The sequence below is a fragment of the Nicotiana tomentosiformis genome, chromosome 5, assembly GCF_000390325.3.
Source record: "Nicotiana tomentosiformis chromosome 5, ASM39032v3, whole genome shotgun sequence".
NCBI lineage: Eukaryota > Viridiplantae > Streptophyta > Magnoliopsida > Solanales > Solanaceae > Nicotiana > Nicotiana tomentosiformis.
Genome location: NC_090816.1, coordinates 61,216,987 through 61,289,075, shown reverse-complemented (window position 1 = coordinate 61,289,075; position 72,089 = coordinate 61,216,987). Strand labels below are relative to the sequence as shown.

General features: G+C 39.7%; 2 protein-coding genes and 1 long non-coding RNA gene across 3 annotated transcripts; all 3 read right to left on the bottom strand.

Annotated features, from left to right (window-relative positions):
* Positions 1 to 120: 120 nt before the first annotated feature.
* Positions 121 to 492, bottom strand: LOC138892443 (uncharacterized). Its single transcript, XM_070176159.1, has one exon. It carries the CDS (start codon positions 490 to 492, stop codon positions 121 to 123), a length of 372 nt encoding a protein of 123 aa, XP_070032260.1.
* Positions 493 to 36,128: 35,636 nt separating this feature from the next.
* LOC117274433 (uncharacterized) lies at positions 36,129 to 55,093 on the bottom strand. The gene is made up of 4 exons (XR_004504533.2): positions 55,036 to 55,093; positions 40,910 to 41,039; positions 39,758 to 39,815; positions 36,129 to 36,383 (listed from the first exon to the last, which is right to left on the bottom strand). It is a non-coding gene; the product is annotated as an uncharacterized lncRNA (long non-coding RNA).
* A 7,154-nt stretch (positions 55,094 to 62,247) lies between these two features.
* On the bottom strand, positions 62,248 to 62,607 carry LOC138892442 (uncharacterized). The gene has a single exon (XM_070176158.1). The coding sequence runs from the start codon at positions 62,605 to 62,607 to the stop codon at positions 62,248 to 62,250; it is 360 nt and encodes a 119-aa protein (XP_070032259.1).
* Between the last annotated feature and the right edge of the window lie 9,482 nt (positions 62,608 to 72,089).

Sequence of the window (72,089 nt, the reverse complement as noted above, 5' to 3'; positions counted from 1 at the left end):
CATAAACATTGCATCACCAAGAGTGAGAATCCTTAACATAGGCTGTACAAATGATACATAATTAATAGAAGGTAAACTCTTAGCATTTTCATAGAACACAACTTTATAAATACATGGCTGTTAAAACAAATAAGGGTATTTCTTCTTCATTTCTTCCACGGCCTCCCAGGCGGCCTCTTCAACCTGCCGGTTCTGCCATAGTACTTTCACGGAGGCAATTTCTTTATTTCTCATCTTACGGACTTTCCTATCAAGAATAGCAACTAGAATTTCTTCATAAGTCAATTCCCCGTTAACCTCAATAGCCTCAATTAGAACAATAAGCGACAGATCTCCAACCACCTTCTTCAACATGGATACGTGGAACATTTGGTGCACTACAGACATCTCTGGAGGTAGTTCAAGCTTGTAAGCCACCCGACCAATCCTCTGAGTGATTTTGTACGGTGAGACATACCTCGGACTCAACTTCCCTTTCTTACCAAACCGCATTATACCCTTCTTGGGGGAAACCTTCAAGAACACCCAATCATCCTTTTTAAACTCCAAATCCCCGCGACGCACATCCGAATAGGACTTTTGACGAGTTTTTAAGAATCTCTACAATCATCAACTCGTAAGTCTACCTCGGCATAACGAAACCCTGGGTATTAGGTGAAATATTTCGGGTCCTAACATCCTCCCCCGCTTAAGATCATTCATCCTTGAATGAGGGCCAAAATCCTCCATTAGAAACCAATGTGACCCAACTGCTATAACACACACCAACAGTTCCAGACTTTTGACTAATTCCCCAAATTTTCAAAATTTTCGGCAGTGTTTCCCTTGTAACTAGGGCTATCCACCTGTCAGAGAATTCCAGAATCAAATCCTAACAACACAACCACAACACAACATTGTAAAAAAATATGGAAACAACACCAGCAACAACGCCATAAACATTGCATCACCAAGTGTGAGTATCCTTAACATATGCTGTACAAATGATACATAATTCATTGAAAGTAAACTCTTAGCATTTTCATAGAACACAAATTTATAAATACATGGATATTAAAACAAATGAGGGTATTTCTCTTCATTTCTTCCACGGCCTCCCAGGTGGCCTCTTCAACCTGCTGGTTCCGCCATAGTACTTTCACGGAAGCAATTTCTTAATTTCACAGCTTACGGACTTTCCTATCAAGAATAGCAAATAGAATTTCTTCATAAGTGAATTCCTCGTTAACCTCAATAGCCTCAATTGGAACAATAAGCGACAGATCTCCAACCACCTTCTTCAACATGGATACGTGGAACACTGGGTGCACTACAGACATCTCTGGAGGTAGTTCAAGCTTGTAAGCTACCCGACCAATCCTCTGAGTGATTTTGTACGGTCAGACATACCTCGGACTCAACTTCCCTTTCTTACCAAACCGCATTATACCCTTCATGGGGGTAACCTTCAAGAACACCCAATCATCCTCTTTAAACTCCAAATCCCTGCGACGAACATCCGAATAGGACTTTTGACGAGTTTTTAAGAATCTCTACAATCATCAACTCATAAGTCTACCTCGGCATAACAAAACCCCGGATATTAGGAGAAATATTTCGGGTCCTAACATCCTCCCCCGCTTAATTCATCCTCGAATGAGGGCCAAAATCCTCCACTAGAAACCAATGTGACTCAACTGCTATAACACACACCAACCGTTCTAGACTTTTGACTAACTCCCCAAATTTTCAAAATTTTCGGCAGTGTTTCCCTTGTAACTGGGGCTATCCACCTGTCAGAGAATCCCAGAATCCAATCCTAACAACACAACCACAACACAACGTTATAAAACAATATGGAAACAACACCAGCAACAACGCCATAAACATTGCATCACCAAGAGTGAGTATCCTTAACATATGCTGTACAAATGATACATAATTCATAGAAGGTAAACTCTTAGCATTTTCATAGAACACAACTTTATAAATACATGGATATTAAAAGAAATGAGGGTATTTCTTCTTCATTTCTTCCACGTCCTTTCAGGTGGCCTATTCAACCTGCCGGTTCCGCCATAGTACTTTCACGGAAGCAATTTCTTAATTTCTCAGCTTACGGACTTTCCTATCAAGAATAGCAACTAAAATTTCTTCAAAAGTCAATTCCTCGTTAACCTCAATAGCCTCAATTGGAACAATAAGCGACAGATCTCCAACCACCATCTTCAACATGGATACGTGGAACACTGGGTACACTACAGACATCTCTGGAGGTAGTTCAAGCTTGTAAGCCACCCGACCAATCCTCTGAGTGATTTGTACGGTCAGACATACCTCGGACTCAACTTCCCTTTCCTACCAAACCGCATTATACCCTTCATGGGGGAAACCTTCAAGAACACCCAATCATCCTCTTTAAACTCCAAATCCCTGCGACGCACATCCGAATAGCACATTTGACGAGTTTTTAAGAATCTCTACAATCATCAACTCATAAGTCTACCTCGGCATAACGAAACCCTGGGTATTAGGTGAAATATTTCGGGTCCTAACATCCTCCCCCGCTTAAGATCATTCATCCTCGAATGAGGGCCAAAATCCTCCATTAGAAACCAATGTGACTCAACTACTATAACACACACCAACAGTTCCAGACTTTTGGCTAACTCCCCAAATTTTTAAAATTTTCGGCAGTGTTTCCCTTGTAACTGGGGCTATCCACCTGTCAGAGAATCCCAGAATCCAATTCTAACAACACAACCACAACACAACATTGTAAAACAATATGGAAACAACACCAGCAACAATGCCATAAACATTGCATCACCAAGAGTGAGTATCCTTAACATATGCTGTACAAATGATACATAATTCATAGAAGGTAAACTCTTAGCATTTTCATAGAACACAACTTTATAAATACATGGATATTAAAACAAATGAGGGTATTTCTTCTTCATTTCTTCCACGGCCTCCCAGATGGCCTCTTCAACCTGCTGGTTCCGCCATAGTACTTTCACAGAGGCAATTTCTTTATTTCTCACCTTACGGACTTTCCTATCAAGAATAGCAACTAAAATTTCTTCAAAAGTCAATTCCTCGTTAAACTCAATAGCCTCAATTTGAACAATGAACGACAGATCTCCAACCACCTTCTTCAACATGGATATGTGGAACACTGGGTGCACTACAGACATCTCTGGAGGTAGTTCATGCTTGTAAGCCACCCGACCAATCCTCTGAGTGATTTTGTACGGTCAGACATACCTCGGACTCAACTTCCCTTTCTTACCAAACCGCATTATACCCTTCATGGGGGGAACCTTCAAGAACACCCAATCATCCCCTTTAAACTCCAAATCCCTGCGACGCACATCCGAATAGGACTTTTGACGAGTTTTTAAGAATCTCTACAATCATCAACTCATATGTGTACCTCGCCATGACGAAACCCCGGGTAATAGGTGAAATATTTTGGGTCCTAACATCCTTCCCCGCTTAAGATCATTCATCCTCGAATGAGGGCAAAAATCCTCCATTAGAAACTAATGTGACTCAACTGCTATGACACACACCAACAGTTCTAGACTTTTGGCTAAAGCCCCAAATTTTTAAAATTTTCGGCAGTGTTTCCCTTGTAACTGGGGCTATCCACCAGTCAGAGAATCCCAGAATCCAATCCTAACAACACAACCACAACATAACGTTGTAAAACAATATGGAAACAACACCAGCAACAACGCCATAAACATTGCATCACCAAGAGTGAGTATCCTTAACATATGCTGTATAAATGATACATAATTCATAGAAGGTAAACTCTTAGCATTTTCATAGAACACAACTTTATAAATACATGGATATTAAAACAAATGAGGGTATTTCTTCTTCATTTCTTCCACGGCCTCCCAGATGGCCTCTTCAACCTGCTGGTTCCGCCATAGTACTTTCACGGAGGCAATTTCTTTATTTCTCACCTTACGGACTTTCCTATCAAGAATAGCAATTAAAATTTCTTCAAAAGTCAATTCCTCGTTAAACTCAATAGCCTCAATTTGAACAATGAGCGACAGATCTCCAACCACCTTCTTCAACATGGATACGTGGAACACTGGGTGCACTACAAATATCTCTGGAGGTAGTTCAAGCTTGTAAACCACCCGACCAATCCTCTGAGTGATTTTGTACGATCAGACATACCTCGGACTCAACTTCCCTTTCTTACCAAACCGCATTATACCCTTCATGGGGGGAACCTTCAAGAACACCCAATCATCCTCTTTAAACTCCAAATCCCTGCGACGCACATCCGAATAGGACTTTTGACGAGTTTTTAAGAATCTCTACAATCATCAACTCATATGTCTACCTCGGGATAATGAAACCCCGGGTATTAGGTGAAATATTTCAGGTCCTAACATCCTCCCCCGCTTAAGATCATTCATCCTCGAATAAGGGCCAAAATCCTCCATTAGAAACCAATGTGACTCAACTGCTATAACACACACCAACAGTTCCAGACTTTTGACTAACTCCCCAAATTTTCAAAATTTTCTGCAGTGTTTCCCTTGTATATGGGGCTATCCACCTGTCAGTGAATCCCAGAATCCAATCCTAACAACACAACCACAACACAACGTTGTAAAACAATATGGAAACAACACCAGCAACAACGCCATAAACATTGCATCACCAAGAGTGAGTATCCTTAACATAGGCTGTACAAATGATACATAATTAATAGAAGGTAAACTCTTAGCATTTTCATAGAACACAACTTTATAAATACATGGATTTTAAAACAAATGAGGGTATTTCTTCTTCATTTCTTCTACAGCCTCCCAGGTGGCCTCTTCAACCTGCTGGTTCTGCCATATTACTTTCACGGAAGCAATTTCTTAATTTCTCAACTTACAGACTTTCCTATCAAGAATAGCAAATAGAATTTCTTCATAAGTCAATTCCTCGTTAACCTCAATAGCCTCAACTGGAACAATAAGCGACAGATCTCCAACCACCTTCTTCAACATGGATACGTGGAACACTGGGTACACTATAGACATCTCTGGAGGTAGTTCAAGCTACTAAGCCACCCGACCAATTCTCTGAGTGATTCTGTACGGTCAGACATACCTCGGACTCAACTTCCCTTTCTTACCAAACCGCATTATACCCTTAATGGGGGAAACATTCAAGAACACCCAATCATCCTCTTTAAACTCCAAATCCCTGCGATGCACATCCGAATAGGACTTTTGACGAGTTTTTAAGAATCTCTACAATCATCAACTCATAAGTCTACCTCGGCATCACAAAAACCCCGGGTATTAGGTGAAATATTTTGGGTCCTAACATCATCCCCCGCTTAAGATCATTCGTCTTCGAATGAGGGCCAAAATCTGCCATTAGAAACCAATGTGACTCAACTGCTATAACACACACCAACAGTTCCAGACTTTTGACTAACTCCCCGAATTTCCAAAATTTTCGGCAGAGTCTCCCTTGTAACTGGGGCTATCCACCTGTCAGAGAATCCCATAATCCAATCCTAACAACACAAACACAATACAACGTTGTAAAATAATATGGAAACAACACTAGCAACAACGCCATAAACATTGCATCACCAAGAGTGAGTATCCTTAACATAGGTTGTACAAATGATACATAATTCATAGAAGGTAAACTCTTAGCATTTTCATAGAACACAACTTTATAAATACATGGCTATTAAAACAAATGAGGGTATTTCTTCTTCATTTCTTCCACGGCCTCCCAGGTGGCCTCTTCAACCTGGTGGTTCCGCCATAGTACTTTCACGGAGGCAATTTCTTTATTTCTCAGCTTACGGACTTTCCTATTAAGAATAGCAACTTGAATTTCTTCATATGTCAATTCCTCGTTAACCTCAACAGCCTCAACTGGAACAATAAGCAACAAATTCCCAACCACCTTCTTTAACATGGATACGTGGAACACCGTGTGCACTAAAGACATCTCTGGAAGTAATTCAAGCTTGTAAGCCACCCGACCAATCCTCTGAATGATTCTGTACGGTTTGACATACCTCTGACTCAATTTCCCTTTCTTACAAACCGTATTATACCCTTCATGGGGGAAACCTTCAAGAACACCCAATTATCCTCTTTATACACCAAATCCCAGCGACGCACATCCGAATAGGACTTTTTGATTACTTTTAAAGAATCTCTACAATCATTAACGCATAGGTGAAATTTTTTGGGGCCTTACATATTTAATTCACTCTTTAACTATGAATATTACCATAAACAAGATTCAAGTGTTGGAACAAATACTACATACTTAGATACTCAATACAAATCAAGGAAATGAAGAAATGAACAGAAATGGGTAAGAAATTCTCAACCAAGAGCTTCAAAGCTTAAAGACCAAGTGTGTGTGCAAGAACCCTAGCTCCTAAACTTGTGATCTAAGTAAAGAGACTGAAAATAAGCCAAAGATTGGCCAAAGATATGTTACAAATGAGCTTGGTCGTGTATTTGTGGGTTTGGAATGGAGAAAATGTGAAATGCCCAAGTTGCCCAGGTCTGAAGCCCATTGGCCGCACCTGCAGAAGCAGATTCTAGCCCGCAAAAGCGATAGTGAGTAGTCAATTGAAGTTCTGCATAAGCAGACCATGAGGCGCAGAAGCGCATGCGCATGTGCGGACTATTTTGCGCAGGAGCGCTTCCCTAGCTGTGGATAACCCGACACAGATGCGATTCCAGTGGAGGATTGGCTTTTTCGTTGATGCGGCCTTATACTCGCGGAAGGGAACAATGTTCCTCAGATGTGGAATCACTAAAGGAATATGTGCTTCTTTAACTAACTTTTTGCTCAATTCCACTTCAATTGACTTCAACTCACTTCATGATATCATTTACCTGAAAATCTAGCAATACACACCATAAACAACCTCATATTATAATTGAAGGACACAAAAAGTAAAGAAAAGAAACTAAAATAAATGGTAAAATCACCGCTCATCAGGTATGTTGGCAAAACTCCCTCTGTAGAATCGGATTCCATGATATCACTATGAACTCCAAGTACGGTTGCCCAAAGTACCAATTCTTATCATATTAGATCGCCTCAAACACATAATTTATTATATACCGATATGCTCAAGCGTTGTTTCAATTTCTATCCTTATTCTCTCCTGCAAAGATACTTCGAATGTGGTTTATTTAACGAATGTCTATGATTCAAATTTATGTTTCAAATGAAATGGGTATAATTTCCGTGTAAATGTTTCCAATATGTTATAATCTATTATGTTCTCATGAGTAGAAGCTATGGTGGTCCTAAATGTTTTAAATGTTCTTAATGTTCTATGATCATCCATGGCAAGTAGACGGAAGTGATAGTCTGACCATGAAATGTGGCCACTAGACTAAATGTGAATTAGGAAGCATTGTATGTTCCAATAGTTTCAGTCATAGTATGCATGCTTCTAAAATAATAAATGCAAATGACCTTGATGTTAAGTCCCCAAGAATCATGAACTTAGGTAATGACATTAAGATGACAAGCGAGTACATAACGAGATGAAAGAGAGATGTCCTACGATAAACGATGATGAACCTTATGGAAAAATAATTTGGTCCATGCGCCATTGAAATCTACTCCTTGATTCACCACACATGTACTAATGTAATAAGCTGTGTTTCTCCATGATGAGCATGAACATCAAGTATTCTAATGATTCGGGAACTTAGCCGCCACGCGCGATGCCAGACACAACTCACAACAACCGATGGCAATCGGCACGTACTAAGCTAAGCCCCATGCGCATGACACATACGACCTTAAATGTAATGTTAATCATGTTGCTTTAAGCTTATATATGGTCATGTGCATAATTATGTGTTATGAGCCCTATGGATGGTCTTTGAAACACATAGGTGCATAGTATAGATGAACCCCATGAACGGTCTTTAAAACACATAGGTGCATAGTATAGATGAGCCCTATGGACGGTCTTTGAAACACATAGGTGCATAGTAGGGATGAGCCCTATGGACGGTTTGTGAAACGCATAGGTGCATAGTAAGAGAGGGCAATGGACAGGCTGGTGAGAAGCATAGCGAGCACGAACAATAGGTGACATTGTCAATGTTCTTGGTTGGAACATAGTGTACATTTACATTATACTGGTTGCATCCCACACCATAGCTCATGTGGCCTACTTATATATGATCATATGGTTTGTTTCATAGCTTCTTGATGTGTCTCATTTACCTCTCTTTGAGCTACCTCACCTTTTATACATTGTTTTGTCTGCTCTACATACTAATACTAATTCATATGTACTAATTCCCCTTTTGCCTGGGCCGTTGTATCTTTAATGGATGCAGGTGGTTCCAGAGAAGGCGGCATCGATCAGTGATAGCATTACACCCTCTTGTCAGCTGACTTGGTGAGCAACACATCATATCGGGGTCTTATGTCTATTGTTACTTATGTATAGTGTTTTGAGGTATAGATGGGGCCTTGTTGCCGGCACCATCATATTACTCTTTTGTATCAATAAGAGGCTCAGTAGACATAGTGTGAGTTGTATCTTTATTTTGGAAAGTCAAGCTAGAAATGTTGTATATGTATCACATGTCTCCACTTTTAAACTACGGATGTGTAATGTATTTTTGGAATTATAAATAAAGTAACTAATGGTAATGAAATTGGTGTTGTTCATGAAATCCTCTCATTGTCTAACGATTAGTATACTTCATCACTTTATTCATATGTATGGTCTAGTAGAAGCCATTATGTAGGCTTGCTTGACTGGGATATCTCGATTGAGCGACTGTCGTGCTCCCCAAGGTCGGGGCATGACAAGCTTCTTATCAAAGCTTAAGGTTTTAAAGTATTCTAGGATGTCTAGGAGCCGTGTTTAGTAGAGTCCTTCTTATCGATGTGTTGTCGACCACATATATAATTAGGAGGCTACTTGAGAATTTAGGAATAACATCCTTCTTTGATGTTCTAGATCGTGCGATAGAGCTAATTGTAAGACTATTCCTCCTTTAACTCATGCATTATTCTGATTTTCAGAAAATGGTTCCTAAGAAGAGGAAAGAACTGGCAGTTGATTCTATACCTGATGATGGGGGTAAGCACCCGAGGGGTGAGGATAATCCCCAAAACACAACACCACATGATTCTACTACTCCAGCTAAGACTGCACTAATTCCTACACCTACTGAGGGTGCAACAATTTCTCTTCCAACTGATATCACAATTCCACCTCCAGCCTCAACTCCGGTGTTTCTGATTGGGACCTTAGGAGAGCCATACAAATGCTGGCTCACATAATGGCTTCCCAGGCCCCAAGATCTAATGTTTCACCTACTTCTTCCACCCAACAACGGGATTCTGCTAGTTCCAGAGTGAACATGTTTCTTCAGTTGGATCCTCTAATGTTCACGGGTACTAATCCTGAGGAGGACCCCTAGGACATTATTGATGAGATGCACAAGACTCTTCGAGTTATGCATGCAAATGAGATGGGAGCAGTGGAGTTGGCCTCCTACGGCCTGAAGAAGGTGGAATATTCTTGGTTTGAACTGTGGGAGGAGTCCCTTGAGGAAGGGAGCCCTCCAGCAAGGTGGAGTGAGTTTGTCGATGCCTTCATTGATCATTTCTTGCCTGCCGAGACTAAGGCAGATCGTGCCGCCGAGTTTGAGAGCCTAAAATAAGGTAACATGAGTGTGTGAGATTACCGTATGAGATTCGCGCACCTGTCCAAGTATGTCATTTACATGTTGCCCACTATGGAGGCTAGAGTATGTCGATTTGTGCAGGGCCTCAGCCCCTGGTTATTAATAAGGCCACTACAACTGCCTTGAATTCTAATATGAATTATGGGAATATGGTGGCGTTCGCTCAAGGTATGGAGGATCGAAAGTTAAAAAGCAAGATGGAGCAAGTTAACAACAAGAAAATCCGATCTACGAGCAATTTTAGTGGCTCCTAAAGTGAGGGTAATGGTGCAAAGGCATTACATAGAAGAGTGTTATTCGGACCCACGCAGTCAGTTATTCAGTCTTCAGCTAGAGCACTGCCATCCGGGCTCGATCACCATCGGTGGGGCCATAATACGCCAGACCAAGGAAAAGAGGGATCTAATCAGCGGGTCCCGTCGAGCTGGAACTATCAACTGCTGCAGAGGCCCCCATGTCCTAAGTGCAGGAGGTGTCTTTTGGGGGTATGCCGACGTGGCACTGATGAATGTTTTGGGTGCGGAGTCAAGGGTCATCAACTAAGGCATTTCCCCAACAACCAAAGAACAGCGAGTAAGTCCCTCAACCCCTTCCACCTTGTTCCATGATGTGTTTAAATGAGTATGACCAAAGAGTTTCATGCCCTGTATGTTTGACCATGGGATGATACTTCTTTACATGTTTGAACCTCCAACCATGGTAAGTTTAACTCATGTGAGAATGACGGGGTGAGATGGCAATAGGAATTGGGAGGGGGAAGTCACAGGTGTTAACCCAAGGTTATAACGCGATTTAAGTAATTAGGAAAGATGTTGAAAGGGTTATACATATAAGAGAAAGGTGTGGGTGAATGTGTATGCCCTTAGTCACTCTATAGGCTTATGTACATACATTTTTAAATATAAGGAAACTCAAGTTGCTTTTCATTTTCAATATCCAAGTGTGGACAAACGTGATCAGGATGTTTCACGAATGTTACATGAGACTTAAGAGTGACGCTAGAAATTTGAAGATCATGTTTTGTATTGTCTCTCAAAAGTAGATCTTTAGGAAGGGCAAGAGAAGTTGAATAGTGCTCATAATGATGTACTGTAGTATGTCGAATCACGACTGGGTCAAGGAGTGTCTATAGAAATATGTTTTGAGGAGTATAGGGCCAATGAAGGTCGTGGTTATCGTGTATTGGGTTGTTGTCACTCTGTGTGGTGCCTCGTATGGAAGGAGATGTAGATCCCTCATTGGATGGTCCAAAGTTGGTGTAGCAGAGTTGATAGGGGTCAGAACCCGTTCACTAAACTATGAAAAAAGTCAAGATCATCGCGGAATCGTTGTGTTTCAAAAGAATGTAAGAATTTTACTTCCTATGAGTAATGTTCAAACTTGTATAATTTATGAAAATGCCCTATTTTGGTAATATAATGCCTACGATGTTATGGTTTGTGTTATTTTCATGTCCATTGTGCAATGTGGTTTTATCTATATGTTGTTAGGATTGATTTCTGGGATTCTCTTACATGTGGATAGGCCCAATTACAGGAAAAACTCTGTCGAAATTTCTGGATAATTCGGGGAGTTACTCAAATATGAGGCTTGGGAGTATGAATTAAGAGTTGAGTCACAATGGATGTCGATGGCGGACTTTGAACCTCATTCGACGACGAATGATTCTAAGAGGGGGAGGATGTAAGGCCCCGTAAAAGTTTTCCAAGAATTTATGTTTTTATGGTGCCAAGGTAAGCTAATGTGCCACAACACAAATTTTGGGATTGTGCAATGCATCGTGGAGGTGGTAGAAGAATTTGCAGAAAACGACAATTTTGTGGTCCATTATGCTAGAGAGGATCTGTTCCGCTGACCACGGAATGAATCAGAAGAAACTCAAATTTGAAAACCATTTTGTGGCCATTCTGCTGGCCGCATAACCATTATGCTATTGCAAAATTGCATTGCAGAATTGACCAGACCTAACTCAGAATTTGAAAACCATTTTATAGCCATTCTGATGGCCGCATAACCATTCCGCTACCGCAAAATTGCATCGCATAATTGACATACTATTTTGTGGCCATTCTGCTGACCACATATATGTTTTGCTACCATGAAATTGCACCACATAATTGATATCGAGAGGGCTATTTTTGAATTTTTCTTATCCGACCCTACTTTCATATAAGTCCTTATAGGGTCATTTTATAAGATATAACTTGATGTTTAAGAGTGAGGGTATGAATTTAGAGGGAGAGAGAGAAGCTCTATCAAATTATACTTCCCAATTCATGCTCAAACCTTGGGAATTAAATAGGGAAACTCACAAGACCGTCTACGTACAAGGTAAGACTTCATCCCCAGCATTAATGCAAAGTTTAATAATGAGTTCAAGTAGGATGTTATCATGGTGGGGATTGTGGGATGGTGATCGGAATCCATAAGCCCTCAATATCGAATTTGGGAGTATGTTAAGACTAGGAAATGTGATTTTGGTGGGTTTGAAGCAAATGCTTGGGTATGCATGTGAACAATGATGGTTTATGGGTGTTGTAGGGATATTGTATATTGGTTGACTTCTTGAAAATTCATGGTGAGGGTAGAGGAATTTATATTATGGGACCTTGTAGTCGATTTCGCATATTAGGTGTTTGATGAAATGTCAAAAAGGGCTAAATCTAAGAATACCTTCCTAACTATGGTTAAATTTGGTTATGTTTCTATATATTGAGGTTGCTAGGAGTGTGGGACATTGTGGTAATCTAAGGAAAGCTCAAGCAACGTATGTTGGCTAAACTACCTTCGTAGAATCGGATTCCATGATCTCACTGTGAACTCCAAGTGCGGTTGCCCAAAGTACCAGTTCTTATAATGTTAGATAGCCTCAAACATATGATTTATCATATGCCGATATGCTTAAGCCTTACTTCAATTTCTATCCTTATTCTTTCCTACAAAGATACTTCGAATGTGGTTGATTTAACGAATGTCTATGATTCCAATTTATGTTTCAAATGAAATAGGTATAATTTCTGTGTAAATATTTCCAATGTGTTAAAAGCTCTTACGTTCTCATGAGTAGAAGCTATGGTGTTCCTAAATGTTTTAAATATTCTTAATGTTCTATGAAAACCCATGGAAAGTAGACAGAAATGATAGTATGACCATGAAATGTGGTCACTTGCCAAAATGAGAATTAGGAGGCATTGTATGTTCCAATGATTTCAATCATAGTATGTATGCTTCTAAAATAATAAATGCAAACAACCTTGATGTTAAGTCCCCAAGAATCATGAACTTAAATAATGACCTTAAGATGACAAGCGAGTACATAACGAGATGAAAGAGAGTTGTCCTACGCTAAACGATGATGAACCTTATGGAAAAAGAATTTGGTCCATGCGCCATTGAAATCTACTCATTGATTCATCACACATGTGCTAATATAATAAGCTGTGTTTCTCCATGATGAGCATGAACATGAAGTATTCCAATGATCCGGTAACTTACAACCTTAAATGTAATGTTAATCATGTCGCTTTGAGCTTATATATGGTCATGTGCATAATAATGTGTTATGAGCCCTATGTACAATCTTTGAAACGCATAGGTGCATAGTATAGATGAGCCCTATGGACGATCTTTGAAATGCATAGGTGCATAGTATAGATGAGCCCTATGGATGGTCTTTGAAAAGCATAAGTGCATATTAAGAGAGGGCTATGGACGGACTGGTGAGACGCATATCCTGCACGAACAATAGGTGCCATTTTCAATGTCCTTAATTGGTACATAGTATACATTTACATTATACTGGTTGCATCCCACACCATAGCTCATGTGGCCCACTTATATATGATCATATGGTATGTCTCATAGCTTCTTGATGTGTCTCATTTAACTCTCTTTGAGCTATCACTCTATCAAATCTTATGGTAGAAAGTATCCCATATAACTATAACCATTTCCAGATGACACATTCATATGATACCAGGCATTGTATAAGCAAATCCGACCGACCGAAGAGCACACATCCTCAATAGTCCTACTAGTAGCCACCTGAACTGATTCCACATTCTTATGAAGTGGGTAATAAGTCTTCCTTAAGCTAATAAGGACCCATTCACTTCCATTTATGGAAAGATAAGTAATTTATAAACCATAGTTCTGAACTAGGAAGATATATATATATATATATATATATATATATATATATATATATATGTGTGACATATTATCAACCTAATTATCAAGATATTGCATCTCCACACCTTTTCAATTAAAGTTACGACAAATCATTTAGGTGCATGGGCTGAGTAGGAATAAGTATGCTTAATTGTTCCATGATAGACAGATGGAATAAGTTGTATAGATACTCGTAGACTTGTTGAGAAAGAACACCATAGACACGGGGATTCTATAGGGATAAATTTCTTATTCATAGATTTTTCATATTTGGGTTATTGCTTGCGTAATGCACCAACCATGACAGTCGAGGTCCCATGTGGAATTTGGTGTGACTTGTTGGTTGGGCAACTTGTACTACATGAGACAAAGCTAATGGATTTGAAATTAGCGTGATCAGATTTGGATGAGGTATATTTGGAAGAAGAATATTTTTAGGTAGCCTAGAACAGGTAATGGTTCTTATCGGATGAGAGATATCCATGACTTGTTTATATGATGGGTGGTTATGAGTCTTACAAGTTTCTTTCATTATTAGCAGCATTGTGAAGGCCTGGAACAAGGATCTATTTGAGATAAGATATTTTTGCAATTACCATATTTGGCAATGAGCAGTTATTAGGGCTAGAAGATATTGCTATGGGTATATAACTTATTAGGATATATCATGTGGTTACATCTTGAAAGTAAATTTAGGACTCGATACAGGTTATTGGAATTGATATAATGAATGTATAAAAGAATCGGATCTTGGAGGAAGTTCCGAGTATTGAAGTTAGGTTTAAAGGCTTATAAGCTACGGTTGAATGAGGATCTTCAATAAGGATGTGATAATGGATTTATATGGAAGGACGTGACATGAGATCACCCATGAGTATGTGTATGATGAGTTTATATAGCTATTTGACGGCTTAAGAATGACTCTTGGCATATTCGAGGACTAACGTATATTTAAGTGGGGGATAATGTAATGATCCAATCGATCATCTAGAGTTCTAGCATCCCATTCTATGATATAATACCTCGAGTAGGCTCATATGATGTTTTATAACTTGCATGTAAGGTTGGTTTGGGTTCTGAAAGGTTCAGGAGTGATTTGGAATACTTGGTAGGGAACTAGAGGCTTCCATTAAGAAGAGTAGACCAAAGTCAACATTATGGGTAAACTAGCTCGGATTCATGAGTTGAAGGTACCAATAGGTTCGTATGATGATTTTGAACTTATATGTGTGTTCGGTTTGGGTGTTGGGTGGACCAAGATTGATTCGACACTTCTATTCAAAAGTTGACATTATGAACTAAAGAGAGTTCAGATTTTGGTTTAATGCTTGATTCTCTATGATGTCATACGTATTTTGAGATCTTGGGAAAGTTCTTATAGGGTATACAGACTAGTTAGAATAAATGGACGGGATTCTATAGACCTCGGGTGAGTTTTGGGGTAGTTTAAAATCATTTTCCCCACTTAGCAACTGCAGATTGTTTCCAGCAATTTATTAAATTGCGATCGTGGATATTACTGTCGCGATTGCAAAGAGTATAAGCCATTGGAGTAAACTACGAATTGCAATCGTGAAAGAGGTACTCCGATAGAGAAGAAGAGTTAGAAGTTGCACATTGCGATAGTATATAGTGCTATGCAATCACAAAGAAGGAGTATACCTGAGCAGTTTGCGATCGCGAAAGTGATACTCGCAATTCGGAAGGCCAAATCCATCGAGGGGTATAAATTGTCCAATTTTGGGATTTTGTGCTCATTTTAACCATTTTTGAGTTTTAGAGAGCGGATCAGGGTGATTTGAAAAGGAATTTCAACCAAATCTTGAGGGTTATTGTACCTAAATTGGTTTTAATTATATATCATGATTCCCCATAAATTATCACACATAAATCAAGGATTTTAAGAGTAGAAAATTGTTTTTTGACTTGAAACTTAAGAGAATATATTTTGATGTTTTGAATATCGATTTGGACTTGAATTTAGAAATTAATACTCTACTTAGACTCGTGGGTTATAGTTCATTGGGATCCGACCTTGGATTCGGGTTCTGAGCATGTGGGCCCAGGTTAAATTTTATTGACTTTTTGAGATTTCTTCAGAGATAAAAGTTTTAGTGATTGGGATTGCTTCCTTTAGCAATGTTTGACTTTGCTGAATGATATTTGGCTCGGTTTTAAAAATTGTAGTTCAACAGCAAAGGAAAATGTGTGCTTTAGGGTTGAAGACGAGCCCGGAGAAGGTATGTTATCTTTCTTAACCTCGGCTTTAAGGAATGTTTTCTAAAATGGACTTACGTGATACATGCTATGTGTTTGCGATGATGTATATGCGAGGTGATGAGTGTATATGCGAGCACCAAGGTTATATCATGCTTAGGGTAGATTTTAGTCTTCATTATGCTTTATTTTGGTACATGCTCTACTTGTGATATGGTTTAAATATTTGTATGACTCCTTGAGCATTCATATTCATGTTAGATATCATGTTTAGTATTTTGAGACTTTATTTTGACATGATGGCTATTTTTTTGATCGTTTACATGTTCGAGTTTAGTCATACGTTACACATAAGCATACATCATGCATAGAGATCATCTCTTGTACAAATGCATACATCCCTACATGATTATTTCTCTGTCCATGTGCATTATATATGCTTATCCCTTATTCATAAAGATGCATCCCACCATAATGTTCACTTATGTGTAATGAGATTATGGAATGAATTGTCTATGTCGCTGAGATGATTATCGCACATGAGTTATTCGTGCAGATAATATTGTTATGGAAAGATGGTTTATGCTGTGCGATTATTGTGATATTGATATGCTATGGCACAATGAATTTTCATGCAGCACTTGAATATTGATTTGTCCCTCTAAAGTTAGATGATTACCCATGTTACATTGGGCTCTGTAAGCGTAGGTGATACGTATATCGTGTTGAAGCATACGGGATCTGCTGGATCATGATGGACCACATGGGAAGTGCAAGATATTGGTTATGGTTGAGTCTTGAGTATGCATTGACATTCTAGACTCATGTAGAAATATTCATGCATATCATCGACATATGCATATTCATGCATTTTACATATGAATGAGACTTGCTAGTGGATTGTTGGACACTTGGAGAGTGTCAAATTGATGTACATATTTAGTCTTCATCATGTATAGATATTTGAGACTCATAAAGGAGTATTCGTATATATGCCTTTTGGGAATTGATATGGAGTTGGGTCTTTATCATGCATGAACACTCCACATCCATGTAGAAGTATTCGAGTTAAAGCAATTTGTATAATGACCTGATAGGTCATTTTGAGTATTAGCTCCCCTTTTTGTGATTTGAGTCCATTCATAGTATGACTTACGTGCGTGGTCCGTGTTAATTTTTGAAAAGTCTAAATGTGAAATGTTAAAGAAAACTTGATTTTGAAACATTAAAATGGCTAGAGTTGATCACGGCAAACAGTTTTGGTAAAGGACCCCGGATCGGTGTTTTAACAATTTTGATAAGTTCATATGGTTATTTAGGACATGTACACATGTTTGGTTGGGGTCCCGGGTGACCCGAGGCCTTTACAAAGCTTGATGTTAAAGTCAGAAATTTGATGCTCTTTGAGTTTTGGTATTTGATTCTTGATGTTAGATGTTATTTTGATCATTTGAGATTATGAACGAGTTCGTATGATGTTATTATACCTGTGAAAATGTTCAGATTAGAGCCCGAGTGGCCCGGATGAGTTTTGGATAAGTTTCAAATTGATTTTCTAGGATTTGGATTTCCTTGTGCCGCAGACCTCACATTTGCTAGAGTCTAATCGCAAATGCGGGCCTCTCATTTGTGAGTGCTAGCTCGCATTTGCGATTCGAGGTAGGGGCTGGGAAGCTTCGCATTTGTGAAGCTTTGGTTGCTTTTGCGATCTGGTCAGACTTTGCAAATGCGAGTCTCTTGTCACATTTGCGACACTGGAGAGTAGAGGGACAACTTCGTTTTTGCGAAGCTTTGTTCACTTTTGCGAGGGGCTGGTCTTCGCAAATGCGAAGGTTTTATCATATTTTCAACATCAGAGGGGCTCAGGGACCGTTCGTATTTGCAACCAGTTGTTAGCTTTTGCGAACATCGAAATTGAGAAGCGCTATCTGCTGCTAGGTAAAAGGTTGGGATTTTGAGACTTAGCCCATTTTATTCAATCTTTGAGACCTGTACTCCACATAGAGGAAATTTGGGAGAGCAATTTCTTCCAACATCAAAGGTTAGTAACACTAACTTAATTTTGTTCAATTTCCATTACTTCTCACTATTAAATCTAAGATTTCATAGAGTAGAAATAGGGGTTTTGGGTGGAAAATAAGGATTTTGTAAATTTGAGATTTAGACCTCAAATTGAGGTCAGATTTCAAAACAAATCATATATTTAGACTTAGGATGAATGGGTAATCGGGATTTGTCTTAATTTCGTATTTTGACCACTTGGACCCACGTTCACTTTTGTTAACTTTTCCAAATATGTCAAAGATCGAAGGAGGTAAAGGGATAGTCGTGTTGGATTGTTGATATTGTTTCGGAAAGAGGTAAGTATCGTAGTTAACCTTGATGTTAGGGAACTATGATATGATTGATCTATTCTCTACGTGATTTATGTGCGGGGACTGCATATATGCAAGGTGATGAGTGTATATGCATTGTCATGGGTATAAGCATGCGGGGTATTCTAGTTTAATTTATGTCTTAAATTATACCATATATTTTCCTTATTTCGTGCTTTCTTTATTATGTGACCTTATTTGATACATGTATTCTTGACACGTGTATGCCTTCACATGTTAACTACTTTCAATTGTTACATACTTTTATTTGCTTTATGCTTTAATTCAATGTATTCCACTACTTGTTTCATGCCCTTTCCTGCTATTAGATAGATGTTTTTACCTGCTTCATGTCCTTATTTGCCTTATTGTCTTTACTTGTTTCTTGTTTTACTTTATTTGTAATGTTGTATTGTGTGACCTTAGATTTTTATCGCGTTACAACTTGTCTAAGTCTTTTTAGTATATGTTGTGGGGCTAGCACTTGGATTTCGTACTTCCTTGGTGATTTTATGCAATCTAGTTCCGTTTATTATTATGTCGTGAAACTTGCCATGTTGATTGTTACCAAGCATTTTCAAATGAACTGATATATTGAGATTGAGTTGCACGCCGCAACGGTACTGTTATCAATATTGTGATCGGGTTACGCACCGCAATATAATGGAGACTTATTGGTATTGATATTGGGTTCGGGTTGCGCGCCGCAACGGAAATGATGTCTTGTAGTTATCCTCGGTTGTTATGCTCTGCTACTGTGTTGTGTTATGAGGTTGTAATGTGAGGATATTCTGGGGCCCTCTATCATCTATTTTCTTATTCCATATTGATTTTGTAGTTGCTCATTTCTCTATATTGTTATTGCTTTTCTACTTATTACTCATACAAGTTTACAGTGAGTGTTTTGTCATAGTCTCGTCACTACCTCGTCAAGGTTAGACTCGATACTTACTGAGTACATGGGGTCGGTTGTACTCATACTACACTTCTACACTTCTTTTGCACATCTAGATGTTGGTCCCAACAATGTTCAAAGGTGATTGCTCAGACCATTTTCAGTTTACGTGAGATAGTGTTGCTTGGCGTTCGCAGACCCTTCCTATCTCAAAGTCAACCAAACAAGTCTAATACAAGATAAAGTGTTGTCAGATATAAATAAGATATAATAAGTCTTACAACAACAACCAAAACTGAAAAATACTACAACAATCTTGCAAAACCCAGTAATGCAAAGTCATGAGCTACTAAATGGATTACAACATAGTCTCAAGTACAGAAATACTATATAGAATAAGGGAACAAAAAATAAGGTTGAAGGGGACTCTATAAACTGCGAATCGAATAGCAGTAGCTCACCAGGAAGTCTCTAATAAAGCTCCTAGTCTCCTTCTTAAATACCGCTAGGACCAACACCAAGATATGCACAAAAATATAAATAAGTATAATATGAGTACAAAAACCACGGGAACTCAGTATTTATCAAGACTAACCTCTTTGTAATAGTGGGGCGGTTCAAGTCATATGATACTCGCTAACAAATATACGTGTACAATTCAGGCATATACATAGCAAGGCAATTGAAAGAGATATAGTATAATAGGAGAATGTACCATAAAACACATATTTTAAATATGAATGGTTATATCACGCATATCAAATACAATACATATAAAATGTATGATATGAAATAAATGATTCACTTAAGTAATCAAAGCTTCCACCTCTACGTCCAACTCATCAACCAATACCATCATAATCTGACACTCGTCACTATCTCACAAACTCTGCATGTATGCCACCAATAGAGAAACATGGAGCTAGACCATAGGGGAATGGATTCATACTTACACGCTTTATGATATGAATCTTGTGACATAATATCAGTCCATGTCACAATAACCACAAGCCATAAACTGCGTCCTATAACAATATTAATCTTCTCATAATTTCTAGATGTTCCCTAACCATATCAATCTGTATCAATATCATCATCTCCAAGGATGTATGCATATGCTCAAAGTATAACCAATAAGATACACAAGGACATAATAAATAGAGATGCGGATGTCTACTCATTATATAAATTGTGACTACAGATAAATCAAGTATATCAACAATCTCATGAATAGAAATCATGCCAATATAAGATTTCATAAGCTTAAACATAATTTCTAGCATATTTAAATAGGCTCACGAAGTTATACAATCGAATTAAACATTAATCAAGAAGAACACACAACTAAACAAGGGATAAAGAAGCCTAAAGTCTACCCCCGAGCATGAATAAACCATCTCACTTGCATATATGTTGGTCATCTCATATATACTTTTCACCCAATGCATTACAATTAGCAAACGAAGTCATTTCCTAATGTATTTTCCCTCAAACCATGATTAAGCAAGATACTTAGCTTTTTCCGAACAAGATTTAGCCTTCATTCACTCTTTTCCCTCTATCTGTGACCTCCAAATGCTGAAAATCTAGCCAAACAACACTTAACGAGGTCAAATAAAGTCATAGAAACCAATTTCAAATAATAGAGCTTCAATCTTTAATAAAATATCAAAATTTAACAAAATTTCAACCAGAGCCCACATGGTCGAAACTCGAGTCTAAATTCAGATCTCGTTGTCCCAGAACTCCACGAGTTCAAATATATGATTAGCTTCCAATATCGGGTTCAAATTGGTGTTCAAAACCTCAAAATACACTCTCTTATATTTTACACAAAAATACCATATTTCACTCTTTGATTCATTCTTTTAGGTTTAGAAATATACGGGTAATCAAGATATCTAATCAAATTCAAGTAAGAATTACTTACCCTCAAGATTGAGATGAAATTCCTCTTCAAAATCTACTCTTCATGTTCTTCAAAACTCAAAAATGGTGAAAATAAGTTAAATCCCGAAATATGGACAAAATATACCCCTGGGCCAAAAACCTTCTACGCGATCGGAAGTCGTGAGTTCGATTTATTCCACTTGTAGTGGACTGTTTTGTAGTCCACTCATGTTTGCCTCTTGTGCTGCTTATTTATGTAGTTTTGAAGGATAAAGGTCATGGCGAAATTCCACATGTGGTAGGATAGTGGGCTGGTCACTCGTCGTTGTAATTTCAGGGTAATTGATAACTTGTTGATTGGGTGTGTTAAGGTATATTTGGGCTTTTTGTTGTATTAAAGGTCCCGAATTGTAGTTAGGTTATTTTTGAGTTGCTGATTGTATTATGTTGTTGTCTTGCCTATAGTAGACTTGAGGAACCAGTAAAATCAGGGGAAAGGCTGCCCGTTTTGTTACAGATTAAGTTATTTCTGTTATAAATGAGAGAGTCATTCGTAGCTTGACAATAGCTTCATTGTCGTTGTTGTCGATTAAGGTGCAGTGAGCTCCGTTTAGCATTGTTATTGGACAGATTCCTATAAGGTATGTTAAAGTTATCCCTTCTTTCCTTTTGGCATGATCCATATGATAAAAACGAAACAAGCAAACGCGCAACTTTCATAAATGACTTTATTCATAGAAGTGCTAGGGGTGCCTCTCTTCTTGATTCCCCATGTGTCCTGTTATTATATTGTATGTTCATGGGTCTCAGAAAATACATAAGTTGATAAAGTTTATTTCGTGATATTAACCAAAGGCATATTGATCTTATGACATTCTGAGAGATCTTATTGACTTACTTCAATATACATTGCATTCATTTACACATGTATATTGACCCACTACCAGATGGCGTTATATACACATATATTATATGTATATGGGGTATGGGAAAGGTTACGGCGTTATATACGTACCACTACCTGATCAGTTGGTATACATTGATGATTTTACCCACAGAGGCCGAGATGATATGATGGGATGCCCTCAGAGGCTTGATGATGTTATGTACGCGTATACCTATGAATGATAAAACATTTATATGCACATGCATGATATTATAAATATTTCATGATTTATAAAGCTATTCAGACTTATAGGTTGAGTCATTTAGTCCATATTTCTTTCATGTCTTTTATATACTACTTTTTATGCCTTACATACTCAGTACCATATTCGTAATGACGTCTGTTTTACCTGGGGACACTGTGCTTCATGCCCACAGGTCCCGATAGACAGGTTGACAGTCCTCCTATAGGCTACCAGCTCAGCGGAAGGTATTGGTGTACTCCACTTGCTCCGCAGTTACCTATTTGGTCAGTATGCTTTGGACCTATATTGATTGGTATGCCGGGGCCCTGTCCTGACCTCCATTACTGGCCTAACAGGAACCACGGGAGGATGTCCCCTAACACGTACCACTCCTGGAATATGATAACCAACTGCCACCTGCTCAGAAGTGTGAGTAGCAATAGTATGTGCCCCTTCCCTGGCCTGAGAAGTAGCCGGTGCCACAGGAAGTACTTCGATTTGTGCCAAACCCTCCACAAGACCAATCCAGAGAAAAAGGGCATCCCGAAGTACCGGGGTAGCAATTAACCCCTCCAGGACCTGAGCTGGTCCAACTGGATCACCCTGATCGAAAACTTGCTCCTCCACTAGAGCTACTAGTGGATCCACAGTGGGTGCCCTAGGAAGGGCTCTGACTGCAGCATGAGTCTACCTCTACCTTGACCACGGCCTTATACAGCCCTAGCCTACGGGGCTTGTGCCTCACCAGCTTCTCCCAATGAAAGTGTTCTCACCATATACAAGAGAATAGAAAAACAAGGATTCAAACTTCGGATCAATAAAGATGCACGACTAAGAATGAAAGAAGTGTAGTTTCCTAACATCATGTAGCCTCTCAGAGATAAGTACAAATGTCTTTGTACCGATCTACAAGACTCTACTAGACCTGCTTGTGACACATAAGACCTACACAACCTAGAGCTCTGATACTAACTTGTTAGGACCTAAAATCCCACCTCAAAATCGTGATGGCGCCTAGCCAAACTTGCTAAGCAAGCCAACTCGAAAATAAAGTCCATTTTTATTATTTAACAGAGATATATAACAATAAAAGATGAAAATAGTCTAAAAACAATGGTAACATTTGATAAAACCACACGCGAGGACTAAACACGGCCAATAAAATATGCCCCCAAGACTAGGTGGCATAAGTACACGAGCAAACTACATAAATGAGATCAAATATGTATACATGTCAAGCGGTCTAAAATACAAATAGACAGAAATATATAAAAGGAACAGGGACTCGGGAACTGCGAAGTATATCTATGAAATGCAGCTCACCCCAAGTCTACATGATAAACACCTAGCCAAATTATGAAGCTCTGCTAGGACACCTGAGGATCTGCACAAAAAGTGCAGAAGCGTAATATGAGTACAACACAGTCGGTACCCAGTAAATATCAAGTCTATCATCGAAAGAGTAGTGGCGGGGCAAGATGCCTCCGGATACATACCACACAAGTAAAATAACAGAATTAGGAACTGAAGCAATATGTAATATCATGAATAATAAGAGTCACAGATATCAACGGATAAGCATGCTTTTCTAGTAAAGAAATAACCCTATCGCTGCTCAAAAATAACAATAAAAGATAACATACTCAAATAATAGAGATGAGACTCCCAATTAGCATATAAGGATGTCTAGTAACAATTTACAATGTAATAAATACATCAAACTAGTCCACAATAAGAATGTATGCTCAACTAGTACATGGTCCATGTACCCCGATATGCAATCCATTTATCACATGACCCGATAAAAAATCCATGTATCGACCCGCTACAAAATCCATGTACCGACTACGCTCACAGGGCCCAAAGTAACATATGTTATCATATGACTCTGGAGGGACGATTCCAAATCTAAGCGCAAGAGGAGTATAATAGCATCCCTCATAAATCAATATTCGATCATCATGTCCAATGTGCCAGAACTGTATCTCGCCTGCACGCTTACCCTTCATGCCAAAAGCCTTAGTCCAAGTGTGTACATGCTCAAGAATTATAGATAGAAGGTGCACAAGGAATCAATAAATATTATACGGATATGTGCTCGAGAAATCTCTATGTGACTACGGATAATTATGCATTACAACATATCAAGGATAAGTTCCCATGCCTTCACAATTATTCATAATCCTAGGCATGATTTTTAACATGAATAAGAAAGCAAATGTAGTTACATAAGCCAAATAAATGATGAATCAAACAACCACATAGTGAAATAAAGCATGAAATATTCCAATTTCTACCCCCCGATCACAATATAAACTCGTTGAATGCATGTACGCTCGCCACCATGTATATACACCACCCCAATACCTCAAACATATGTCAAACATATCAAATCCTAGGGGTTTCCCTTTAACAAGTTTTGCCAAGAGACTTACCGCCAACCGATAGTCTCTAGTCTCCCTATTTAGCCTTTACTCTCATATCAACCTCTGAACAAGCCGAATATATCCTAATAAAACACAATCACATCAAACAAGATGTAAGGCCCCGTAAAATTTTACTAGAACCACGGGTTTCGTGGCGTCGAGTTAGGCTAATGTGTTTGAGGGTTGTAGAAATTCTTTGCGGAGAGCGAGCTCGCCGCGGTATTGAATTTTTGGGTTGTACAGTATGTCAGGGAGTTGAAGGAAAATTTTTGTAGAACATGATATTTTTGTGGTCTACTATGCGACCGCAAAACCACTTCGCAGACCGCAGATCGGCCGCAGAGTGCAACAAGAATTGAACCAATTTTTGGGACCATTTTTGCGGTCCCCTTTGCGGACCGCATACTCGTTTTGCGGTCAAGTCTGCAACTGCAGACCCGGCTTCGTAAGCTTAAGTTTGGAAAATTTTCACCCGATCCCATTTTTATAAAATGACATTGGGGGTTATTTTAGAGGGTTCCAACTGCTATTATAGAGAGAGAAAAGTGCTCTAGAGTGAGAGTAGGAATCCTTAAGCATTTTGTTCATCAATCCTTGCTTAAGTCTTGGAGAATCCACAAGGAAAACTCACAAGGTCTCCATCCAAGAGGTAAGGTTCCATACCCTGGTCTTCAATTTCGAATTTGGGGTAGGAGATGGATAATGGGGAGTGTGATTCTTGGGTATGAGAGTGTTATTTATGCATGCATGTACCAACAAGGTTTGTGGGAAGGTTTTTGAGCTCAAATGGGTAAACATTGGGTTGTGGGATGAAGGAATCCACCATAGAAGAACCTTAAAATCATAATGCACACCTAGTATTTTATAAAATGCTTAAATGAGTTGAACCCATGAATATCTTCCTAATTATGGTTCAATTTTGTCATGTCTCTAAATAGATCGAAATTGCTAGAATTTCCACAACATTGTAGTAATTTAAGGAAAGCTCAAAGCGAGGTATGTTGGCTAAATTTCTCTCTTAGAATGGAATCCCACGATGTCCTTGTAAGTCTCAAGTATGATGGGCCAAGTTCTTATTTCTCATGTTCTGGGTTATTCACTATAAATTTTACTATTCCGAATAAATTTTGTGTCAAAAGATATATGTTTAAAATGTGTTTCGAATGCTCTCATCATATTATGTTATCCTTCGGGAATGTATTCAAAGTATGAGTTGTGTATTAAAATGTTATGAATTCGAGTCATGGATCAAATGAAAGTTAGTATGCCAGATTGTGAAAGAAGACTCAATATGCTTAAGACTCTTACTTGCCCATATGTACACTTAAAGTATTGATTAGAAAGGGGTGAGCATGAAATATGAAATACGGCCAACGTGCCAAGAATGATATTACATTTGTGGCCACTAGTGCCAATGAAATGAATAAATGTATAAGCTATTATTAAATGAGCTGAAAATCCTTTATATAATAAACATTTTGGGAGTATCGTTAGTCACCGAGGAAGGGTAGGTTGAAATAACCTAACCCCGAAACTACACGTGCCAGTGTAGGAGTGATTGAGGGGTAAATCCCATTACTAATGTGTTGAGGATATTCCCCTTAAATAGAATGAGATTGATGTGTTGAGATTAATCCCCTTAATTTGGATGAGATGATTTCTAGCGGAGTGTGATGTTGATTCACATGGCATTGCGGTGAGAGGGCCTAGCCGATCAGATCATGATAATATGCCATGTCGCGCACATGGTGATGACTATGATTTAGATTGGATGTCTTTGGTGAGATGGCCTAGACGATCGGGCCGTGATCGGAATCAGTGCTAAAAACACGGTGGTATATTGGTACTAAGGATCTCCTAACCTAAAATATTGAAATTTACTTGAAAATATATCTTGCTCCTAACTTGATGCAATGGTATTATTTGAAGCTTTCATTTTGATCCTATGATTTTTTCTCCCTGTATTGTTACTCATTCTATTGAGAGGGTGTTTAGTCTAACATACTAGTACTATTCCATATGTACTAACGCCCATTTTACCGGGGGCACTGTATCTTTAATGGATACAGGTGGTTCCACAGTAGGCGATATTGATTACTGATAGCGGTACGCCCTCTTCCCAACTGACTTGGCGAGTCCCACTTAATTTCGGGGTCGTGTATCTTTTGTTTCTCGTGTATTATATTTTGAGGTATAGCCGGGGCCTTGTTGCCGGCACTATCATAGAACTCTTTTGTTCCTGTTAGAGGCTCCGTATACATAGTGTGGGTTGTAGATTGGTGTTGGGAAAGTCACACTGGAATTGTTATAATTATATCACATGTTCCACTTCAAACTATGACTGTGTAATGTATTTTTTGAAATTATAAATGAATTAACTAATGGTAACAAGATTGTGTTGTTCATGTGATCATCTTATTGTCTAATTAATGGGAATTCACCTTCACTTTATTCATGGGTAAGTTCGGGTAGAAAGCATCTAGTAGGCTTGCTTGACTGGGTTATCTCGGTTGAGCGCAGGTCGGGCTCCCCGAGGTCGGGGCATGACAAACTTGGTATCAGAGCCTAAGGCTTTAAAGTGTCCTAGGATGTCTTGAAGCCGTGTCTAGTAGAGTCCTTCTTATCGGTGTGTTGTCGACCACATCTATAATTAGGAGGCTACTTGGGCATTTAGGAATAACACCCTTCTTTGATGTTCTAGGTCGTGCGATAGAGCTGATCGTAAGACTGTACCTCCTCTAACTCATGCATTGCTCTAATTTTCATTACATGTCGCCTAGGAAGAAGGCAAGAAGTAGCCAAGGAGGCAATGCCACCCCAGGAGTGGAAGTTGATTCTATATTTGATGATGTGGGTGAGCACCCGAGGGGTGAGGACATCCCCCAACTACTACACCACCTAATTCTACTACTCTTGCTCGGACTGCACCAATTCCTACACCTACTGAGGGTGCAACGATTCCTCCAACTGATATTCCAGTTCAACCTCCAGCCCTACCTTCCAGTCCCGGTGTTTCTGATGGGGACCTTAAGGGAGCCATATAGATGCTGGCTCAGATAGTGGCTTCCCAGGCCCAGCGATCAAATATTTCACTTGTTTCTTCCAGCCAGCAAGAGGATTCTGCTAGTTCCAGGGTGAACAGGTTTCTTCTGTTAGATCCCCCGAGGAGGACCCCCGGGACTTCATTGATGACATGCACAAGACTCTCTGATTCATGCGAGCTACTGAGACGAAAGCAGTGGAGTTTGCTTCTTACCACCTGAAAGAGGTGGCATATTTATGGTTTGAGCTGTGGGAGGAGTCCCATGAGGAGGGGAACCCTCCGGCGAGGTGGAGTAAATTTGTTGAGGCCTTCATTGATCATTTCTTGCCTGCTGAGACTAAGGTAGCCCATGCTGCCAAGTTTGAGAGCCTGAAACATTGTAGCCTGAGTGTGTGGGAGTAACATATGAGATTTGCGCGCCTATCCAAGTATTCTATTTACATGTTGCCTGCTATGGAGGCTAGAGTGCGCCAGTTTGTCTAGGGCCTCAGCCCCTTGGTTATTAATGAGGCCGCTACAGATTCTTTGAATTCTGATATGAACTATGGGAGAATAGTGGCATTTGCTCAAGCCACAGAGACCCACAAATTAAAGAATAGAATGGAACAAGAGGGTAGCAATAAGGACCGGTCCGCGGGCAACTTTGGTGGTTCTTCTGGTGGTGGTGGTAGTAGGTAGTCATTTAGAGAAGGGCCATCAGGTCCATCCTAGTCCTTTTGCCCAGTCTTCAATCAGTGCACAGCCATCAGGGCCTAGTCAGCAGCGGAGGAGCCATTTTAGGCCCGGTCAGGGTAACAGGGGATCCTACCTGCAGTGTCGGCCTGGTGGGAGATTCTAGCAGCAGCGGAGGCCCCCATGCCCTAGGTGTGGGAAGATGAACTTAGGGGTGTTCTACATGGACCTACCCAAATGATACGGGTGCAGTATGAGGGTTCACATTTAGAGGGTTTGCGCCAAAGAGTCCTGACAAATGATGATTCAGACGAGATTCGGCATTTTTGAACCAAGAACCTACACTTGCTTCTGGATAGATGTGTGGGACAGAGGGTTCGTGGTACTCTGTATCTCATATGGGTTTCATAATTATAGGAAGTAGTTCTCTTACCACGAAATAAATAGAAAGGTTGTTAGAATCCCCCTCTTCTAGAAGGATCATCTACAAAGCTATTCGTTTTATCTGTATTCAGACCAAAAGCTGACATAGATGTTATGGGTAGAATTCTTTTTTTTATAATTTTGTTCACATCTTAGATCTATAAAGTGACTCATCTCCATAAAGGAACCGAATGAAACCAAAGTTTCATGTTCGATTTTGAATTAGAGACATTAAAAATAATGAATCGACGTCGACTATAACCCCTAGCCTTCCAAGCTAACTATGTGGGTTCGATTCCCGCTACCCCGCTGTTCTTCCCACTGTAGTATGGGCAAGGATATGGCACAACCAGCCAGTTCTGCAGCTACTATATCTGCAGCACCTCCTCCAGCTCGAGGCACTCCATCACCTGCAGGGTGTGGTGTAGCTAGGTGTGGTGCACAGAGTTCGGGAGGATCCAATTGTTTTTATGCTATGAGAGGTCGCCAGAGTTTGGAGGCTTCTCCAGATGTCGTCACAGGTATATTGACTGTCAAATCTCATGATGTATATGCTCTTATTGATCCTGGTTTCACTTTGTCCTATGTCACTCCTTATGCTGCTATGGAATTTGGGATAGAACCGAAACAACTTCGTGAGCCGTTCTCTGTATGTACTCTGGTTGGTGAGTCTATTATGGCCACGTGAGTTTATAGGGATTGTGTTGTCACGGTGCGTGGTCGGGACACCACGGCCGATCTCAGTGAATTAGGGATGATTGAATTTGATGTAATAATGGGGATGGAATGGCTTTATTCATGTTTTGCCAATCTTGATAGCCGAACCAGAACCGTTACATTTGAATTTCCAAATGAGCCAGTTATTGAATGGAAGGGGGATGATGTGGTGCCGAAAGGTAGGTTTATTTCTTACCTTAAGGCCACAAAAAGGATCAACAAACAGTGTTTTTACTATTTGGTTTGGGTTACGGACACCGATGCTGAGGCACCAACACTTGAGTCTGTGCTAATTGTGAATGAATTTCTGGAGGTCTTTCTTGATGAGCTCCCTGGGATCCGACCAGACAGTGAAATTGATTTTGGGATTGATGTGATGCCAGGCACGCAGCCTATATCTATTCCACCCTACAGAATGGCACTGGAAGAATTGAAGGAACTAAAGGAGCAGTTGAAAGATTTGTTAGAAAAGGGTTTCATCCGGTTAAGTGTGTCGCCTTGGGGCGCACCAGTCCTCTTTGTAAGGAAGAAAGATGGGTCACTGAGAATGTGTATTGACTACCGGCAGCTCAACAAAGTCACGATCAAGAATAAGTACCCAGTGCCAAGGATAGATGACTTGTTTGATCAATTGCAGGGTGCTAAGTACTTCTCCAAATTTGATTTAAGGTTGGGTATCGCCAATTGTAAATCAGGGAGCAGAATATTCCGAAAATAGCTTTTAGGACCCGGTATGGGCACTTTGAGTTTCTGGTGATGTCTTTTGGGCTAACGGATGCCCCGCCAGCTTTCATGGATCTTATGAATCGAGTCTTCAAGAATTTTGTCGACTCATTTTTGATAGTGTTCTTTGACGATATTCTTTTATATTCACAAAGTCGAGAGGACTATGTCGATCATTTCAGGGCAGCTCTGCAAACTCTGTATCGGCAAAAGTTGTATGCGAAGTTCTCAAAGTGTGAATTTTGGCTTGAATCTGTCACATTCTTGGGTCATGTCGTCTCCACAAAAGGAATTAAGGTTAATCCTCAGAGATTCCAGCTCTGATAAATTGACCTAGATCTACAACTCCAACAGAGATTCATAGTTTCTTGGGCTTAGCTAGATATTACACGAAGTTTGTGGAGGGGTTCTCTACTCTTGCCTCTCCGTTTACTATATTGACGCAAAAGGCAATTAAGTTCTAATGGTTAGATGCTTGTGAAAAGAGCTTCCAAGAGTTGAAATCAAGATTGACTACGGCACCGGTGTTACCCTACCAGAGGGTACAGATGGGTTTGTGGTATATTGTGATGCTTCAAGGATCGGGCTTGGGTGTGTATTGATGCAACATAGCAAGGTGATCACTTATGCCTATAGGCAACTCAAGAATCATGAGAAGAACTATCCAACACATTACTTAGAGCTTGCGGCGGTGGTATTTGCCTTGAAGATTTGGCGTCATCACTTGTATGGGATCCATGTGGATATATTCACATACCATAAGAGCCTTCAATATATTTTCAAACAGAAGGAATTGAATCTGAGGCAGAGAAGATGGCTTGAATTACTCAAGGACTGCAACATCGATATCCTATATCATCCGGGAAAGGCTAATGTTGTGGCGGATGCTCTTAGCCGAAAATCTATGGGCAGTCTGGCTCACTTGGAGGCGTATCAAAGTCCGTTGGCCAAGGTTGTTCATAGGTTGGCTAATTTTGGAGTTCGTCTTGCTGACTCTGGTGAAGAAGGGATAATTGTGCAAAATAGGGCTGAATCATTGCTTGTGGTGGAAGTCAAGGAGAAGCAATACGACCTTCCGTTGTTGATATAGTTAAAGGAGGGAATTCCTAAACATAATACCATAGCTTTATCTCTTGGTATCGATGATGGCACACTAAGGTACCAAGGGTGATTATGTGTTCCAAATGTAGTTGGCCTCCGGGAAAGAATCATGACCGAGGCTCACAATTATAGGTATTCTGTGCACGCAGGCTCTACAAAGATGTATCATGACCTTAAAGAAGTCTACTGGTGGAATGATATGAAGAGGAATGTAGCAGACTTTGTGGAAAGATCTCCAAATTGTCAACGAGTGAAGTCCGAACACCAAAGGCCCGGTGGATTGGCACAAAACATCGAGATTCCAATGTGGAAGTGGGAGATGATCAACATGGACTTTGTGGTATGACTACTCTCCACACCTCGCAAATTGGACTCGATTTGGGTAATTGTGGATCGACTCACGAAATTAGCACACTTCTTACCTATTAAGTCTATCGACACCGCAGAACAGTATTCTCAGTTGTATATCAAGGAAATAGTCAGGTTTCATGGCACTCTAGTTTCTATCATCTTAGATAGAGGGGCACAGTTTACAGCTAACCTTTGGAGGAAATTTCAGCAAGGTTTGGGTACTCAGGTAAATCTTAGTACAAACTTTCAATTCATTGGCACTAGTGATCACGATTACAAAGTCATTCTTGGCACTTGGCCATATTTCATAATTCCAGATCCCATTTCCACATTAAATATCATTATAATTATCAACAACAATAAGGCTTCCCATTCAAGACATTGAATTCACATATGAGCAATTTGGGAATCTTAGGCACACGGAGGCTTTTCATAAAAATTGGGCATAACAACCTTTATTTCGATCTTGACATGAATTCTTAACATTTCTAACACATATTCCATATTTTTGAACACATCCTCAATAATAAGATAACATGATGAAGCATTTAGAATAAATATTAAATTTACATCCTTCAACACAAACACATTAGAAATTGCTAATTCTATAATGATCAAGGGCTTATTCCAATTACATGAACACTGTGGGATTCGATTCTAAGAAGAAGGAGGGTTTAGCCAACATACCTCAATTGATCTTCTTAAAAATCTAAGATGTTCCTGAATATTAGCCACTTCAATCTATTTTAGAAATATAACAAAATTGAACCAAAATTAGGAGGATGAACATGGTTTTAGCTCATTTGAGCATATTATCAAACACTAGGCGTGCTTCAATGTTTTAAGCCCCTTTCTGTGGAAGATTCCATCTTTTCCCAACCCTCTCTCTACAATTTTTATCTCAAAACCTTCCCACATACTTCAAGGATATATGCATGCAAGACAACAACCCCCACACCTAATAATTGCCTCTCTAATTACCCCATTTTTGCAAAATTTCGAAATTGAGAGCTAGGACATAGGTTCTTACCTTTAGGGTGAAGACTCCCTTTGATAATCCTCAATAATTGAGCAAGAATTTATAGATAATGGTTGAAGATTTCTCCCCCACTCTAAGAACTCTCCCTCTCACTCTAAAATATCAGAAATGTGCTCAAAATGGTCTATGGGGTGTGTTTTAACGGAATAGGGTTGGGTTTAAAAATCCAAAAAATGAAGCTTCGGAATGGGTTCTGCGGTCGCATATGCGACCGCATAATGGTTATGCGGTCCGCGAAATGACCGCAAAAATGGGGGGCCAGAATTGGAAAAGAACTGATCTGGGTCGCATAGTGCACCGCAGAACCTCCTTCCAAAAAATCCAAAGACGGGATATGCGACAAGAATGCGGCCTGCAAAACGGTTATGTGTTCGCATAATGGACGCGAAATTGGGTATTAAAAATGCCCCACAAATATGCCCCACTCTGCGACCAGTCTGCGGTCCGCATAGTGGTTCTGCGGCCGCAGAATGGGCCTCAGAAATGCGTACTTCTGCCCAACATTTTCCTTCAACTCCCAGCGCATTGTTCAATCCAAAAAGTCCTAACCGCAGCTTGCAAACTCGCCGCGGAGAATTTCTACTATTATTAACCTCTACGCCTACTTTGGCATCATGGAACCCGAGTTTTTAGAAAATATTTTACGGGGCCATACATATTCTATGAAAATGTTAAAAGCTTACCTTCAATGAATTATGTATCACTTGTACAGTTGGTGTTGTTTTCATGTTATGTTACGTCGTTGGATTATGTAAATGATGTTAAGATTGGTTTCTGGGATTCTCTGACAGGTGGATAGGCCCAGTTACAGGGGAAACTTTGCCAAATTTTCTGGAGATTTGGGGAATTAGTTAAAAATTTGGAACTGCGAGTGTGTGAATTAAGAGTTGAATCACATTGGATGCTAATGGCGGATTTTGACCGTCATTCAAGTAATGATCTTAAGCGGGGGAGGATGTAATGCCTCATAAAATTTTACTAGAACCCGGGGTTTCGTGGCGTCGAGCTCGCTTGCCGCGGTACAAACATTTTGTGTTGTACAGTTCGTCAGGAAGTTGAAGGAAAATGTTTGCAAAACATGGCATTTTTTCGGTCCACTATGAGATCGCATAACCTCTTCGCGGACCGCAGATCGGCCGCAGTGTGCAACAGAACTTGAGCTAATTTTTTAAGATCATTTTGCGGTCAAGTATGTGGCCATATAATCATTTCGCGGGCAGCACAATTTGTCACAGAACCAGCTTGATGATTTCCGGAGGGAGATTTTGTGGTGCGTTATGCAACCGCATAACCATTTTGTGGGCTGCATAACGGCCGCAGACCTGACCAGGCCTGCCCAGTTTTAGGACCATTTTTACGGTCCCCTTTGTTGACCGCATACTCGTTTTGCAGTCCGATCTGCGACTGTAGACCTGGCTTCGTAAGCTTAACTTTGGGGAAATTTCACGCGATCCTATTTTTATAAAACGACCTTGGGAGTTATTTTAGAGGGTTCCAACTTCTATTTTAGAGAGAGGAAAGTGCTCTAGAGTGAGAGGAGGAATCCCTAAGCATTTTGTTCATCAATCCTTGGTCACGTCTTGGAGAATCCACAAGGAAAAGTCACAAGGTCTTCATCTAAGAGGTAAGGTTCCACACCGTAGTCTTCAATTTTGAATTTGGGGTAGAAGATGGGTAATAGGGAGTGTGATTCTTGGGTATGAGAGTGTTATTTATGCATGCATGTACCAACAAGGTTTGTGGGAAGGTTGTTGAGCTCAAATGGGTAAACATTGGGTTGTGGGATGAAGGAATCCACCATAGAAGAATTTTGAAATCATAATGCACACCTAGTGTTTGATAAAATGCTTAAATGAGTTGAACCCACGAATATCTTCCTAATTATGGTTCAATTTTATTATGCCTCTAAATAGATCGAAGTTGCTAGAATTTTCAAAATATTGTAGTAATTTAAGGAAAGCTCAAAGCGAGGTATGTTGGCTAAACTTCTCTCTTATAATAGAATCCCATGATGTCCTCACAAGTCTCAAGTATGATGGGCCAAGTTCTTATTTCTCATGTTCCGAGTTATTCACTGTAAATTTGATTATTCCGAATAAATTTTGTGTCGAAACATATATGTTCAAAATTTGTTCTGAATGATCTTATCATATTATGTTATCCTTCGAGAATGTGTTCAAAGTATGGGTTGTGTATTAAAATATTATGAATTCGAGTCCCTGCTAAAAACATGATGGTATATCGGTACTAAAGATCTCCCAACCTAAAATATTAAAATTTAATTGAAAACTTATCTTGCTCCTAACTTGATGCATTGGTATTATTTGAAGCTTTTATTTTGATCTTATGATTGTTTCTCCGTGTATTGTTACTCGTTCTATTGATAGGGTGTTTAGTCGTACATACTAGTACTATTCCATAAGTACTAATGCCCCTTTTGTCGGGGGCTCTGCATTTTTAATGGATGCAGGTGGTTCCACAGCAGGCAACATGGATCAATGATAGCGGTACACCCTCTTCCCAGCTGACTTGGTGAGCCCTATTTCATTTTGGGGTCGTGTATCTTTTATTTCTCATATATTATGTTTTGAGTTATAGCCGGGGCCGTGTTACCGACACTATCATAGAACTATTTTGTTCCTGTTAGAGGCTCTCTAGACATAGTGTGTGTTGTACATTAGTGTTGCCTTGTTGGGAAAGTCAAACTGGAATTGTTGTAATTGTATCATATGTTCCACTTCAATATGAATGTGTATATATTTTTGGAAATTATAAATGAAGTAACTAATGGTAACGAGATTGTGTTGTTCACGTTATCATCTTATTGTCTAATTAATGGGAATGCACCTTCACTTTATTCATGAGTAAGTTCGGGTAGAAAGCATCTAGCAGATTTGCTTGACCGGGTTATCTCGGTTAAGTGCCGGTCACACTACCTGAGGTCGGGGCGTGACACAAGACCATAGAAATCGAACCTAAACAATAAAAATTGAATCTTTAATCAATTGTACAAAGTCAACCCGGGTTCGTTGTCATGACCCAAACCGAAGGGCCGCGATGGGCACTCGTTGCCTAACTCAATTGAGTACCAACATAACATATTATCATACTATCATGGGTAATTGAGCCGAAAAGGACATCATGAGATAACTAGAATCAAACATAAGAGAATACTCGACATAAGACGACCCAACATGGAATACAAACTTATACATGTGACATACGGGCCTTAAGACCAAAATGATCATGTGTACACTCAAAACATAGGCCGACGAGGCCATACAATCATCCATATATATAAAATATGTCTACAAGCCTCTAAGAGTACATAAACGTCATAAAGGCAAGGACAGGGCCCCCTATACCAATCAATACATATCCAAAGCCTAATGACCAAATAGGCAACTCCGGAGTAAGTGGATTGTACCAACACCTTCCGCTGAGCTGATAGCCAACTAGGAGGACTGTCAACCTATCTATCGGGACCTGTGGACATGAAATGAAGTTTCCCCAGGCAAAACGGAGGTTAGTACAAATAAAGTACCGAGTATGTAAGGCATGAAAAAGCAGTATATAAAAGACATGAAAGAAACATGGAGTAAAGGACTCAACTTGTAAGTTTGAATAGCTCAGTGAATCATGAAACTTTTATAGTGTCATGTATATGTGTATAAATGGCATATCATGCATAGGTATATGCGTACATAACATCCTCAAACCTTTGAGGGCATCCCATCATATCATATCGGCCTCAGTGGGCAAAATGATCAATGTATACCAGCTGATCAAATGGTGGTGCATATATAATGACGTAACCTATCCCCATACCTCATATAAATATAATATACGCATACATAAAGCCATCTGATCATGGGTCAATGTACATGCATAAATGAATGCAATGCATAAAGAAGTAAGTCGATAAGATCTCTCGGAATGTCATATGATCAATATGCTTTCGGTTAATATCATGAAATAAAATTTATCAACTTATGTAGTTTTTGAGACCCATGAACAGACGATATAATAATAGGACACATGGGGAATCAAGAAACATAGGCACCCCTAGTACTTTTAAGAATAGAGTCATTTGTGAAAGTTCCACATTTGCTCTTTTCGTTTATATCATATGGATCATGCCAAAAGGGAAGAAGAGATAGCCTTAACATATCTTATCACAGTATGTCCAATGACCACATTGAACTTGTCTTGTCGCACTTTAATCTACAACAACGATAATAATACTATCATTAAGCTATGAATGATGCAACTATCGTACAACGAATGACAAGCTTATTTTATATTAGAACAGACAACATCTCCCATATTTTCTTTGCTTTCCCCAAGTCCATCAAAACAACAAGAACACACACAACCTTCAACTATATACCTTTAGAACCACAACACACCCAACATCCCAACAACACCAATAAATCTACACAAAAACAAGTGCACAAATATCACCAACGAAACTACTAGTTAACACGACGAGCAGCAAGCTTGAATTGGAACCAAACCCCAACTCTGTTTCTCATACCCCATGTACTTACAAAACCATCAACAGGTCCAGAATATAAACATATATATTGACATGCCATTCCAACCTTATATCCATCATAAAAGTAAAATCAAACAACCCAACAAGATATAACAACAACATGGAAAACTTTCAGGTATTGTGTAGTTGTTTCTTCTCCTATTTACAACATCATCAACATACTCAACATATTGACAAGCATAAAAACAATAAGAATATTATAACCAAGCTATTCCCCATGATTTCCAGCCATATGAAGTCATATACACAACTCCAAAATAGTCCAATAAGAGACAACAACTTCTTATACAACTTCAAGTTCTATCTTGTAATTCTTCATCCAAATAACTTAACCAACACATAGATATGATTAATCCCAAGAAATAGAGTGTTATACATACCTTAAATAATCAGAACAAACTCGAACTAAAGCTTCCCTTATCTTACAAGTACCCTTAAATACATCACAATACCATAGAGAGTCTCTTCTTCACGTACGCTAACTTTTGAGGCTAGGTTTAGGTAAAACCACATTGGATTCGAATTGGAACCTTGGATAACTGTTAGGGAAGTGTGGAGAGAGTTTGGGAACTGTCCTTGGTCGAAACTGACCAAAACCGAGCCGTCCAATCCCTTTAAAATGTTCAAGGGTCGTCCACTACCTAAGTGGGTCCCATTGGGAGCTGCTTGCATGGTCTCACAAAAACGTGAATACCTCTCTACTTAGATGTTTTATCGATGAACGGTTTAATGAGTTAGAAACTAGACTCATAGATCTTCTATTTTGTAGGTGGATCATCCCGTAATTCCAAGTATATTGTTAGAAAAGCTCACCTATATTTGACCTAATATTCAACACATTTATGAATGTAACTTGTGATGGCCTTTGCCAACTTTTGTTCCACAACTCTCTTGACTTCAAAACGTAATACACGACTATCATACGGCTAAAATAACTCATAAAATAAATTCCTTATCATGTTAAGCATCCTAGTATCACCCCAAAGTACATGTTTTAACATTCCCGACTTATCGACATTCGACGAAACTTATTTTCTTCAATTTGTTTAGCTTTTAAGCCTTTCAACCCTCGTGGTACTTGTTATCCATGATCTTAATGATTTGTAGCCTACAAGACAACATGATTAACTTACTTTATGTACTTTCAAAAATGATCTCATGTCTAAGCTTACATCAATTGACTTACGATGTACTCTCACGTACGAAAATATAGGGTGTAACACTCGCCTCCCAGAACCTGACAAAATTCACAAATCCCGAACACTCATTCCAATATGAGTCCAACTACATAAGATTTATCCAAAACCAGCTCTAAATCTGGTACACATCTTAATATTTGTTTCCAAAAATTCCTTACAAAAAACCCAATTTTTCCCTTAGATTTCATCAACTAAAGGTCAAAATCAAAGATGGAATCATGAAATAAAATCAAATCTAAGTCAAGAACACTTACCCCTATTCAAGTAGTGAAAACTACCTCAAACATTGCCCAATTCCAAGCTCCCAATCTCAAAGTATGATAAAATAAGTCAAACCCTTAATAATATATGACCTCCCCAGCGATTCCGCTTTTGAGGACAAAAAGTTGGCTTCTACGACACCACTTTTGCGAAATTAAACTCGCATTTGCAGGCTCATTAACACTTCCGACCAACCGCTTCTGCGATGCAAGACCTCGCTTCTGTGAGCCCACCTGTGAAAAGACCTCGCAGGTGCGCGACTGCTTCTGCGCCCCAAGATTCGTACATGCGGACTAGCTGTCCCTGGCCACAAATCCGCTCATGCGGCCCGCATTTGCAGAGTTGCACATGCAGATCGAACCTCACAGGCACGAAAATACCAGAACAGAAACGCATATATAACACTAAACAATTTGAAATCAATGTGAAACATACCCGAGGCCCCTAGGACCACGTTCAACTATACCAACCAGTCCCAAAACATAACACGAATCTTACAACTTAAGCTTTCATAAACGGCACTAAGTGTTCCAAATCACTCTCGAACCTTCCCAAGTCAAACCAACCAGCCCGCAAGTCATAAAATAACATACACATACGGAAAATATCAAATAGATGAATAGGGATCATATATACAAAACGACCGGCTAGGTCATTACAAGAATCATGTAGAACACACAACAAAACAAGGAATAGAGTAATCTAGAATCTACCCCGAGTATGAATACCCATGGAACATGTATATTCACTCATCAACTCATATATACATCACCCCCGCATGTAGCAAACAATATCAATTATTAGAAAAAATTTCCTCAACGAAAGCAAGGAAAGACACTTACCTAATTTGGCCTAGTCCAAAGCTCCAAAATCGCATTTCCTTGAGAAAGCACCTCTAACCTGCTCAAATCTAGCCAAACATCAACAAAGGAAGTCCACCAATGCCATAGCAAACGATCCCATCCATAAATCCATGTTTTGTGTGTTAATAATTCATGTAAATTCTTGAAATATAATCACAAGTAGGTAGAAATCACATACCCTAATGTCTTTTATGAAAATCTCAAAACAAAATTGCCCCTCTCAAAGTATAGGGTTCAAAGTATATGAGAATGAGCTCAAAATCCTGAAATTCCAACTTAAATCTAGCTATAGAAGTCGCATTTGCGACTAGAGGCTCGCAAATGTGACCCTTGCAAAAGTTACCTCAGGCTCGCAAATGTGAACTTCGTCTGACCCAGCCAATTCACAATTTCAACCAAACACTTTGCAAATGCATAGTCGCACAGCTGCCAGTCGCAAAAGCGACACCACATCCTCGCAAAAGCGAACAAAATCCTCAGAATCCCACAGTCACAAATGCGACTCACATCCTCACAAATGTGAGGTCCTCCGAGCTCGACCAGGACGCAAAAGCGACAACATCCTCGCAAATGCGATGGTCGCATTTGCGACCACCTCATTGCAAATGCGAACAATACTTGAAAGGTGCAAAAGGCAAGAAATTCAAACCTTAGCCTTGCCATTAATAAATAGTCTTAAATTTGATATGAACATAGAAAGTTTGACGGTTAAACACGACATAACAAAAACCAGAGTTGTTCAATCTAGTTTATTTTTTAAACCTCAGTAGAAATTTTGGAGCATTTAGTATTACTATTACTATTTCAACTGGCACAAACTCTCCACCACGAAATCTAAACCTGCAATATCATCTTTATTCTCTATTGGGAGGTTCTTTCTTTTCATCTGGTACCGGTATTCTACTTGATTCACCCTTCTCCATTGTTATTGATATATTTTTATCGCATGGTATAATGGTATTTTCTCTTCATTGAACTTCTAAAAACAGGTCCATCTAAAGAGTAATATAAAACGCGAATGGATGCACACAAAATGAAGGATAATCATACAAAATTCTTATATTACCGTCAGAGAAACACAATTATCCATAAATAGAACTAAAGATTAACTTGGTTCTTTAATTAAGTTACCTCAATTGAATCCCAAGCAAAAATTACGACCATTCCTTTGTAGCATGAGTTGGTAGCGAGTGAATTTGTCTCATTCAAATCGCGTACAAACTTTCTCTTTCTTTGTCGCATTTGGACTCACAACTTGAACCTGATAGAAAGAATGGTCTCTATATCCTCATTTATGTATTTTTCTTTAAAACCACTATACTTCTAGTAACAATGGCGTTTTCACTAAAAAGGAAAAAATAGAAAAAGAAATGATTGTGCTAGGTGCGACATGATCAAAATGTAAGCAGCTATATGAAATTTCCATTTATTTATCTCCCTAAGAAAGTAACATAGACTTAAAGATTACAAATAACAGCGTATAGTGGGAAAAAGAAAAGGAGTCAGACCTGGGACTGGAGTAATCCTTGCTTAACAATTTCATCTAGGCCACATGTTTTGCGACTAAAGAAACATGAGAGATCTTCTGTTTCTCAATTGACTTGACATATACGAATCAAGTTTGTCCAAACTTTGAAAAATAACATTTTCAAAAATATTTTGGCCTTGTCAAAGAGCTTCGAATTACCAATCTGAAAATCAAACAGTTGACCTAAATGGCCTAAATCTCTTGTTGTCCTAACAGACTGTGTCTTTCATTAGCTTTTCCAAATATATTTTTAAACAATCACCTCAAGAAAAATATAGCAAAGTAAATGTTACAAACTAATATTACTAACGTCCGTCAACAGCAATTAAAAGCATGCACAAAAGATAATCTTGTGCTATATCAAGCTCGTCATCGATGCAGCAAGGATTGATCTTACTCTATAGCAACTCACTAATACAAATTAACATAAAATGAAGTAGCTCTCTTTTGTCTGATCCAGTTCTGCAAGCTCTCTTCTTAGAAATATATACACCGCGGCTATAATGGATCTCACTAGGAACTCCAAATAGTTACTCCCTCCGTTTTAATTTATGTGAACCTGTTTGTCTGGGCACGAAATTTAAGAAAAAATGAAGACTTTTGGAATTTGTGGTCCTAAACAAGTTAAAAAGGGGCCGGAGTATTTGTGTGGTTATAAAAGCTAATTGTAAGTTTAAGCTAAATTGTTTCCAAATTTAGAAAGGAATCATTCTTTTTGGAAATGAACAAAAAGAAAATAGGTTCACATAAATTGGAACAGATGAAGTATATTATAAATATAGAACTAAAAGGATAGCAGTTAAGCAATACTAATTGCTAATATGATATGAGAAGCAATGGATAAGAATGTTACCTACCTTGATACTTCATCCAACCGAAGTATAAAAATACTTAGATTAACAAAAAGAATAAAAATATACATTAGATAGATATGTAATGGTCAATAGAGAGCATCTTTTTCTTTGATGAAGAAAGTCTAAATTCCAGTGCTACTATATCTTCTATAACTCAGAGTCATCGACGAGAACTATTGGGAAAGAAAAATAGAAGGCCAAGATATATTGGTATGGCACTTAAAAGTCTTGCATAACAGAAATACAAAGAAAACCTGTTCAACTCTGTCATGCTCTAAAGATCCTCCAGAATCTTCCTGGTCATTCTTTTTAAAAAAATTTCCTTTAGAATCTTCTCTTGTCAATGATACATAACAAACTGTGGAATCGAGTTCTAAAATCAACCATAGCAAAAAACGGATAGAGTTGAATTTGTACGTAGTTCTAAGGATATGTAGTATAACTTGACACAAATCGTAAGGATGAATAGAAATATCGAATATTGACTGTAGAGAATAAAAAATAAGCAAAGATAAAAGGAGGATGATTTATGGATTAAGCAAGATGAATCAATCTATGAGGCTAAAAAAGGGTAAACTCTTCAATATATGAGTGTATGATATCTCAGTTACAATGTATGCAAAACTTGATCCTTCTCAAGAAGTATAGTCATCCCTTTTATAGTGGGGGATTCTACTTTAGATATAATTAAAAATACATAGTGGGGAACCTATGATAAATCAGTTTTTTCTTAATTCCCGCCGAGAATCTCTCCCTTAGTGCGGCTGCAACGGCTCTTGTCTATGAGATCGGTCTTGATCAGACTCAGCATTGGTCGGTATTGGTCAGTTTCCAGTTTTAGAGCTCGATGCGGGTTTGAGGTCGATGCCGACTCGGGGTCCAGTAATGATTTGGGCTCGGTATCGATTGGCCTCTGGCCCTTAAGCTCGATTCCATTATATCTCATCATAGTTCGATTCGGACCCGAGCTCGATAATGATTTCGGACTCGGTATTTGATCTGTACCTTAAATTTGAAGCTCGTTTGTGCTATCTTCGGGTCCCATCTCAATATTATGAAGACTTCCTTCGATCCATTATGATCCCATTTCGATCAATCGTATGAAGGCCGAAATCAATTTCGACCGTATACAGATAGTTCCCTCGTTTCTCGGGATAGATGTGGCGAGAAATGATATGATTTCTCAACGGCTCGATTGGATATGCACTGACGTTTGCATCGAGCCCGACCATGACGTACGTGATAGTTGTCCTGTCGGTTTAGTTTACCAAGGCATTTAATGCGTGTCAGACGGTGGTCGGCCACCGCTGATATTGAACCGCCATTGCTTCAATCTATAAATAGCCCATCCTTTTACCATTTATCACTTTTACATCTTTAATCTTCCAAATTTTCCAAGTTCTTTTTCATATTTTCTGAGTTCATTCGCAAATCTGTGATTCTTCTCTGCAAAATCCTTCTTCATAAACACCAAATCTTTGTCACCTCCTTCTATTCTCGATCTTTAAATCTAAAAAGGATGAAAACATCAAAAACCATTCCTCAAAAAGAGAAAGCTTCTTCTTAACAGCCTGCTGCCGACAAAACACCGGTAGAGCCACGGCCTGAGGAGTGCGTTCCTAGGGCGTGTGTTCTTACCTCTGATTTTAAGGTCGACAAAGGCTCGTCGGTTCCTGGCCAATGTGAGCCAGTATCGAGGTATATGTGTTCGATAACCGAGAGGCACCTCGAACAGCTAAAGAAAGATTGCAATTGGGAGAATAAAGAAATAGTAATCCCGTCTTCTGAAGAAGATATCACCACTTACGTGAAAGGGTTTTTAAGTGTGTATACTTACCCTTTCACATTAGGTCCCCTCGACCCCGTTATTATTGATTTCTGCTATTAATACCAAATAACCTTAGGCCAGATCCATCCTTCTTTTTGGCGGATCGTTATTTTGATCCGTTACTTCATGAACAAAATTGAGGAGATGCCTTTCACCCTCGACCATCTCATCCGATTATACTACCCTCGCCTCTGTCGAGGCGGGTTAATAAAACTTCAGCGTCGGGCTACCAAGGTTCTGTTCTCGAGCATAGACGAGGATAGGGATCGAGGCTGGATGGGCAGGTTCGTTCGAGTAAGGACTTCGAACCTGATTCCGACTGAAAGATGCCTTTTCCCGAGGAGGGGAACATGAAGCGCAAGTATAATTCTGATGTTATCTCCTACTATTTTGCCCTTTCATTTCTTTACTCATCGATATCCCCTTTTTGTGATGCAGCGGTTCCCTGGATGACCGGTGCAGTTTTCGATCTCAAGAACTGGGTACGAGATCTAGCTTTGACCTCCACATACGCCGAGCGCTCATGGCGTGATTTGTCAAAGGGCCGATGGGAGGCCAAAAATCATGGTAGGCCCCTTTCTCATATATTTAGTAGTTCGAACGAGATGCTTTCCATATATTTAAATCAATTTTCCTGTATGTAGGTGTGGGCAAAGATGCGGTTTTGAGGCCTTGTCCGTCGAGGAAGAGGAAGAGGCCTCTGTTCCAAAGACAGTGAAGGATAATAAGAGAAAAAGGGCCTCCGCTTCCGAAGATCCAAAACTGAAGACGAGGATGGCTCGTAAGCCGAGGAAGAATACCATTCCTTTGACCGTAGAATCAGTTCTGCGTCTAAGGGATGAAGACGAAGAAGAATAAGAAAACGACGGGTCCGTACTGGTGGCACTAATGAAGAAAACCATTGATGCCCCAAAGGCAACTAAATCGATGGTGATTTATAAAGCTTTGCCTCGGACTGAGGAGATGTCGGAGGAAGGTTCGGGCAGAGTCCCCGAACCATTAGAGATCGAAGATGCTTCCCATCAAAGTCAACAAACGGTGGGTATATCAGGAGGGGCCGGTCCTAAAGCTCTCTGAACTGAGGAGAACGCCCCAAGCGAATCGCTTGGGGCAATATTAATCGGAGACTCGCCCACTCTCCCTTCCATTTCGGAAGGGGCGATTCAGGAAGCCCAAGCTTTAGGGGACCTCGAAATGAACCGGTCTCATGAAGAGGATGACCCCTTCTGCTATTTGTTTACTGGGGTCGAGGACGCTGCTGGCCCTAGTGATGTGTCGGGCCTTTTCTGTGAAGTGCAACAAGCTCTAAATCGGGTAAGCTCTAACTCCCTTCGTTGATACCACTTTCATGTTTGCTATTCTTTTCTAACATCTTTTCTTCTTTCTTCGAAGGCCGTAGTCATTCATCGAGAAGTGTGTTCTCGGTCTCGAGCTGAGTTGCATCGGCTCGAGGCCGACTTCCGTCGGGTTACGAAGGAGAGGAACGCCCTTAGACTCCTTTCCGGGCAAAGGGAAGAAGAAATCAAAGGCCTCCGAGCTGAGTTAGCCAAGGCTCATCAAGACCAGACCAACCTGACTGAGAAAGTAATGATAATATTAAGAACTCATGGGTTTGATTCAGGATTGGAGGCTAATATTTCGATCTTACAACTGCAGCAAAAACTCAAGACGATCGGGCAGCTTCCTGAGGAAGTTGATATAATAAGGGCGGAGGCCATGGTATGGAAAGATGGCATGGACCATCTTGCTGCAGAAAAAGAAATTGTTTGGGCCTAATTTTCATCGACTGCAAGCCAACTTCAAGGCATGAAGGAGAAGAGCTTGGTTCAAGTGAGAAGAATAGAGGAACTCGAGGCTCGGTTAGCCTCCGAACATGCCAAGGCCAAATCTGATACGGATGAAGCAAAGGCTAATGCGGATGCATTCGTGGTCGTCTATCGGGCCGATGCTGAAGCTGCTTAGGTACAGGCAAGAGAGGCAGCCGAGACCGCCAATACTTGAGCACATTGGGTTGTTGAACTTGCTAAATGCCGATCTTGGAGGCAGACCCTCGAGGAGATCCATGCTCGAGGTTTCGATCTCTCCGAAGAGACAAAAAGGGCTAAAGAGCTCGAAGTCGATGCTGAAGCCTTGGCTTCCGATGAAGATGGTGGTGGTGATGATGATGATGGTGATGATAGGAGCAAGAATAGGCCCGAGAGCGGGGAGGAGCTCGATGGAGAAGAGACTGTCCCCCTAGATAACCAAGAAACTTAGCCCTTAGTTTCCGTTTTGGTTTTTTGTGTAGGGTCATGTTCGGACATTGTAAACATTCTTGTATATATATAAAGATATTTTCTTTTCCCGATTTGCCTCTATTTTATTCTCTGCCTTGTGAAGATTTTGTTTCATTCATGCCTTATGAAGGTTTTCATAAGGTTTTAGGTAATTTGATCGAATTTGAGCCCTGTAGCTTTTATAACCGAGTGAGTGCTTGCTCAAACTCGAAATAAAGTAGCCCGTAGGCTTAGTAGTAGAGTGAGTGATTGCTCGAACTCGAAGTAATATAGCCCGTAGGCTTAGAGGTTGAGTGAGTGATTTGAACGCGAGGTAATGTAGCCCGTAGGCTTAATAGTCGAGTGAGTGCTTGCTTCTACCTCGAAGTAAGAGTATCCCATAGGCTTAGTAGTCGAGTGACTGATTTGAACTCAAAGTAATGTAGCCCGTAGGCTTAATGGTCGAGTGAGTCATTGCTCAAACTCGAAATAAGAGTAGCCCGTAGGCTTAGTAGTCGAGTGAGTGCTTTCTCGAACTCGATGTAACATAGCATGTAGGCTTAATGGTTGAGTGAGTGATTTCTCGAACTCAAAATAAGAGTAGCCCGTAGGCTTAGTAGTCGAGTGAGTGCTTACACGAACTCGAAGTAACGTAGCCCATAGGCTTAATGGTTGAGTGAGTGATTTCTCGAACTCAAAATAAGAGTAGCCTGTAGGCTTAGTAGTCGAGTGAGTGCTTGCTCGAACTAGAAGTAATGTAGCCCGTAGGCTTGATGGTTGAGTGAGTGATTTTTCGAACTCAAAATAAGATTACTCCGTAGGCTTATTAGTCGAGTGAGTGCTTGGTCGAACTCGAAGTAACATAGCCCGTAGGCTTGATGGTTGAGTGAGTAATTTCTCGAACTCAAAATAAGAGTAGCCCGTAGGCTTAGTAGTCGAGTGAGTGCTTGCTTGAACTTGAAGTAACGTAGCCCGTAGGTTTAATGGTTGAGTGAGGAATTTCTCGAACTCAAAATAAGAGTAGCCCGTAGGCTTAGTAGTCGAGTGAGTGCTTGCTCGAACTCGAAGTAACGTAGCTTGTAGGCTTGATGGTTGAGTGAGTGATTTCTCGAACTCAAAATAAGAGTAGCCCGTAGGCTTAGTAGTCGAGTGAGTGCTTGCTCGAACTCGAAGTAACGTAGCCCGTAGGCTTGATGGTTGAGTGAGTGATTTCTCTAACTCAAACTAAGAGTAGCCCGTAGGCTTAGTAGTCGAGTGAGTGCTGCTCGAACTCGTTGATTTTTCGGTTGGCAGTCCCCGATTTATGATGGTCGGCCCTTAAGCCTATTTGTATAATAAATCTCGAAATAAAGTAATTTTTCTTGGATATAAGATATCGGTAAAGAGGAAATTTTTCTTTGTAAGTCATTATACACGTGTTCATGTTTTGTGTCAGGGCTCGGGCCAACTACATGAGCATGGTTCGTTTTGAACATTTGGCTCTTACAATATTTCCTATCGGAACCCTATTGTTATGAAGTAACTTTCTTGCATCGAACTTCATATATTTGAAGGGTAATGCCTCCCCCCCCCCAGTATTCGAGGTCGATTGTAAAGAGGCCTCAGATACTGTTGAATTGTTCTAAGTTAGCATGATCAATAGTTGCCTCATTAAAAACCTTGCCGAAAAACCAATTTGGGATAAAACCGTTCTAAGGGAAAAAGAGTGCAACGCGTGCTTTCAGACCTGGGGCTTCGTTTTGAATGATCCATCCTTGTTCCTGATCGAACTCCTACAAGGGTTAGTTTTGAAATATAAACGAACATGGGAGGGTCGTACCTTAGCAGTAGTATCATTTTAGGTGTGACATATTCCAATTGCTTGGTAGTTATTTGCCGTTTATAATACCGAGCTTGTAGGATCCTTTACCGACGTTTTCGAGAACCTAATACGGTCCTTCCCAGTTTGGATCCAGTTTTCCTTTATTTGGATTTCAGGTGCTGAGCGTGAATTTCCTTAGCACTAAGTCCCTGATTTTAAAATGGCGTAGATTGGTTCTTCGAGTATAGTATCATTCGATCCGTTTCTTTTGGGTGGCCAATTAGACGAGAGCAGCTTCTCGTATTTCATCCAATAATTCGAGTCTAGTATTCATAGCCTCGTGATTTGACTCTTCTGTTGTATATCGAAACCTGGCACTGGGTTCCCTGACTTCGACTAGAATCAAGGCTTCAGAGCCATATACTAAGGAGAACGGGGTTGCCCCCGTACTAGATTTTGATGTTGTTCGATATGCCCAAAGAACGTCGGGTAGAATTTCTCTCCATTTTCCCTTAGCGTCGTTCAACCTTTTCTTTAGGTTTTGAATGATAGTCTTGTTTGTCGATTCGGCCTGTCCGTTCCCACTAGGATGATACGGTGTTGATAATATCCTTTTTATTTTGTGGTCTTCAAAGAATTTCATCACTTTGCTACCGATAAATTATTTACCATTGTCACACACTATTTCGGCGGGTATCCCGAATCGACATATGATATGATCCCAGATGAAGTCTATAACCTCTTTCTCCTTTATTTTTTCGAACGCTTGTGCTTCAACCCATTTAGAGAAATAGTCAGTCATAAATAAAATGAACTTAGCTTTATCTGGGGCCCATGGCAGAGGGCCGATGATATCCATTGCCAATTTCATGAATAGCCATGGGGATAGGACTGAGTGTAGTTGCTCTCCGGGCTGATTGATCATCGGTGGAAACCTTTGACATTTGTCACATTTTCGAACAAACTCCTTTGCGTCTTTGTCCATATCGATCCAATAATATCCTGCTTTGATTATTTTTTGGACTAATGAATCGGCACTAGAATGATTTCCACAAGTACCCTCATGAATCTCATATAGGATGTAGTCGGTATCTCCTGGACATAAACATACTGCCAATGGTCCATAGAATGTCCTTCGGTATAATGTTCCATCTGCAGTCAATGTAAATCGAGCAGCTTTGGTTCGTAGGGCCCTCGAATTTTTAGGAATCGATGGGAGCTGTCCATTCTCCAAGTATTCAATATACTTATTCCTCCAATCCCAGGTTAAGCTTGTAGAATTTATCTCTGCATGACCTTCCTCGATCACGGATCTCGAGAGTTGAACGACAGTCCCTGAGCTGATCTCATCTTCCTCGACCGATGATCCCAAATTTGCAAGTGCATTGGCCTCACTGTTTTGTTCTCGAGGTACATGCTGTAAAGTCCACTCTTTGAAATGGTGCAAAGTTACCTACAATTTGTCTAAATACCTTTGCATTCTATCCTCTCGAACTTCGAAGGTTTTGTTTACTTGATTTACCACCAGTAAAGAGTCATATTTGGCTTCAACGACTTCTGCTCCCAAGCTTTTAGCTAGCTCCAAACCTACAATCATGACCTCATACTCGGCCTCGTTATTAGTCAACCTAGTAGTTTTGATAGATTGCCTAATAGTATTACCCGTAGGCGGCTTTAAAAAGATGCCTAGCCCGGACCCCTTCACGTTCGAAGCCCCATCTGTGAAAAGGGTCCATACCCCCGATGATGTATCCGATTTCAACCAGAGTTCCTTTTCGACTTCGGGTACGAGGGTTGGCGTGAAATCGGCCACGAAGTCTGTTAAAATTTGAGACTTGATGGCCGACCGGGGTTGATATTCGATATCATACCCACTGAGTTTGCCGGCCCATTTGGCCAATAGGCCTGATAGTTTGGTCTCACGCAAAATATTACGAAGTGGGTAAGTGGTTAATACGCATATGGGGTGACATTGAAAGTATGGTCTTAACTTTCTAGAGGCGCTTATCAGTGCAAGTTTCAATTTCTCTTAAGTGTGGATATCTAGTTTCTGCTTCCCCTAAGGTTTGACTTACATAATAAATAGAAAATTGCGTACCTTGCTCTTCTCGTACTAGGACACCACTTACCGCAATTTTCGATACTGCCAAGTATAAGCAAAGTTTTTCGTCTGCTTTTGGAGTATGATCCAGTGGTGGGCTTGATAGGTATCGCTTCGATTCCTCTAATGCCTGTTGGCATTCCGGGGTCCAGGCGAAATCGTTCTTCTTTTTGAGTAGAGACAAAAATCTGTGACTTCGATATGACGACCTTGAAATGAATCGGCCTAAGGCAGCAATCCAACCCGTTAGCCTCTGAACGGCTTTTACACTGTCCACTATGGCGATGTCTTCGATGGCTTTGATTTTATCGAGGTTGATCTCGATCCCCCGATTCAATACCATGAAACCGAGGAACTTGCCCAAACCGACCCCGAAAGCACATTTCTCGGGGTTGAGCTTCATGTTGTATTTCCTTAAAATCTCAAATGTTTCCTGCAAATGAGCCAAGTGGTCCTTTGCGCGCAGGGACTTAACTAGCATGTCATCAATATAAACTTCCATTGATTTACCTATTTGTTCCTCGAACATTTTATTTACTAGGCGTTGGTTAGTAGCTCCTGCATTTTTTAGCCCGAAGGGCATCACATTATAACAATATGTTCCATACTTGGTGAAAAATGAAGCATTTTCTTGTTCTTCCGGGTTTATTTGGATTTGATTATACCCGGAATAGGCATCGAGAAAAGTAAGGACCTCATGGATGGCCGTGACATCGATCATGCGATCGATGTTGGGTAGCGGAAAAGAATCTTTAGGGCACACCTTGTTTAAATCCTTATAATCCATACACATTCTAAGTTTGTTCCCTTTTTTTGGGACTACAACTACATTGGCTAACCATTCGGGGTATTTCACCTCCAGAATGAACGCTATTCTAAGAAGGTTAGTTACCTCGTCCTTTATGAATGCGTGCTTTACCTCAGACTGGGATCTTCTCTTTTGCTTCGCCGGTTTGAACCTAGGGTCCAGGATTAGCCGATGCGTCTTTATATACGGTGGGATCCCTGTTATATCTAAATGGGACCAAGCAAAATAATCTATGTTATCGATAAGAAATTGAATAAGCCTTTTCCTGAGTACGGGGGTTAGTCCCGTACCCAGGTATACCTTTCATTCGGGCAAATGCTCGATTAGTATAACTTGCTCCAGTTCTTCAATCGTTGATTGGGTAGCGTCGGAATCGTCGGGGACCACGAAGGATCAAGGGATCCTTCGACCATCATCTTCGTCAATCTTCTGATTTTCTGGTTGGGTTGAAGCTGACGTCTGTGATTACTATTTGGCATCTCGTTCCCCCTTTGAGTCCGACCCCTTTGTTGACAGAGGTGAGGATATCGGAATTGCTTCTTCGACGGCAAATATTTCTCTGGCAGTCGATTGTTCCCCGTACACTGTTTTGACTACTTCCGATGTTGGGAATTTAAGAACCTGGTGGAGGGTCGAGGGTACAACTCTCATATTGTGAATCCATGGCATTCCAAAATGGGCGTTGTACCTCGTGTCGCCTTCGATTACGTGGAACTTCATTTCCTGGATGGTCCCGACCACATTTATTGGCAGAATTATCTAGCCTTTGGTGGTTTCACATGCCATATTGAATCCGTTTAGAACGAGGGTTGCAGGTACGACCCGGTCCTGTAGACCGAGCTGTTCTACAACTTTGGATCTAATAATATTGCCCGAGCTACCTGGATCAATCAACACACACTTAAATTTAGTTTTATCCATAAGTACGGATATTACTAGTGCATCGTTGTGAGGTTGCATGACTCCTTCTGCATCTTCATCATTAAAGGACAATGTTCCTATGGATGCGTAACCCTGAGTTCGGGGTCGCTTTTCTCCCATGACCGATGTCTTAGTGTGTTTAAGCACCGGCCCTTGAGGGGTATCGACGCCACCAATGATCATGTGGATGATGTGCTGTGGTTCTTCATGTTCGTTTTGTTTACTGAAATCCCTATTTTTGGAATGGTTTTTGGCCTTGTCGCTTAAAAATTCTCGAAGATGCCCTTTATTGAATAACCGGGCTACCTCCTCTATTAGTTGCCTGCAATCTTCCGTTCTGTGGCCATGAGTGCCATGATATTCGCATATTTGATTGGGATTCCTCTGGACAGGATCGGTCTGCATGGGTCAAGGCCATTTAGTGTCTTTAATGCGTCCGATAGCCGACACGATGGCGGATGCATCAATGCTGAAGTTATACTCCGATAACCGTGGTGCTTCCTTAGGTCTGGTAGGCCTGTCGAACCCATTTCTGTTCATTAGCCCCCGAGAACCTTGACCTTGATAATTTCTTTTATTGCCTTGTCTGGGGTTACGTCTCGATTCATTGATCCTATGGTTTTCACTATATGGTCGGTACCGGTCCCTGATCGGACCTTGTTCTCGATTGGTGTCCCTTCTAACAGCGGGTTCAGAACCCAACTGATCATCTTCAACTCTAACTTTTGACCGGTACCGATTATGCACGTCGCCCCAAGTAATAGCTGGGTACTCGATCAGGTTATGCTTCAACCTCTATGAAGCCGTCGAACTTCGTTCGTTCAAACCTTTAGTGAAAGCCTGAACAACCCAATCGTCTGTGACTGGTGGCAGTTCCATTCGTTCCATTTGAAAATGAGATACGAACTCCCTTAGCATCTCGTTATCTTTTTGTCTTACCTTGAACAGGTCCGACTTCCTGGTCTCGACCTTTATGGCCCCGGTTTGTGCTTTTACGAAGGAATCTGCAAGCATAGCAAAAGAATCGATAGAATTAGATGGTAAATTATGATACCATATCATTGCTCCCTTTAGCAGGGTTCCACCGAATTTCTTCAATAATACGGATTCGATTTCATCGTCCTCTAGGTCGTTCCCTTTGATGGAACATGTGTAAGAGGTGACATATTCGTTGGGGTCGGTAGTTCTATTATATTTAGGAATCTTGGTCATGCGGAATTTCTTTAGGATCGGTTTAGGAGCCGCGCTTGGGGGGAAAGGCTTTTGTACGAACTTTTTGGAATCTAAGCCCTTCAATATCAGTGGTGCCCCGGGATCTGATCAACCCTAGAGTTATATGTTTCCACCTTTTTGTCGTTTGCCTCGATCCTCCTTTCTCCTGATTCTATTCGTTTGGTCAGTTCTTCGAATATCTTAGCAATTTTGAGATTAGTCCCCGACTCTTACTCACTTGACCTTACTAGAGCTGGTTCCGTTCTGTGGGCAATTTCTCGGGGTGGACTGGGCTCCGACCTGCTCGGTATCTGGGTTTGCCTTTGTAACTGAGCTATTGCTGCCTGTTGTGCTTGCAACATTTTCGAAAATCATGCGCAAGCTGATGCCATTTTCTTCGACGTTATGGGTATCTCGAGCTGCAGATCGAGTGCCACCATGGATGCTATTTTCAGGTTCAGAATGTAGGTTTGCCTCAATGGCCACATGCGAATTAACGTCTAATGGCACTTCGACTCGAGCTTCAACGGCGTCGACAAGCGGCCTTTCAGTCCTGGGCATTAAGTTGTTGTTCTCACCTTGAAGACCACCTTCGTTGTCGGAAGGTAAGGCCATTTAATTGATAGCTCGTCGTTGCTAATCCGAAATCAAAGACACTTCCGAAAACAAGCGTAAAATGGCGTGTTTTGCGGATTCATATCAAATAACCACTGTTATCCTTAGCCCCACGGTGGGTGCCAAACTGTTTACCCGAAAAACGGATAGAGTTAAATTTGTACGTAGTTCTAAGGATATGTGGTATAACTTGACTCAAATCGTAAGGATGAATAGAAATATCGAATATTGACTGTAGAGAATAAAAAATAAGCAAAGTTGAAAAGAGGATAATTTATGGATTAAGCAAGATGAATCAATCTATGAGGCTAAAAGGACAAACTATTCAATATAGGAGTGTATGATATCTCAGTTACAATGTATTCAAAATTTGATCATTTACAAGAAGTATAGTCATCCCTTTTATAGTGGGGGATTCTACTTTACATATAATTAAAAATATATAGTGAAAAACCCATGATAAATCAGTTTTTCCTTAATTACCGCTGAGAATCTCTCCCTTAATGCGGCTGCAACGACTCTTGTCTATGAGATCGATCTTGATCGGACTCAGCATTGGTCGGTATTGGTCAGTTTCCAGTTTTAGAGCTCGATGCGGGTTTGAGGTCGATGCCGACTCGGGGTCCGGTAATGATTTGGGCTCGACATCGGTTGGCCTCTGACCCTTAAGCTCGATTCCATCAAATCTCATTATAGTTCGATTCGGACCCGAGCTCGATTATGACTTCGGACTCGGTATTTGATCTGTACCTGAAATTTGAAGCTCGTCTGTGCTATCTTCGGGTCCCATCTCAATATTATGAAGACTTCCCTTTGATCCATTATGATCTCATCTCGATCAATCGTACGAAAGCCGAAATCAATTTCGACCGTATACAGAGCCGAAATTGAGTAAATAGTGGCGCAATAGTGTATGTTCTTCTACATATTTACTCCAATTCAGGCGTTTGAACAAATAACGATATGTATGCGTTGAGCCCATAAAGACAACGTGAAGAAAGACCAAAAAGAACATATATGGATTCAACAATTATCAAAAAACAAATACTACACATTAAATTAAAAGGACCCAAAAATTTACAAACGCACAGAGCATCAAAATGTTGGAATTGCATGCCGCTATCAATGTTACTCTTTATGGCATGGTACTGAGGTATTGGACTTCTTGAGTACATCAATTTAAAGAGAAATTGAATGCCATTATTAATGGAGAAGAAATGGAAGACAAAACACAGAACAAAAAAGGGATAAAAGCAAGCAGAAAAATCTAAATCAACAAACAATGGAAACCAAGAACAAATAAAAGCAAATGGCAGAGAGAAGCATTAACTGACCACTGTGAGACCCAGCGGAGAAGATAATTGAGCAGAGAAAGCTAGAGGGGAGGACAAAGCTGAAAGAAAATTCTGGGTCAAGATGAAAAGATCACATATAGAATGCAGTCGGTGAGTATTATGCTGTGAAAGACACGTAAGTCTTCATAGATGAAATGTCAAAACTTCCCTTAACTGAATTTTTATTGACACATAAGCAACCACATCGAAACCACTGGTGCTTCTATTATATAGCTGCAAGTATACATGGTTACTTCGACTGGTGCGTATGAGAGCTGCAAGTAAACATGGTTCAAAGATAAATTTTCAGATTAAAGAATCACGGATAGAGCCTTTTGCAATATACAACTAAGAGTTGTTAACCTATCAGCCGATTATTCATACTTCATTGAACTTCTGATTTTCTTTCCTTTTATCTTGTCCAAGAATGATTTGTTGACTTTCTTTCATGATTTGTACCATATCAATTTAAATATGTACTTTCTCTCTTTGCCAGTTAATACGAACTTATTATTAGTTTAAGAAATAGAAGCATGAGATGCTAGAGTAACTCAAAGACAACCACATGCCTCTTAAAAGTTTTGAGCAAACATACTTTGAGTATATGTACCATTCACCAAAAAAATTGTTCATCTTCAATCAAGATATCCATTATTTCCACATAGGTGAAACATATCTTTCTGGAGGTTTTACATAGTAAGATCGATGTTAGAGGCAGAAAAACTCTTTCTTGCTACAAAGCAATAAAAAGAAGCTTATTAGAAGTTCCACGTTTAGTCATATCATTCCTCAACTGTAAACTTTGCAATAGCATATGTTGCGTACAGATGATAGTGTCAAACTAAACTAGCGATATGTCTAAACTGACAAATGCTCATGCTAATCCGGAACAAATTTACAAAGGATCTCGACAAATAAGAACTGTACAATCCGTAAGTTCACTTAACAATATGAAGACCCTTAAAAATTATTTGTAACAATAAATCTCATTCAGCTTACATGTTACACTTTGCATATTAAGTAGCTAGGGAACTTACATAGTAGGTCTAGCACCAGCAACTGGTCATTTCGAATTGAAGAATCTTCAGGACAGATTGTTCCCTATGCTACTGGGAGAGTCCGGAACTCTGAGAAAGTGAGAGATCTTTCCGTGGCCCTTGCTTTTGCTATTAAATATGGTCGAAAGTTTACTAGAATGGATTCTTTAAGTAGAAATCCTGTGCTAAAACCTTTCCACCAATTTGGTCTGAGATCAATGGACATAAGTAAGATGGAAACGAGAACCAACATCGATAAGTATGTGTGTGTTGGTTGGGGGAGGGAGATACCTATATTGAAAGTAAGATCAGGTTTTCAGAAGCAAAATTGTGCATCTCTTTCTGGCATTCGCATGGACTAAGTGCAGAGGTGCAGTACTGAATGCATAGTGTAGATGCTTCTGTTGGATTTTGCATCTATTGCTACTGTTTTCTAGAATAATTAGTTGTTTACTTTTAGGAGGAGTATGCTAGAAGATTCAGAATTTTAATTATAGTAAGAGTTTAGTAATTTAGTTGTAGGAGGAGTCCACTACTTTATTTATTTGGCTATTTAAAACCTTATGATTAATAAAATTTTAGAGACAGTTTTTCAATCATATTTTCAACCTTCTTGCTGCTTGCATATTTTTCTAAAATCCATAACAGTGGTGTCAGAGCCTCCATTGATTTTGACGGATCTTTGAATTCGTCGAAAAACAACCAATTTCAACCACTTTTAAACCATACGCATTTTTACCCATACTGATTTTAAACTAAATTTTTAACAATGACAAGTAGCGGTCTCTCTTTAAATACCCCACAAACTTTTATTGGTAAAAACTATCAGATTTGGTCAATGAAGATGAAATCTTATCTTGAAGCTTATGATCCATGGGAAGTTGTAATAGAAGACAAACTTATACAACCACTTCCTGCAAATCCCACCCTTGCCCAAATCAAAGCTCATTCAGATGAGAAAATCAAAAATACAAAGCCAAAACTATAATTTAAAATTCAGTTGCAGATTCAATCTTCTCTAAAATCATTGCATGTGAGACAGCAAAAGAGGCTTGGAAAACACTCAAACAGGAGTATCAAGGAAGTGAACGAGGCAGCCAAAATCAGATTTTAAATTTGAAAAGAGATTTTGAATCTCTTAGAATGCAAGATGATGAGACCATCGCTAAGTATTCTGACCGAATTTCTTTAATTATCAATAAAATCAGGTTACTTGGCAAGGATTTCAAATATGACAGGATAGTTGAAAAAATTCTTGTGACAATTCCCGAGAGATTTGAATCCAAAATTTCCTCTCTTGAAGAGTCTAAAGATCTCTCTACCATCTCTGTTCCAGAATTAATAAGTGCTCTTCAAGCACAAGAGCAAAGAAGGGCCTTCAGACAAAACAAAATTACTGAGGGTATTTTTTTATGCGAAACACCAAAAAGAAAAAGTCGATTATCCTTATTGCAAATATTGCAAAAAGAAAACACACTTAGAAAAATTTTGTTGGTGGAGACCTGATGCATTATGTGGAAATTGCAAACAAAAAGGTCATATTACAAAAGTGTGCAAGTTCAAAGATGCTCATGCACAAGCACTAAAAGCAGAAGAAGGAATTAAGGATGACCTTCTTTAGACTGCAGCACCAGAAGCAAGGAGGAGTGTTGGATTTTGCATCTGTTACTGCTACTGTTTTCTAGAATAATTAGTTGTTTAGTTTTAGGAGGAGTCTGCTAGAAGATTCAGAATTTTAATTATAGTAAGAGTTTAGTAATTTAGTTATAGGAGGAGTCTACTACTTTATTTATTTGGCTATTTAAAACCCTATGATTAATAAAATTTTAGAGACAGTTTTTCAATCATATTTTCAACCTTCTTGCTGCTTGCATATTTTTTTAAAATTCATAACAGCTTCTTTGTAGTAGAGGAAGCTGATACGGAGCACATTCTCAAACAACTCTTCCATGTTTCGGCAGTAGATGTTCTGGCTCGGAATCATCTTCAAAAGATGTTCGGTTCGAAGCAGCTCTAAAATTGGATTTAGCAGAGATTGGACCACTATGTGCAATTCTTTCACCATCGTGTGTAATCATGTAAGATAATATTTATGAGTTGTTTTGCAACTAATTGTGCATGTTGTGTCCCCAAGCACCTTAGGGAAGTTGCCGTAATAGAGTGTGCACATTATGGATATCAAGGTTGTGCAGGTGAGGAGTAATTATTTTCTTGTAACTATATGTTATGAAGTCTAATTTTTCTATCTTGCAATACTATGGCTTTGTCGTATTTTTGAATTTTCAAGGCATTATAACCCTTTGTTTATGGCAATCTAGCTGGTATACATGACTTGCTTTATTGAGGCTATAAGAAATATTGCTGAACTGTAGGAAATAACTGTATATTTTTTTATTGTGTTTCCTTACTACTTTATTATACGAATATCCATTACATTTACATGTTCCAAAAAATAATATCATTTCCATGCTCCTTTGTATCTAACGTCTTTTCTAACATATATTTTCTTATAAAAATTATATTTATTATTCTCCACACAACGTGCGAGTACGAATACTAGTAACAACAACAACAACAACAACAACAACAACAACTAATAACACAAAGGTTGAGAGATCCAAGAACTTAAAGAAAATAAGTTGAAGAAATGCGGAAGCAGTAAAGAAATGCGATTGAATTGAGAAAAGCAAGAAAATAAACTTGATATGTGAAAATTCAAGGAAAGATCCAAGAACCCCAAGATTATGTTAATCTAGATTTTGACAAGATCCTAATGACAACAACTTGGTTATGAAACCAATGGCCTTCACTAGAGATACGCTAATCAAGAACTAGATTCGGACCTTGACTTCTGGTTTGAATAACTTACGACAACAACTAGTAAAAGAAACTAGTCGCTTTCGAAGAGTATCAAAAGAAACCAAAGATATCATAAGAAAGAAAATTATCTTACTACCTTAAGCTATGAATTAGTTCAGGTTGCAAGATAAATCTCAATATAAAGTTCACAAAAGTTCAAAAGAACTCACAATAGTAATATTAATCTTCAATGTTGTCCTCCACAATGAAAGACAACCACCCCTTTATATAGTAGTAAAGAAGGAGCTAGTCAAGACTTCAATAAATGGGAATTATATTCCCTAGAAGCGTAGAAGACTACCCACACTAAGACCAATATAGTCAACATACACATAAACCAATGCAAGTCAATATAGATTAAAATAACTATTATATATATATATATATATTCTAGAAACTATTTTTGGGCTTATTGGGGCTGCTGAATATTCCTCTTTTTGGGGAATATTTGGGCCTCATTCCATCTCCTTTTAGACGTTAATTTGAGCCTCCAAATAGTTGTAAGACTTGGCCCAAAGATCCTCATTTTGCTGGAGCTCTTCTTCTATTATAAGACACTTTTTAATTGCCAATTGAAGCCCATTAAGCTTGTCTTGAAATTTATTTATTTGAGACCTTGCCATGGGCCTTCTTGGAGCTTCCAGAGCTTCATCCTTCTCCTTTAATGACGTTGAGCTGCAATGGATGCTATCAATAACAACAACAACAACAACAACAACAACAATAATAATAATAATAATAATAATAATAATAATAATAATAATAATAATAATAATAATAATAATAATAATAATAATAACGGAAAACAACTCAAGTTTAACAAGTTCAACATTTTCACATTTACAAAAAATAGGCATGTTTTCCTATTAAATTAGTTAAAGCACTAATTTCAAGATATTGAATTTCAACTAGCATGAGGAACATACATCTCTATGCCTGCAGAACAAGTAACAATGCCAAACTCAGCGAATTCACCGCAAAATCATCAAATAAGCACACTCTCAGTATTGTACGGGTGTGTGGCATAAAGCCCCTCACTCAGCACATACCAAGTGCTTGCACTCACAGGTCCTAAAGACTATGGGTTATCACCTAAATCCGGAGGGACGGATCCTAGCCCAAGCGTTGATCGGATCAAAAGTCAACGATCATCATAACTCAGCCAAAATGGTATGTGTACGCATCTCATCAATACCACTTAGCCCAATAGGGGGCTTGGCATGTGCTTCACCTCAATATTAATCTCAATACGGCTCTAAGGGCCCAGCTTAGTCATCAATCCACTCAAAACTCCAAAAGACCAACATCTCACAATATCAAAAATTAATATACCACACGAATTATACCAACGTGCCACAGTTTCACTCAACCTGTAGTACTCAAGTAAGGAAACTAACAACATGTGAGATAACAGGTAAAAAGCATACATAAATGGTGAAAATAACACGCAGATATAATATGATGACTGAAAAAGTATGACTACAACCAGGCAAACGATTCAATATAGCAAAATAGCCCAAGCATGTTTCAAACGGATAAGCACAGAGGGTAGGCATGATTTCTTACATGAATACAAGTGGAGAAAATACGGTATACGAAGGTATGATAGAAAACAAGGCACATAATAGCCCAAGGTCTACACGGGTCATGAATAATCACAACGTACGCAAATAGGCTTGTCACCACGTACGTGCATTACCCCTAACACATAGCAAGCACCAAATCTATAGGGAAAATACCCAAGCCAAACCTAGACAAGATACTTACCTCAAAGCGTGAGAATCAATACTCTCAAAAATTTCTTGCCTCTTGAATCGACCTCCAAACGATTCAAATCTAGTAAAAAAATAACTCAATAACATCAACCACGGTTATAGAAATCGATTCCAAGTAATAAAGCTCAAATTCTTATCAAATAGCAAAAAGTCAACCAAATAGTCAATCTGGACTCGTACCCCAGAACCCCGACAAAAGTTACAGATCCCGATCATGCATTCCAAAACGAGTCCAGATATACAAGTTTCATCCAAATCGATTTCGATTCGAGGTTCAAATCTCTATTTTTGACTTTCCAAATTTACTCACAAAAACCCTATTTTCTCCCTTAGATTTCATCAACCAAAGCCAAAATCAAAGATGGAATCATGAAATAAAATCAAACCCGATACGAGAATACTTATCCCAATCCAAGTGGTGAAAATTACCTCAAATATCACCCCAATCCGAGCTCCAAATAACAAAATATGATAAAATAAGCCAAACTCTCGATAACATATACTCTGCCCAGTTTCTTCGTACCTGAGGTAAATTGCCGCTTCAGCGATGTCGCTTTTATGAAGAAATTCTTGCTTCTATGAGTATCACTTACTCCCAACCCCTTGCACCTGTGGAAATTCTTGCTACTATGAGTATCACTTACTCCCAACCCCGGGAAAAGAGTCTACTTCTGTGCATAGCTCCAAACTGGCATGCTCCGCATCTGCACCCTTCAGTCAATATTTGTGATACCGCAGATGCGCGGATCTCCCCACTTTTGCTCACCTCTCCTTCCTAACCATCCTTCGCTTCTGCGTCCTTATGTCCACTTCTGTGGACTCGCACATGCGGTCCAAACCATACAGGTGCGAAAACACCAGAACTAGACTGCCTCAAACCTCAAAGTTATCTGAGACAAATCCAAAACACTCTACAACCTCCCGATACCTCGTATAATCACACCCGAAATATATCATGGACCTACTCTAGGCCTCAAATAATATAAAATAATATCAAAACCACAAATCACACCTCAATTCAAGCTTAATGAACTACTTATACTTTTAACTTTTAAAACTCATGTCGAACCACATCTAACCAACCTGAAATAACCCCAAATTTTGCATCCAAGTCCCAATTGTCTTAACGAACCTATTCCAACTCCTAGAACAACAATCTTACCCTGATAATATCAAAGTCAACTCTCGGTCAAACCTATGAACCTTCAAAACCTTCAAATTTCCAACTTCTGCCAAATATAGCCAAATTAACCCAAGAACCCCAAAATTCAAATCCGGACATACGAATAAGTTCAAACTCACCATACGAACCTATTGGAACTATCAAATCAGCAACTCGAGGTCATTTACATAAAAGTCAAACATCGAGCAACTCTTATAACTAAAGCTTCCAATCTTGGAATAAAGTGTTCCAATTAACTCCAAAACTTACCTAAAACCCAACCAACCATCCCCAGAAAGACACAATAAAACAAAGAAGAATATGGGAAGCATCAAATAGGGGAACGAGGCTCAAATACATAAAACGACTAGACGGGTTGTTACACTTGGTCTAGATCACGAGCCTTCCTCTCTTTTGCCTTGGCCAGCCCGAATAGCTTCTTGTCACCGCCTTTGTCCCCAAGTTCTTCATACAAACAACCAAATGACGTTTTCATAACCTTTTTGATTGCCAGCTTCGCCTCTTTCTTAACCTTCTTGTACCACTCTCTATTCCTCCTCTTCTTCTCCTCGTCTACGCTTCCCATTAGCTTCAAATACGTTGCTTTCTTTGCTTTCACTTTTCCTTGGACCTCTTCGTTCCACCACCAGTCCCCTTTGTGACCGCTAGAGTAACCCTTCAAAATACCTAACACCTCTCTCACCGCTCTCCTAATGCAATTCGCTATCATAGTCCACATATTACTAGCCTCCCCATGGCTCATCCAATGTCACGACCCAAAATCCAACTAGCCATTGTAATGATCCGACCGGTTATTTTGAGCTCTAGTATGTCGTTTGGTGATACAAGACCTTGAGTAGCTTTGCTTCATGTATTATGACTTGCACGAATAGTCGGATTAGATTTTCGGAAAGATCAGAGTTGGTTTGGAAGAATAATTCTCAATTTGGAAGCTTTAAGTTGGAAGAGTTGACCATGGATTGACTTTTGAGTAAATGACCTCGGATAAGAGTTTTGACGGTTCCGTTAGATCCGGATGATGATTTTGTATTAAGGCGTATGTCTGGATTTGGATTTGGAAGTCTGTAGGTTGATTTAATGCTTTTTGAAAATTTTTGGAAGATTGACGGTTTTGAAGGTTGATAGGTTTGATCGAGAGTTGATTTTGTTGATATAAGATCTGTATTAAGGTTTCGGGAGTTGGTATAGGTTCGTTATTTCATTTGGGACTTGCATGCAAAATTTGAGGTCATTCCGGGTTGATTTAGTTTAGTTCGGCATGTGTTTTAGAAGTTTAAAAGTTCATTAGGCTTGAATTGATGTGTGATTCATGGTTTTGATATTGTTTGGTATGATTTAAGGCCTCGAGTAGGTTTGTGGTATGTTTTGGGACCGGTTTTGTGTGATTGTGCGTGGTCCCGGGGAACTCGAGTGTGTTTCGGATGTGTTTGGGTTGTGTCGCGCTCTTATTTGATGTTTCGACGTCGTTTCTTTGGACATAAAGGGTACTATATTATGAAAATGACCTTTGATTTGTGATTTTATTGAACCATTAGATCCATATAGTAACTACGGAACTATAGCAACAAGAATCGTCGAATTCTGAGGTCGTATGAGAGAGTTATGTTCATTTCCGTGTCGGGAAAGATTGCTGGTTTCTGGTATGAACTTTTGTTCTTCGCGAATGCGAGAGAGGTTCCATGAACGTGAAGAAGGATTTCTGTATTGACTGGTTAACGCGAAAAATTACTCTTCGCGAACACGAAGACGATGAACAAAAATCGTCTGGACAGTGTTTTAAACCGAGAAGTTTAGTATTTTGAGCATATCTTGAGTTCTAGAGCTCCGTTTGAGGTGATTTTCGTGGTGTTGTTCTCGTTTCAACAAGGGGTAAATATCTGACCTTTATTTTGATGTTTTTCCTTAATTAGTTTCGTTGATTATTATTTTTATCCGTCTTTGGATTGTAGAAATTGGGGCTTTGAGCATCAAAGTTGAGGAATGGTAAATCCTTGATTTAAAGGTCAATTCATGGATGAAATTGGATGATTTTCAGGATATATACTATATAAGTTAAGGATAATACTTATTTATGATAATATCTGAAATGCGGGTACGTGGGCCCGACCATTGACCTTGTTGATGTTTCGAGCGGAGTTGGAAATTGTTACAAATTATTAAATTACGAGTATTGGAGTATATTTTGATTGATTTGCACATTGTTTTATTAGTTTTGGATCATTTGGCATGGGTTTGAGGAGTTAGAGAGGCGTTGGAGCCAGTTATCTGATTTTGGATCAGGTCTACATGTTATGGGAGCTACGCACGTATGAGGTGATAAGTGTTCGTGCATATGCTATAATTCCTGAGACTTAGACTCAGGCCATGCTTTAATTGTACTATTTGAGTTTTTCTTGCCTATTTAAATGCTTTAATTCTATTTAGCCCGCGAATAGACTCGCGTAGAGTATCAGAGTTGATATTTTAGATGCTTGACGAGCTACTTGATTACCTGTGGAAATTGTACTTTCCTTTACGGATTTCTTCAGCATTGTGCGTATTCGTCCGATAGTTTTTTTTGAATTTTATAACTCGCACATATATTCGTGAGTGGGGTCAGTGACCCGTAAAAGTTTTATATTCTAATGGGATCGGGCCGTTAGCCTCGACGGTATCATGTAACACACTCTTATGGGATTAGGTCGTTCGCCTCGACAGAGTAACATATTCTTATGGGATCGGTCTGTTCGCCTCGGTGGGGTTATGTATCACACTTTTATGGAGTCAGTCCATTAGCCTCGGCAGTTCTATGAAACATTCTTATGGGATCGGGTCGTTCGCCTCGGCAGTTCTATGAAACACTCTTATGGGATCGGGCCGCTCGGCTTGGCAGAATCATGTGAAAAACTTGATAAGGAATCCGCGTACTCATGAGTTTCTTGACTTGAGATGACCGTTGGTTTGGTATTGACCATAGCGTATTCCATTTGAGGAGGTATCCGTTAATTGAGGACTTTATGTTCACTGTTCAGCTGTAGACCGTACTATTTGCCTATATATGTTCTCATTGTTTGTTTACCATGTTTCATACTTGTCTACTTTATTATATTTGATTTACTAGACCACTAGTAAGTGTCAATAGCGACCCTTCGTCACTACCTCTTCGGGGTTAGGCTAGATACTTAATTGGTATACGTTGATTTACATACTCATGCTGAACTTCTGTACTAAATGTGCAGGATCTGACATGTTCATTTCGTGGTCATTTGGGCGCGTAGGCGCAACTACTGAGGGGACTTTATGGTGAGCCGCATTCTATGCTACGATTCGAAGTACACAGAATCTCCATCATAATTATTTATTTTATCCTGTCTATCTTGTATTCCAGACAGCTGTTGTATTGTTATTGTACTTCCTAGTAGATGCTCATGCACTCGTGACACCGGGTTTTGGGATGTTCTAGAATTTGTTTACCATTGACACACTTTTACTTTATATTTTATTTAAATTATACGTATGTACGATTTTTAATGCATTGATTTCCCTATCTAATAAGATTTATGATTTTTTTTAAAAATTGAATAATTAAGTTGACAGTTCATTGTTGGCTTACCTAACGGTGACGTAGGGCACCATCACGACTTATAGTGGATTTTGGGTCATGATGGTCGTGATGGCACCTAACCCAACCCGCTAGGTAAGCCAATTAACAATAACCAATTCATTGAGATTCATTAAGAGAAGTAATGATAAAATAATTGAACTTTTATACAAAGAATTCCCAAGAATTGGTAGTACAAATCATGAGCTTCTAAGATTTAGAGTTTACAAAGCTGGTATGAAATAAATACATCATCTGTTTGAAATATACATGAACAAATTAATAGTTCTAAAGCTACCAAGAACAAAAAGGCAGCTATGACCGGAACGCAGGTATGTCTTCAATTCCAGCTCCCACCATACACAGCAACATCAGCAACCAAAATCTGCACGCAAGGTGCAGAAGTGTAGTATGAGTACAACTAACCCCATGTACTCAATAAGTAATAAACCTAACTTTAGGTTGAAAGTAGTGACGAGCATGGACAAAGGTCAGAGTTCAACACCAACAGCCAAGAACAACTCATAACAATGTAAAAAAAGCAGTACAAGTAATAACTCAAAGATATAATGCTCAACTCGTTGAATGTTCCGGAAAATAGACATGCTTTCCAAGTATAACAGTAAAACTCAAATCTTTTACCGAAATCACCAAAATATAAGTAAGTCTGAAAGAAAACTGTGATTTTTCCCAAAATCTTTCAACAATGGGTAACATGTTTCATTATCAGATGGCATGGGGAAAGTACATCTCTATGCCTACATGTCAATATGTATGTGAAGTCATGATTGTCACAATGTCGTACTGCATGAGGAAATGCATCTCAATGCCTACATTCCATGTATGCATGTCAACTATAGTACAACGCAGTGATAAAACCATATGCATACTCTCAAAGTATCAATTCACTCAGTCCTCCTAGTCACTCAGTCCTCAGAGTCACTCGACACTCGCTCTCGGCACTCGCACTCGGCACTCGCACTCAGTAGGTACATGAGCTCACTGCTGGTAAGTCAGACTCCGGAGGGGAGGATCCTGCCCAAGCGCTAATATAAGCCAATCATGGCATGAATCAATAAAGCCTGCTATGGCATGCATCCCGATCCCATAAACATCCTCAAAATCAGGCACTTAGCCTCACTCATTCATCAATCTCTCTAGTCTCTCGGCCTCACAAATCTCAAGCCAATAGGCCCAAACTATGATAATATATTGTGAGACAAATAATATCAGAGACTGCGATATGATATTCAATGAATGAGTATGACTGAGTATGTAATTGCAATTTAAGCAAATAACTCAACAGCAGAAATGACCTCAGTGGGTCCCAACAGGATAAGCATACAGGCTAAACATAGTTTCTAACATGGATCACAGCTCAATTACTCTAGAACATAGAAATTTCATAGATAGAAACAAGATTAGGTCACTACACAGTACCACAGAATCAACCGAGTCATAATTCACATGGTACACGCCCACACGCCCGTCACCTAGCATGTGCGTCACCTCAACACCAAACACATAACACGTATATTCGGGGTTCATACCCTCAACACTAAATTTAGAAGTGTACTTACCTCGAACAAGCCGAATCTAATACCGAACAAGCCAAATGATACTCAAAAAATGTCATCCCGCACATACCGACTTTCGAACAACTCAAAATTAACCAAAAGCAACTCAATTGCGCCAATTAATGCCTAACGGAACAATTCCAAATAATAATAGTCGAATCTTTAATCAAAACTCTGAAGTCAACCAAAAAGTCAAAATTGGGCCCGCACATCAGAACATGGCGAAACTTACAAAATCTGACAACTCATTTAATTACGAGTCCAACCATACTAGTTTCACTCAAATCCGACTCCGATTCGATGTTCAAAACTCAAAAATTTGTTTTATGAAATTATAGATAATTCCTCCGATTTCTCTTTCAAAATCAATAACGAAACGCTGAAAACGAAGATTAATTCATGAAATATAATCAAAAGTGAGTCAAGAATGCTTACCCCAATCCATGTGGTGAAATTCCTCTCCAAAGTCGCCCAAACCGACCTTCAAAATCCAAAAAATGTGAATAAAACGTCCAACCTTCGGATTATAGCTTCTGCCCAACACTGTTCGCATCTGCAATCAAATGAGCCGCTTCTGCTGCGTCGCTTTTGCGACAAAAATACCGGCTCTGCTGAGAAGAACTGGAAACTCGGTGCGGAAAAAGCTTCGCTTCTGTGCAACAGCAGGTGTGAACCAAAAGCACTCTTCTGCACTGGGCTTCGCTTCTGCGCCAACACACACCGTATCTTCTCCTTCGCAAATGCGAAGAAAACTCTGCATTCTGCAGACTCCTTCCCCCAGCACACTCTCCACTTCTGCGATGCCACTGCTGCTTTTGCGGCTCCGCACCTGCGCCCAAAGCTCCGCAGGTGTGGCCACACCAGAACCCCTGCTAAACCAGCCTTAGCCAAAATAATCCAAAATGATCCGAACCTCGTCCAAAACTCATCCGAGCCACTCGGGACCCCGTCCGAATATGCCAACAAGTCCCATAACATAACATGGACCTACTCGAGGCCTCAAATCACACATAACATCATCGAAACGACGAATCACACCTCAAACCAAACATAATGAACTTCGAATCTTTCAACTTCCAAAACTCGTGCCGAAACATATCAAATCAACCTGGAATGAACTCAAATTTGGCATACAAGTCCCAAGTGACATAACGAAGCTATTCCAATTCCCGAAACCACAATCCGAACCCGATATTGTAAAAGTCAACTCTCAGTCATACTTATGAATATTCCAAACATTCAAATTTTCAACTTTCGCCAATTAGCGCCGAAACCTTCTAGAAATATCCAAATGCAAATCCGGGCATACGCCCGAGTCCAAAATCACCATTCGAGCCTAACGGAACCATCAAAACTCCGAACCGAGGTCAAATGCTAAAAAGTCAAATTTGGTCAACTCTTCCAACTTAAAGCTTCAAACATGAAATTTATTCTTCCAGACTAATTCCGAAACAACTGAAAATCAAAATCAGCGATACACACGTCATAATAAATCATACAGAGCTACTCTAACCCTCTAACCACCGAGCGAAGTGCAAATGCTCAAGACGACCGGTCGGGTCATTACATTCTCCCACACTTAAACATACGTTTGTCCTCGAACGTGCCCAGAGTCATTTGCAAGCCATTAAATCGCCGTGTAACCTTACCATGAACATACCCGGGGATGATCCCATGTCACCCTAATCCATATAAGCCTGACGACCCAACATAATTGAAGATCCTTAATTCAACCTTAGCCCATAAACCTTGGAACCCAATTTCCAACATCTTGAATTCCTTACAAGACCTGAATCCTGCATCTACACACTATATAAGTCTGAACAAGCTTTATCAAGCCATAACCAAATCCCATGATGCCATCACATGATGTAACACATAACTCAGATGCTCACAGCAATAACTTCTGACCACAGTAGCTGCTAAAAACAAACCTAATACCGGTAATAAACCTCATCTCAAATAAAACCTCATTCAAAACCTTCGTACATTGCCGATGATGAAAGAAACACGCAGAAACTCATAACAACTCATCAGATCAACAAGTCATGGAGTCCTCTTGCCTAACCAGAACCATAGCCCCAAATTCTAAGCTAGCCTTCGATATTACTCTTCAAAACACACTGTAATCAAATTCGATAATAATCACTTCAGGCCCAACGACTTCATCTCATCACATACAAGCTACTCTACTGACACGCCACACCGTGCAATTCGTGCACCAATAAGCAACTATTCAAATGCACCCAAAAATGGAAAAATCACTCAAATGAGAGAACCGTGCCGCAAGCTCAACAAGTACCACCACCAACGCAGTGCTACAAATCCATCACACATAGTAGAACCAAAAAACACGAATATATCACTAAGGATCATATCCCAACATAGCCACGCTGCAATGCGTAACCCATCCAAACACCAGCCCAGATGAAATACCTCTAGTCACCATGCTCAAAATCAACAACCACACGCAATTTGATGTTACGTACACAAAACGCATGCCGATAATAATTGAGAAGCGAGTAACATAATATACCACATCCCAAAAAGACCATAACTAAGGCGCAATCAACCATTAAACACTCCACTAACCATCTCGCTCAGATTTTGCTACAAGACCCAAACAGAACCGCACCATGTGTGCATATAACCAACAAATCACAACCCCTCATAGCATAGAAAAGTAACACATAGAACATACTAGAACATGAACTAGATCAACTCTTAAATAAATGACACACTTTTCCGTAATAACGGTGTTGAGTCAACAAATCTGACCCAGTGTAGAATACACATCCTCATTGGGCCTGCCAATGGGCCCCCAACTCAACTTCGGTCATCCTCAAATGGATATATGGCCCTTCAAAAGTTCACAATGACCTAACCATAGCATGTACCACCATCCAGCTAACTTTGGCCACATCTTCATATTCCGCAACCCCAAAACAATCTGCTTATGAGATATCCCAGCCTCCAAATCCATAGAACACATGAATCATCATAGCAGACCCTAACTCCACCACTCGAATGAATAATACCTCTTACATACATAATCATCCCACGAGGAATATTTCTATAATTCTTCCACGCCGAATAGCAACATCTGAACATCAACAGTTGATTAGCCAGGAGAGTACCGCAATACCAATGAAGAATCCGCAAGTCAAAACTCAATGCGCCTTTTGATATGCGCACCCTTCTCCAACAATACGAAGTAGTAATAGCATTCATCTAATCACCTAAAACCATCCATGTTGTCTAAGAATTCGTGATCTTCCCTTCGAAAATTGAACAGTGACCTTGCACAGGCAAATCTCAATCCCCCATAACATACCGCATCAATCATATCATCATATGAAAAGTACGAGAATCTCATAATCAACTCTGAGTCACCAGCAGAATACATACCCGATCAGTCCGAAACCTTCTCTTTGATCCCATCCAGGAGAAAATCAAAATACGCAACATATCCTAACGCCGGTAGGAAATATCCATCTCAAACCATGGTAGAAACTATCGAGAACTCTTCGAAACACATTTACACATAACCAAGCCACGCATGTTGCTAACCCAAAGATTATTGCCACAAAACACCTCTAGAGACTCACCATATCATAAGTACCTAAAAACCCGATCATATCCCTTATTGTGCTAATCCAACCTACCACTAAGCTGTCCTATTTCTCCGTGTTCCTTCCGAATTACCCTCAAGTTGACACTTCTCCTTGCCAGAACACCATGATCCTTACTCAAACCTCACCACAAGAGATCCTAGCATAAAACCACACTGCCCTAAGGCCCACAAGCTATTTTATTCCCTCTTCAGCACCCCAAAAGCACAACAACCGAGACACCCACTCTGAAGAGACCTTCTGTGAATCTAAAGTCATTTCCTTCACCTTCCTGATACTGAATTGTAGAATCCATGATGATATAGAAACACCGGAAGTCCCAACACCATACGATGCAAATCTCAGATTCTAGCCATATACAAGTCTGGAAAATTCTCAATTGCCACATATAAATCCTGAATCCATTAGAACTTTCTCGAGAGTCATCCACATTGCTTAAATCTCAAATGCACCGCCCAAACGGGCCGAACGACCTGGGCACCATTAGCACGACAACACCCAAAGAAATAACCCACACCTCTAAGCAACCGAGTGAATCCCTACTCTATGCATACTACATCCGTCATGAATAACAAACTCAAATCGTTCCACCATTTCCATATAATCATAAAGTGTAATACACCATGCATCCAAAAATTTCCTTAAGTCATCCTCAAAACCACCCTCTGCAAGTCATAACCGATCCACAAGTATTCCTCAGACTGAAACCAATACAACATGTAACCATGCAATCAAATCATCAATAGCCGACTCCCCCACATGGCTCCATAGATCAAAACATTCGATAACTCATAATGCCCATACTCTATTACTGCCATAATACCGCAGTGAGATTAACTAAATCCTTCATAAGCTCATGTAACACCAACTATAAAATACCTCAAATCATCCGCTAAGCTCGCATTCATCCTCGTAACGTTTAGGTCAACGTTCTCAACTAATCAAAACTCAAATCGAAACACCTATAACCCACTGGTATAAAAGAAACTCTCCATACAACATCATAAGGATCACACATCCGTATACCACCCCGCAAGAGATAACCCACCTGCTTAACCTCAAATTGGCATCTTTCTATACCCTTTCGCAGTCACAATTACTACACAGTCACTTATTCTTCATGAGTCTGAACTCATCAACAAGACATGAGAATCTCATTTGTTCCATAATTAAACAATATGAGAGATCCTCCAACACACTCATAACTCGAGACTATACGTCACATCAAGACAGAAATCAAGCACCCAATAGTCCTCTTTACATTTCAAGCAAAATCTTCTCAACACATTCAGACCATCTAAACACTTCCGGCAGTCACATCCTAATCATCATATAGCCATCCAACCACTCACAAAGCCACCAGTCCCTCTCATCGGGACACCACTTGACATAAAAGTCCAAAAGCACGTGC

Coding starts and splice junctions, on each gene's coding strand:
- LOC138892443 (XM_070176159.1), bottom strand. CDS start 492: ATGCGGTTTGGTAAGAAAGGGAAGTTGAGTCCGAGGTATGTCTCACCG.
- LOC138892442 (XM_070176158.1), bottom strand. CDS start 62,607: ATGTGGACTATGATAGCGAATTGCATTAGGAGAGCGGTGAGAGAGGTG.